General features: G+C 39.2%; 1 protein-coding gene across 1 annotated transcript; it reads right to left on the minus strand.

The window, feature by feature from the left end:
* Positions 1 to 17012: 17012 nt before the first annotated feature.
* On the minus strand, positions 17013 to 42869 carry LOC117372562 (gonadotropin-releasing hormone II receptor-like). Its single transcript, XM_033968382.1, has 4 exons — positions 42351 to 42869; positions 21072 to 21261; positions 20247 to 20255; positions 17013 to 17467 (listed from the first exon to the last, which is right to left on the minus strand). The coding sequence occupies exons 1-4, from the start codon at positions 42867 to 42869 to the stop codon at positions 17013 to 17015; spliced, it is 1173 nt and encodes a 390-aa protein (XP_033824273.1).
* Positions 42870 to 72089: the final 29220 nt, after the last annotated feature.

A 72089-nucleotide genomic window follows, 5' to 3' on the forward strand; every position in this document is an offset into this window, starting at 1 on the left:
TCCAGTGCATGGCTGCTTATTTCAAGTCTCAGGCGACATGTGAATAAAAAGTCATGTTTTAACTGATGCTGAAAAAGCAGATTTTCATTTAGGGTCTGACAAATGCCTATGTGACATTTTTAACCCTGTGCTTACTGCAAAATAAAATAAAATAAAATAAATAAATAAATAAAAGAAGGTCCCAAGGCCCAAGACCCAAGGAGCCGAAAGACTGAACACAGGTTAAGAAGAGGGATGAGGAGACGCGCATATAATTTAACCCCTTTATTTAATTGATTAAGAAGGTTTACTAATATGTTTACAAAAAATGACATACATACACTTACATCACTATCAAATATCAAGTTGTATTCACACCAACGCGTTTACACAAGGCCTAGACTGTACCCAATTACCACAACCCAGTCCCAGTCAACAATTTTATCTCTGACTTACCTACCGTCCAATCTTATGATCCTCAGTGACACAGCCTCACTCAAAAGTTCTATTCTGCATTACCTTGAACCATGTATTGCCTTGTGTGGCCTAACCAGCATTGCCAGATATTCAGGGAGCAGCAGCAATCGCCAAGCCTTTGAAATAAACACAAAAACAAGTGACACAAGACCCACAGAAAGAAGCACCAAACAGAGGCAACTAGTTATGCACTTGTCACAGCTGAACAATTTCTAATGCGATGTGCACATATCTATTAGCATATTTAACATTAATAACAACTTTAAAACATTACCATCTTGAATTTCATTACCATAGAAGGCATATGGTCATTACTGAGTCTATTTATGTGAAACAAAACAGAAAAAAAAATCACCTCTTTTATGATGCTCCCAGAGCCACTCTGTTCATTTGTAACGTTTCTGTTTGGATAAAGTTATAGACTACCGCTGACTACTGAGTTGGACAGCAAATGTGGCATCAAAATAGTCCCATAATAAAAAGAGGCAGGAAGTGGACTGGTCAAGTAAGGAGAGTGTCACTATACAGTCACTTTCCAGTGCTTTAGGCAAAGCAGTGGCACCCCACATATGCCCAGAGGGGCAGAGGGTAGAACGCACACAGCACACTGGTGGAGCCATGAAGATGACAGCATGCAACAAACAAACACAGCTTTAGGATGAGCCAACAAATGAGAATGAGAGATGGTCACTGAACTCACCAGTGAGGCATTCATTTAGTACAGCTCAGTTGCTTGGCCTTATGCCTGATTGATTGGCAACTGAGCCGAATGTTTGGAATAACACGGCCTGCCAAACAGCAGCAGCTTGATGATGGCTTGATGTGTAAGGCACCTCTAGAGTTGGACCCAGCAGTGACTGGCTAAGCAGCAGTGCATAACTAACCTTGCACAGCAAAACAGGTTCTCTCAAGTTTGACTTTTCAGCATTTTGGTGATTTGTGCATGTTTAGCAATCTTTCATCTGAGCAATCTTTAAAAACTTTGATTTTGGCCTACTCATATAGACTCTTCGTCTCTTTATCCTAATGTGATTAGGATTTATACACTGCCATGAAAACTTTCACTTCATGATCACATTATTTGTGTTCAATAAATGCAGGAAACTTCAAATAAATGCATAACTAGCAGATGATTAAACAAATTAATATGTGTATTGTATGCCTGCAAATGCACATTCATTATGAATGAAAATGGGTTCACGAGCCATTCACACGTCCAGCAAAGGCAAAGCTTCTCTTATTAACAACAGTAAGTAACCAGTTGCAAAACTGAAGAATTTTTGGGGTGAGTCAAAGTCAAGGCAACAGATAAAACGTGTGGTAAACTAACATCATATCAGAAAGTGATATTTATGCTCAGGAGCAAATCAGGGCCCTATTTTGTCATAACTAGATGTAGATTGACAGACAAAAGTGATAAAACTACCAGAACTCGGAAAGTATCTGCATCTGCGAGGCCCTATGCAACTTGTGTAATTTGTAACATGGAAGTCAGTGCACTTTTCACATTTCTTTATTTGTTTTAGATGAATATTGTGATTTAAAATGTGTAACATAGTGATCCATGGGTGCCATAGATTATAACTATATAGCAGACATAAACATTTATATATATATATATATATATATATATATATATATATATATATATATATATATATATATATATATATATATATATATATATATATATATATATATATATATATATATATATATATATATAAATATTTATTTATTTTTATCAGTAGATGGCACATGATTCCGCCTTTGTTCAGGCCCACCTGTGCTCTCTGGTTTTCTTCTGTTAGGTCAAAGCTGGCACACTATCAGGCAGATGTACTGTAGATAGCATCTAGTGGTGAAGTGTGAGAGAACAACAGGGGCAGGGCAGGCTGTCTGATTAGAGATGGTAGCTTTAAACCTCATTAAAATTGATGTATCATATCACGTCTCCTTTAATAACATGTGCAATTAGTCTTTGTCCTGTTTTCATCTGTGAGCTTATGCATATTTGGTTCTGATTGACCTTAATACAAGTGCATAAGGAATGACTGTAGTGTTTGTTTGTGCAGCCTTGATTGAATTAGCATCCTCATTTCTTTTACCTTCAGAACCACCCACACAGAGAAGGCATGAGTCATAGCACACTGGTCTAATAAATGTACCTGTGCAGGACCGATGTGACCTTACGCAACACACTGCTCTGTCCAAGCAGGGGTACTGAGGTATTAACATAGGCAGGGGTACTGAGGTGCTCTCTTAAGCAGGGATACTGGGGTATTAACTTAAGCAGGGGTATTGCGGTACAAACTTAATTAGGGGTACTTAGTTGTGGTGATCCATGGCACCTCTGCCGACACCACCCCACTGCACACCATGCCGTCTGAGCTCCTTGTATTTTGTTTTAGAGTGAATACTTACGGCCACCGGACTGGAGCTGCACCGTCTGAACTCGGGGTTAGACTTGCCCACTTCATCCTTTCTGGCACTGTGATATTGCACCATGACACAGACACAACTGTCTGAGATATTTGCATGCAGTTGTTTTCTTATCATTCTCCAATTTCTGCCTACTATTTCCTTCATGCGCCAGGACAGAGATTCAAGTGTGTGGGAACAGACCCTTTAAAACATTCTGTTTCTTCACCTATCTCTTGCATTTCACAATATTTCAAAGGCCAGAGTGAGTTTTTGCATCATAATATCTGCTAAACAACAAATATCTTGCTAAAAGTGCACCAGCATTACTTCCTTGTTAGATATAAATACTGAAATTAAATGCAGGCAGCACACAGCGGCCTTTTCTGACGCTAAGAGCTTATTTAACATCTTGACTGGTGCAAAACAAATTTTACTCAAGCACAAAATAATAGCAATAATAATATCGGTAAACAGTGTAAATCCAATTTCAGAGCCCCCGTGCATGCAGCAGAAGTTAGCTGAGTCCACCACACTTGATTAACCTCTTCGAACATATTTGATTTGTCTGTCTCCTGGGATCCATTGTTATGACTCTGTGTTGGAAATTAAACCACAATATCCTCAGTAACAACAGCTGGTTAGAAAAGGTCAAGCACGACATTGGAGGTTTAAAAAGGGTCAGCTCATGGAAGAGCAATACAGTATTTTGATGGTAAGTCTACAGCACAGTTTTAACGAGGGGGTGTAACACTTCTACTGGTATTAACTGTAACACATAACATATTTAGATCACCATATTACCTTTTATTGTTTTGAAAATACTATATTTGCCAGAAACAACACATTAACATGTTTTATAAGTTTCACTTTCGTATTTGACACTCTGAGTGTCCCCTCTGTTTGCTCCCAGCATTAAGGTCAAGGTTTGTCATGCTTTTGTATATTTATGGAGAATTACTGTGCAGGAGTATGGGTGATGTAGGCTTGTGGGCGGAGCATTACAGAGAATCAAACCCCAAAGAGGGTCCGAATAGGGCCCAGGAGTGATCGCTCTCAAATACCGAATAAAACATCCATGGATGACATCTAAAACCTCTTCAGACATGTTTTTGTCAAGGGAGCTACTTTCCCCTCTTTAAAGTGCATATAGTTAGAGACTCATTTCACTAAAATATCATTAATACAAGCAGGAACTGTCCACTGCAGAGGTCATTAGACACATGGTCTAATCATCTTTTTTAATTTAACCCTTTTAAACAAATTTTGTGCTTTGTCTGCTGTAACCACAAGTATTGAAAAGTTTGAGTTTATTTTTAGAAATACAAGACAAATAAAAAACATATCATATCATAACCATAATCATCAAAGTTAGCCGTTTTAATTATGCAGTTAGACTTTTCTCCACTCAGCTTTTTTATGCTTATCAACAGTTTAAATGCATAATTTTCACTTCACAGATTTTGAGCAAGTATTTATCAGTAAAACTGTTAATATTCATAGAGTACATTAGATCAAACAAATCTCAAAAATGGGAAATATCCTGAGTATGGTTGCTACAGAAACTTCAGTGCTTGTGCCAAAGTACCTGGGCGTGCTCATTTTGGAAAATGGTGCCAAATCAGGTAAGTCCAAATCTGACCATTGCAGAGGCAATACTAATAATAATAATACCGTACATGTTCTTTATAAGCACCTTTCAAAACACCCAAGGACACTGGACAGAACAAGTTAAAAACACAAAAATCAGGTGAATAAAAACACAATACAATACAAAACTAGATGGCAGTATAATTGGTCATGTGGTGTAGGGTTGTCTGAACAGGTCAGAGAAGAAAGGAAGAGAGTCGGATTCAGGTGGAAGAGAGGTCCAGAGCTGAGGGGCGGAGCAGACAAGATAGATGGGGGGACAGGGAGCTGGAGAGAGGAAGAGGAGCTCAATCAATCAATGTCACATTTTTCCCTAAGGGGAAATTTAGCACATAGCACAACAACAACAACAACAACAACAACAACAGAAAAGCTCAAGCAAAGTCTCAGTAACAGCCCTCAGGACAAAAGTGTCCTCTGTGTCCTGTAGCATCAAAGTAGCCTCCAGTGGAAGCAAGGTGAACTCTGGAGACACAACAGAAAGCTTCTCCTAAGCCTCACTCTGCTCTGTTGTTTCAATCGGTAGTGAGATGGGACATTCCTTTAAAGTTTTAACTATGGAAGTCTTCCATATTTGATGTAGAAAACCTATTGTATTGTTGCAAAAGTTTGTAGCATAGCTATCTCCAAGCATGATTGCCATGGATACAGGAAAAACACACAATCCAACAATCCTTAACTTCCTGAACTGTACAAGCTGCACTTCTTACTTGGTCAAAATCCCAAATATGAATTTAAACTGCTCAATATGCCAGCTAATCAGCCACAAGAGCAGCCAACCACACCCATGGCACCCACCATGAATGAGCCTGGTTAGGAATAGCTATCTCCTCTGCTGACTCCAACCCGTCCTGCAGTTATTATCACTCACATTTGATTCAGGGACGTATACTCAGAAGACCTATTGTGCTTGTGCCTGCAGTATAGTTATAATCTATGACACCCATGGATCATTATGCTAATGCCACTGATTGCCGCGTTAGAAAAATAAAGATTGCTCAGACATGCACAAATCTCTCCAAATACAACTTTGAGAGGTTAAATGAGAAGAGGAACAACTATAACATGGCTAAAAGCTTTGAAAAGTTTTGGTCTGCTTTAAACACCATAATAAAAGATACAAATCTGCTGACTTCCAGGTTACAAATCTGCAGTGCCCAATGGGAACTGACATCGGCCCCTCCTATGCACAGCAGCAGATCGCACTCGCGAGTAGGACTTTGTTTTTTTCATTTCTAACAAAAATACTATGCAACGCCGTCAAATCCTGCGAGTATCATCAATTAAGATCATAAAATTGGAGAAGTATGTAAGTACAGAGCAATGGCCGTGTACTGGTGGTGTGACAACGGGGGTAGATTGCGGCAGTGACGTCTTGTGTAATCCCTCAGTCGCCCAGGTATGATCCATAGTAAAATAATAATTCAATTCTCAAAAACTTTTTGTCCGGTTGACTATTACTCAACCATGCATGAATCATTAAGTACAACATTGAGAGGATAAATAAGAAAGAGAAGCAACTAGATCATGGTCAAAAGCTCTAAAAAGTTGACTTCGCATAATAGGTGTAATCCCAGCCTCCTAGTTAAAGACTATTTAAGCCACCCGCTCCCAATGAGTCCGTCTCTTTGCTGCTGCTGCTCCGTCTGCTGCTTTTTTTGGGGTTAATAGCCAGTGGTCCTGTTCTGTGCTGCTGTTGGTCTGTGGGAGTCAAACCCGGGGTAGGAGGCTAAACCTGCTGCTGTTTTGCTTTTGCTGTTTTGTATTGTTATTTTATTTAGCTGTTTTGTTTAAGCTTGTTTTGTGTTTTTGGTTAATTTAATATAATTTTTGTAAGCAGGTTTTAACCAAACTGGGTCATACAATTAACCTTTTTGTTTTAGTGACGCTGGGTGCCTCCTGGTGGTTGGAACAGGCATGTTGGTGAGGTTCCCCCACCTTTGTATGTGATTTAGTGCACTGGGATCACAAGTTTAATTTTTGCATTTTTCATTTGCTGTGCCATCTGCTGCGTCCCAGATAGTACATTCAAGATAGTAAGATACCAGCTTTTTTTTTTGTAATAAAATTCAAGTAGTTTATAAATATACTTAATATACTCTAAATTTTGTTGTCTTGTCTAACTTTTGTATTTATGCCACATACAAGGATCTTAGGATTGACTTTAGAAACTTTTAAATAAAATAATTTTGTGTTTCACGTCTCATCTTTTTCATTCCAAACCTTACCTGTGTCTCTTTAATTTGTGAATTTGATTGTGACCCCTGGGTCTTAAACCCTCAAAATTACCCTCGGTGATACTACATAAGTCAGCTTTAATATACTTCTTTAAACTTATACTTAAAGTTTAATAAAACAAGGACAAGCGGCTGTCCATTGCAGTCATGTGGTAGAGGTCATATTTAGATGTCGTTCGGCAACAGGTGTGAGCAGACTCAGCTCTGTACACACACGTCTGTAAATGTCACGTGTGTTTGTAGAGACATCTGTACATAAAAGAGATTAATGCATGTTGAATTAAAATGCTAAACCTTTGTGATTGCAGGATAAACACCAGGTCTCCTCAGATAAGCCTGAACCTCATTATAGACACACAGTTTCACAGACACAAGAATGTCCCTCCCCTACCGCGCCGCTGCTGCCCCCCCACAGTTACTATCACTCACATTTGATCCATGGACCACTTTTAAAGAGGGGATATTATGCTAAATGGATTCTTAGGTTTTAAATGTCATCTGTGCGTGTTTGAGTAATCTAGCAATCTCTCCCAGGCCCTATTCGAACCCTCCTCACAGTTAAGTGTAAGATTCTGTGCAATTCTACACCTACATCACCCACGCTCCCACATGACAATTCTCCATACATACACAAAAGCATGATACAAAACTGCACACAGATGTGATGTGCAGTATTTTCATTAGCGAGATGCTGATTGTTGTGTGATGTCAGTCTAAAAGGTTGACACGGTGATGACACTAGACCAAGTTACAGCTTAGATCTGTGGAGCAGATCTAAGCTCACACTAAAAACTACTGATGTGACGCTCACGAACGACTCGGCTCTTTTAAGTGATTCCTTAACGTGAACTGAAAAAAAAACTGAAACATTTTTTAAAAGAAGTTTATCTTTTTCTTTCTAGTTTGTATGTATTTTATATTAACTCTAAACCGACACAAGAATCAGAACAAAAGCAGAATAAGCAACCAGAGTGACAGCTTTGTGCGCAAAAAACATTTGTCATCGTGATAACATTCAGGGTTTAAAAAAAAATTATTATTATTGTTATAATGCGACGTTTTGTTTAGATTATGTATAATTTCATCGGGTAAACACACCCTTAGTCTCAATTTGAACCATTTTAAACAATCTCAGCTTAGATAATTTCTCTCCATGTTAGTTTGTAGATAAAATTAGTTCTCACGTTGACTTCTTTCTTAAAAATGAATCATCTTTTGAACAGCTCTTTGACATGAACGGATCCAAAAGATTCTGACATCTTTGATACTTTACGGAGATGTGAGTCTGGTGAAGGGTGAATCTCCAGCAATCTTTAATCGCTTATTTTCTAGATGCCATATTCCCGATCAACCCCCACCAGCATATGGCCACTCTGTACTTACATTGTCTCCAATTTTATGTTCTTAATCAGTGATACGTGTAGAATTCAGCAGCGTTGCGTAGTCACTTTGGTACAAATGAAGAAAAGAATCCGCTCTTCACTGGTGTGATCTGCAGCTATCCATTGAACGTGCCGACAACATGTGGCACTTTGTTGTGATGACTCCCATTGGGCACCGCACTTTTCCAATGCGGGAGTCACTGAACTTGTTTCTTTTATTAAGTCACGTATCAAGGACGCATATAACAGGTACATGATAGGCTACTTGTTAACATCTAGAGTTTAGTTTTACTTCTAGTTAGTTTAATATATCCTTTCCTCAAGCACCTTTGTTCCTTAACATTAGGTCCACTGTAATATTTGTGCTGTTTTCTGCTGCAACATCCGGTCGGAGTGTGGTCGTCTGCCTGGTGAAGGGTTTAGCGTTGTTCACTGCAGCCCCGTCACTTAGTGGTATATGGCCAGTGGTATTTTTGCACACCCTTCACTTCCTTTACACGCTTGTATGCTTTAGTTGCATGCTTTAGTTGTTAAGAAGGTGTATTATGCAAAAAAATCATTGTTTTTGAGCTTTCTACCATGGTTCCTGGTTCACAGTGGTTTAATTAGCAGGATGCACGCTGATTGTGTTGCTCTGAAGGGGGAGTGACTTAACACTGGGAGCAAAGAAGGGGATACTCAGGATGTCAAAAACGAATATAGGATTTTTAAAACAATAAAAGGTAACATGGTGCAGTTAATACCCAATAGAAGTAAAAAAAAATACCCCCTTTTAAAGTTTTTTTTTTTTTTTTGGCGTGTGTGTGTAATTTGCACAGAGGCCATATTTTACCACCTCCCCAGACTCTGCCTTTCCTTAGACCACCGGTATTGATCATTACCTGCTGATTTAAAACAATAAAATACATGACGCTAAGGGATCCCACACCTTTCCAATCTGTCACCCACTGTAACTGTATAAATCTGTAGTTGTGTGTTTCCTCTGGCTTTATCAATAGATTCAAGGACCTGTCAGTTGTTAAGAACCAGCAGAGGCTCCAGTGCCAGGTCTGTGCACAGCGCCCATCTACAGTCTTACTACGGCTTTGGCCTAAAATAGTGCCGTCTTTACTTTGAGCAGTGAAGATGCGGCTCCTGAAGCGGGGAAAACAACTTTATATTCAAATATGGTCCTGCATCCAGCATCAGTATAGTCTTTTTATTAGATGGGACTGGAAGAACGTCTCCTCCTACACAAGCAACAATGTCCCAACACTTCAGCAGCCTAATCACCACTGTGGACAGAAATAAAAAAAATAAATGGAGATGTTATTGCGTTTCCGAGAATGTTTCACAGTATTAAACTTGCCTATCTCCATTGAGACAAGTATGCCAAGTTACAACGCAGATGTGTAGAAAGGCACCCACACTCAAGAATTCAGGTTTTTGAGGTATTTTGAAAACTAGATAGCTACAAAGCAATACATCTTCTGTGGGGTATTAACTGCAAACACACAATATATTTAGATCACAATGTTACTTTTTATTGTTTTGAAAATACTATATTTGCCGAAAAACGTATTAACATGTTTAATAAGTTTCAGTTTCATTTTTGACACTTGTTTTTGAGTCCCCCATCCCTTTGCTCCCAGAGTTAAGTCACTCCCCCTTCAAAGTGCTTTTTGACGCTATAACATGGTAGAATGCTCCAGAAAGTCAATTTTGCGCAATAAGCCCCTAAGTATGTGGCGTTCCATTCACATAGTTAAAAGTGACTGGGTAAAAAAAGGTTTCAGAAGAGAAGAGCAATACTTTTTATTTACCAACAATATTCAAATCACTGCACAAAACACCTGAAAGAATAAATAAACACATATGAAGTCACATTTGAGGGATCACAAAAAGCAAATACACAGTCAGTAATTACAAGTACATACATATTTCAGTGTGCATCAGTGCCATGGTCAGAATGTAGCTGTACATTTGTAACACAAAAGCAATACTTCAAAGGACAAAATATACCACATCATTACAACCACCAGTAAACACTATTCACAAGCTTGACATGGGATATGATGTTGGTTTTACATTCAGTCACTGTCAGTCACTGGTGTGATAATTTCAGATGGAGGGCAGGGGCTTATTGATACTTTGCCGTGACATCAATGCACACATTAGATAACAAAAATACAATCTGATGGTTAAATGGCCTGTACCTTATTTTTCCCCATGTATTTGATAAAAATGTATCTTGTCCCAGTCCAAATATATTGTATAAGCAGCTCGAGTTCTGCTGTTTCCTTTCTGCATGTAATCAAGGTGACACATGACATCCGCCTGAGCACTGATGCAGGCAAAGTCTCAGTCTTGATCCTGTTAGATCTGAGCGCTGCTTTTGACACTGTGGATCATGGAATCCTCTTACAGAGACTAGTTGAAATTGGAAAATATGTCTCAGATAAAAATGCCCCTGACCTGTGGGGTGCTCCAGGGGTCATTCTCTACATTCTGCCGTTAGGCCAGTTAATACGCAGCAATAATGTGTCCTACCACCACTATGCAGATCTATATCTCACTGGCAGCAGGTGAATATGGACCAGTGGATTCACTCTGTCACTGCATCCAACAGATCAGTGTGTGGATGCAAAACAACATTCTCCATTTAACTCAAAAAAGACTGAAGTCATAGTCTTTGGCCCATAGAAACATAGAGAAAGTGTCAGCAGTCACCTCCAGTCTCTCTCTCTCTAAAACCTTCAAAGGCTTCAGGCTAGAAATCTAGGGGTAATAATAGACTCAGAGTTGACCTTTAGCAGCCGCATCAAATCAATAACCTCTGCAGCTTTTTACCACCTAAAAAAAACATTGCAAAAATCAAAGGTATACTGTCAAAGCCAGACTTGGAGAGACTTATACATGCGTTTGTCTCCAGTAGGTTAGACTACAGTAATGTCCTGCTCACTGGCCTCTCCAAATGAGCCTTAAAACAGCTGCAGTACATCCAGAACACTGGTGCTCGGGTCCTGAGTAGAACTGGGAAACACAAGCACAAGTCCTGTGCTCAGGTCTCTGCACTGGCTCCTGTGGCTCAGAGAATAGACTTTAAAGCAGCTCTGCTTGTGAACAAGTCTCTCCGTGGCCTAGCAGCAAAGTACATCTCCAACATGTTAGAGCCATATGAACCGTCTTTTCATATGGCTCTGAGGACTTCAGGGACCGGCCTCCTGCTGGTGCCCAGAGTCAGGACTAAACATGGGGAATCAGCGTTTCAGTTTTTATGGATCTTCCTGAAGATGAGAGACATGCCTCTACTTTGACAATGTTTAAATCCAGGCTCAAAACAGTTCTGTTTAGCTGTGCATATGACTGAAAGGGTTTGTATTTTGTACTTTTCTCCTTTAATGTTAATTTTATGATGATTATTTGTGATTATTTATGTTTTAATTTGTTGTACAGTATAATGATTTTAATGTCTTTCTTATTCTGTAAAGCACCTTGAATTACTTTGTGTACGAACTATGCTATACAAATAAACTCACCTTACCTAATTGTAAAGCATTTTATTGTCCGATAATCAGGAAGAGTGAATTTGTATGTTAGTTCCTGTTAGCATTACCGTCAGACTTCCTGGAGTCTGAAAGTTGTGAAAGTTTCTTATAAACACATTGCGGTGAATAATTTGGAAGCTCAGAATTAATAAGGTAAGTGAGGAATAATTTTTGACCTCTGCAAACCATGAAATACTAGTTCTGTTTTTCATGTTTTTGAAGACAGTAAATATCAGATAGAGCGTCTTTAAAAAGCAAATTCCACCACAGAATTCTGAAATCACTGTGCTCATAGCAGGATAACTGGGAAATTGATGGAACAATGCATTTTTGTTTTCATATCAGGGTTACAGCTTTACTTTTATTTATTTATTTATTTGGTGTTATACTTGTAATGTTCTACATGATGACATGATAAAAATGCGGGATGTTGAATAAATGCAGCATACAAGTGCTTAATACAATGCTGCACTATCCAGTCAAAACTAAAATATCTTCATGAAGCAAACAGATTGAACTCTACAAAGTGCATCTTTAAGCAAAATCTACTTTTCAGAGCTTTTAACCTTGGTATAGTTGTTTCGCTTCTCATTTCCTTCCCTCTGCAGAGTGGTTCATGCATGAGTAATCTTCATTCTCCTGTATTCAAGATGTCAATGCTCCAATCTACCCTCGTTTTCACAGCCACGGTACGCTGCTTTGTACTTATTTCGCTCACCAATTTAATTTTCAGAATCAGTGATACATGTAGGATTATGCTCAGTCACATAGTAATTTTGGTACAAATTTTAAAAAAACCTAAAAATCTGATCTGCAGCCATCCATCAGAGTTGCCAACAGCTGCACAGCTTTTTGTTGTGATGACGTTTTAAGGTAACGTCAGCTCCCACTGGGCACCACAGTTTTCTAAAGCAGAAGTCAATGTCCAAATTATGACATAATGATCCACTGGTGTCACAGATTATAACTCTATACCAAACACAAGCATAATAGGTCTTCTTTAAAGAGGGGTATTTTACATATATGAGGTATTAACTGCTAACACATATTTAGATCAAAATTTTTCCTTTTATTGTTTTGAAAATGCTATAATCACCAAAACCAATGTATTGACATGTTTTATAAGATGCACTTTTTGTGTGAAGTCAAAAGTCACTCCCCTACACAGCAACATCACAACACAATCAGTGTGCAATCGGTTTGTAAAGCTGTAGTGTATTGTTTTGTGTCATGGTTTTGTATATTTATGAAGAACTGTCTTGTGGGCAAATGGATGACTTAGGCTTGTGGGTGAAGCATTGGCCAAATTTTGCTACTAACCATAAGAAGGGTTCAAACAGAGCCTGGGAGAGATTGCTAACATGCAAGATTACATCTAAAACTTCTTCAGGTGGGTTTTTAATGAGGGAACATTATAACCTGGTAGAAAGATCCAAAAAGTTGATTCTTGATAATACCCCCTTATTAAGATTATAACATTATTGTTTGTTTGTGTAGCTCCTGTGCATTCTCCAGACTGGACTGGTCCTCTGACAGCGCAACACGGAACAGAAGATGTGACCTATTTATATGTATGTTCCAATGTCCGGTGTGACCCACTGCTCTAGTGTTACACAAGTCATCATCACAGGCAATCACTGACTTCAACACAATCCAGTCAAATCTCCAAGAAGATAAATGTGGTCATGTCTCTGCAGGGGAGAGGAAGAGGATGGGGAGGAACACAAAGAGCTTCAGCCGTCAGTGTCTGAGCCAAAGGAGCCAAAGGAGCTCCCTAGATGGCTACACTGCTCACAAGCAGCTTTGGATGGGATTAGCCACAAAAGATGTAGTCTTTTCGTGGTTTCATCAGAATGTTTTAAAGGGGCACTAAGTAACTTTTCTGAATGACTTTTCATCTGCCATAGAGATGACATTGTGTTGCCTAGAATGGAACACATTTATATATGGTATAAATGTGTCTGTCTTTATTCAATTAGAAGTGTTTTATAGTTCAAAGCCACAGTACTTAAATGTACTTTAAAAAAAAAAAGACTAAAAAACAACAAACAAAAAACCCACAAAAAACAAACATGCTTTTTCACTTTGTTTCTATTGCAGTGAAAAAAGACAAACATGCATTTTTACTCCAATCAGCCTCGCATACTGTAGTGGAGCGTACATGTAGTAAAGTAAGTACTTTACTATACATTTTAAAGTGGGTACGTTTTACTTTTACTTACTACTCCACTGCATTTTTTAACTGCACTGAAAGGAGAGAAGGAGCCTGAGCTTGTGCGGGAGGCTGAGTGTTACCGACTAGATATAGTCGGTCTCACCTCCACACACAGCTTGGGTTTTGGAACCCAACTTCTTGAGAGGGACTGGACTTGTCCATCACCCTGATTGAAGTCCCTGAGGTGGTTGGCAAGGTGTCCAGTGGCAAGGCTCCGGGGTGGATCCAACCTGAGTATCTCAAGTCTCTGGATGTTGTGGGGCTGTCTTAACTGAGACGTCTCTACAACATCGCATGGCGGTCGGGGACAGTACCGCTGGACTGACAGACCGTGGTGGTGGTCCCTCTGTTTCAGAATGGGGACTGGATGGTGTGTTCCAATTACAGGGAAATCACACTCCTCAGCCTTCCCAGTAAGGTTGATTCCAGGGTACTGGAGAGGAGAATCCGACTGACAGTCGAACCTCGGATTCAGGAGGAGCAGTGTGTGGTCGTGGAACACTGGACCAGCTCTATACTCTCCATCGGGTCCTTGAGGGTTCATGGGCCCAACCAGTCCACATATTTTTTGGGGATCTGGAGAAGGCATTCGACCGTGTCCCTCGTGGTGTCCTTTGGGGGATGCTACGGGAGTATGGGGTCTGATGCCCTTTGCTAAGGGCTGTCCAGTGCCTGATTGACCAGAGCAGGAGCTGTGTTCGCATTGCCGGCAGTAAGTAAGCCCTCTGTCACCGGCTCTGTTCATTATATTTATGGACAGAATTTCTAGGTGCAGCCAGGGGCCGGAGGGGGTCCGGTTCAGGAACCACAAGATTTCTGCTGTTTGCAGATGATGTGGTCCTGATGGCTTCATCGAGCCAGGACCTGCAGCAGGCACTGAGGCAGTTTGCAGCCGAGTGTGAAGCAGCTGGGATAATTAGTATGATTAGTATAATTGTGCCTTTAACATGCTCTTGCTGTTTTTGTCTGAGCTACTGTGTCCATCATTTCCATTGTAGATCAATGAAGTTTGTCCAAGTCTTAGTTATTATCAGACAATAAAAAGCTTTTTTTTATTAGATAGCGCAGAGCTAACTTATTTTTACCTCAAGAGCTGCTTATACAATATATCTGCACTGAGGCAAGACACATTTTGTTCAAATACATGGGAAAAGAAGCAAGAATTTGGGCTCTTTTTTGGTTTCAATTTAAAATACAAGATTTGGCTAACAACTGCAATTGATTTATCCTAAATGTAAAAAAAACAAACAACAAAACAAAACAAAAAAACAAAAACAAAACACAACCAGTTCCTTAAAAATTTGGTTGTCAACCCGATGCATTGTTGAATTTCCCAGAGTTTCCAAATGGTGCTGCTGCCTATTGAAGATTTTTTAAAAGCCAACGCTGATAGTACTAGCTACATTATCTTTTGTGTGGACCTCACATAAAGAACATAAACTGTAACTCAAATGTGGAAGTTCTCAACTTGCAAATGAGGTGTCTTTCATATAAAGTATTGGCTTGAACATACTGAGGGCAGTGAGGGAGTGGTTTGAAAAAATGCAACAGAGTGAAGAGTATTTGTGGAATATTGTGGAAATGCAATAATACACAAATGTCAAATGTGAAATACAGACATTTGTACATTTTACTTGTTATGGTTCTTCATGGTGCTTATCTACATGAGATGTTATCTCTGTAGGGAATGTTCCACTGTGTGGCACTACTGGCATTGTGTTTTAATGGAAACATGTAGTTATCACGATACCTTTGCTGTAAAAAATGAATAAATTAAGGAAAGGTTTGGACCTCCAGAAAAAGCACTAACATCTCCATTGAGACCAACAGCAGATCCTACCCCACCAGAAAAGTCACATCTTTACAGCAACTTTAGTTGTTTCTTGATTATTTTTTACCAAATTGACCCCCCTCAACCCAGACCACATTTGGAGAAAAACAGAGAGTTCCTCTGTTTGAAGGGGGAGGAGCCCAGTACTCCCAGGTACTCAGTGCTTGTAACTGTTATGTGCAAAGTGTTTGTAGAGAGACTCAGATTGCAGAAAACAATGTTCAAAAGTTCAAATGTATATGAACAATTTAAGTTTGCTGCACACAAGTTGAACGAGGTAAGTGTCCAGCATGAACATAATACTGTATTGACATAATATTTTAAAGGATAGTCCAAGATCTCCAGTGACACTTAGAGGACTATTAAAGGTGCACTGTGTAACTTTCTGGTGGATTGTCTGCCGTGCATGTGTTGCCACCAGGGGACTCCTCCAGCGCAAGTTACAAGTCAAATGTGAGATAAATATGTTGAATGCTATATGGTGGAACAGGCACAGCAGAAACATCTTCATAAAGCACCCTTCACCAGAAAAATAACATAGTGTACCTTTAAAACACCACTGCATCCATTTCGGACACACTTTACAGCACAGAAAAAGTCTGGTAATAGGAAACAAAAGACCAACAATGGCAAAATAACTTCTTGCTTGTCTTAGTCACTATGTTTGTGCAGAGCTCAAAACCTGTCAGACCCCTCTTGGTCCACTCTACAGCAGGTCAAAAAACAGAGTAGACGCAAATGGGAGCTACAAGACTTTCAAGGGTGTTTAGTAATTTAAAATTTTCACTGAAACTGTGCAGCTATATTTGCTAATAAAAATGGCTATCATACATATAACCAAAAAGATCATGCTCCTCTGCAGTGGACGGACTGTAGCCATTGCTGCTGATCTAATGTGCTGAACAAAGCCATGCTGTCGGCTACTCCTGTGCATAGCTGCAGATCACGGTGCCAACTGATAACTCAAAAACAGCTGAATCTTAACTGGCAATCAGTTAAGAAAATACAATTGGAGAACGAAATAAGTACAGAACAGTGGGCGTGTATTGGTGGAGGTGAAAACTTCTGAATACAGGAGTATAAAGATCACTGAAACGTATGAATCACTCTAAATACAAATTTCGAGGAGGCAAATGAGAGGGAAACAATTATAACAGTTAAAATCTCAAAAAAGTAGATTTTGCATAATAGGTCTCCTTTAACTATATCCAAGCCATTTGAATCATGTCACCACACTATTACTGTGCTGTTAAGTGCTGCAGTCTCCCTGTCACATTCATCAGGACCCTTCCCTCATATCCTGCTTATCGGCATGATGGATGTGCGTGCACTGTGGAGACTGTCGCTCCTTTCCACTGCATCAGAGTGCATGCTGGGGGAAGTCCTCTTGTGCGAGGACAGCCGCGTCATGTGCACAAAGCAGGTGTGGTTCTCTGCCTCGGAGCGGCTGTGGGTACCCAGGCAGCAGCGGCTCAGGCCCTGGCGCAGGCGCACGGTGAACAGGCCATACGTGATGGGGTCCAGGCAGGCGTTGAACAGGCCGAAGATGAAGAGCATGTGGGTGAGGGAGTGTGAGACCGTCTCCTCCATGTCCTCAGGGTAGAGCCAGTACCACAGGCCCAGCAGGTAGTAGGGCGTCCAGCACACGATGAAGGAGCTGACGATAACGATGCTCATCTTCAGCGTCCTCATGCGCGCCCGTGGGATGTTGTTATGTGAGCGGCGCAGGTGCACGTCGCGGGACAGCACTGTAATATAGAAGAATGAGGAGTCACAACAGGGACCGAGTGGAACATTGTGAAATGGAAGACTGAGATGCATGAGGATGCACAGGACAGACTAATGCTCTTCACAAAAATGTAATAATTATTGCTGTCTAAAATTATGCATGCAAATTTGCATATCCTATGCAGATCCTGTATTACAGAAAAATGTAGTCTTGTGATTATGTTTGTTTCTGATGTAAGCGTCAAAGCTACAGCATAGCTAGGTAAAAGTGAACTATTGTATTCAATGTGCGTTCAACTTACTGGTACTCACCGTTATTAACTTCAGTATTAGTCCATCAAGATAAAAGCATTACAGCAAAGTGCATCGCTAATACTCTTGTGGGTATTAAGCCATGTTGTTGAGTTGTGATTTGTTTCATTCACACATGTTTGAGTAACCCAGGTTTATTAGGCTTCAGCGTCTCCTGGTGACATGGTGCAATAGTAACAATGTGGAGCTTAACACCCAGAAGACAGTGGAGATGATCTGGAGACAGGGACATGATCAGGAGACAGTGGGGTGATCAGGAGACAGTGGGACCTAATAAACTCCACATCTCTAGCAGCAAGAATGTTATAGATTTGAGGGTGTGGAATGATATTCCATAAAGGAATACTTTAAATTGTCCACCACAATAAATGTATTTATTGTTACAACATTTATGGATTGTGAATAATAATAACAACACTAAAAATAACAACAACATCCATAATAATAATGATAAAAAGTGAATTTAAATGTGTTGCTGAATAAACTAATAAATAAACTGCCATGAATTGTAAAATAAATCATATAAATTATTATAATGTTAAAGTTTTTGGATTTCCCATTTGGAAAACAAATATCAAATGAGTGTGTATTTTATTTTTTTAATTGTTGCCGTGCCTAAACTAATGCCTATTTTTCCACCAACCTTGTTTCCACCAAGTCAAACTAACTCCCTTTGGGTTGCAGTGCTGCACCTGTATCCTGGCTTATCCCATTCCATGAAATGGCGGGCTGTACTATGCCAGGAATTCTCTATTATGCAAAAATCCCTAGGCATTTTATAGAATGCCTAAAATGACCAGGCAAAGTTGGAAATTAATCAATCTTTGCCTAAATGCCTGATTGCCTGTAACTCATACAAGCCTAAATGAAATGATAAAATTGCCCAACTATTACGAGCCCCGTTTTTCCATATAAAATCTGTGTGGTCCCATGTTAGCTAAATGTACGTGAAGAGAAATTCCACTTCTGTGCTGTACTCAGGGCACACAGCCAGCTCAGTCCTTGTTATCTTGGCTTACATCATCAGAGGTATAATACTCCCTACAGTGGAAGCATAGCCAGACTGGACTGGGCTAGACTAGAATGAACAACAATATCACAATGCCTTGAGGATTCATGTCTCTGGGTTCTGAGTCATGTATTGATGGTAAATAAACTTCTCCTTTGTTAGAACTCCTGCCTCATGCGTCTTCTCTTCAACTGTCGGTTACTACAATTTATTCTACAACATATGTGACTAGACAACTGCTTTCTTGGTGCAGGGCCTGTTTTTACGGTCTTGCTGGTGTCATTAGGTCATAGATTAGCATGTGCAAGCTACTGGAATGACATTATACAGTCCAACATCTCTCTTTGTTCTGTAGAAGTGTGGTGAAATGCAGAGTGAAAAGTCAGATTACCTTTTCCCATTTATTTGCATCATTTGTTCAGTAATCACATGTGTTAATGAGTTCACTTTGACAGTAGAAATATGCCACACTAATTGAGAGATCACATGCAAATTTTTCATGTGTATGTATGTGTAAGTAATTCGGCAAGATTTTAATCACATTCGGTGGGGTCACTATAGCAATGGGTAAACAACTGAGCTGCATTAAAATCTCAAACTAATACGCCGTTCATGTGGGCTTTGGGAACTCGAGAACATTTTCCAAGATGAAAAATGCACATGAGCACTACAAGTCAGAAAAGGAGACAGACCAAAATCAGCTGATTTGTCAGTTTATCTTGACTAAACATTACTACATGCAGGGGTTTACTATTAGTTGTCCATATCAGAGCAACAGATTTCCACAGGAAAGACCCAACACCAATTTTAACAACTAGAAATGCAACATTAAGGCTAACAACAAGAAATCTAACTGAATGTTGTTAATAAACGGACTCAGTGATTTAATCATTGATTATACCAAAATCCAGACTTTTTGAGATAAAAGCAGATAAAAGCAAACAAGTCACAACGCCCACATCTCATCTCAGAACATGAACGCAGCATCACACCCATGAGGCCTCGGACAGTGGCCAGATTGTTACAGTCATTCTACACCAGCAACATTACATTTTAAACACATGGAACCTTGTTTTATCTAATCTAATAATTCCACCCAACCTTCATAGAAATAAAAGAAGCCAGTTGTTTTTAATAATACAAATGACCATTATTTAACTTCTTTTTTTTAACTCTAAATTATTACTTAATTCAAAATGGAAAGAACTAATGAAGAAAATAAATGGCATAGAAAAAATGACAAAGAAATAAAGCTGAAGATTTTGAAAAAGTATGTGTAAAGGATCGTGTGTCTCAAGGCAATATAAATACTGTAATATAATGCAGTTTCCATTATTAACATCAGCATTAGCGCCTACACAGCCTCTCCTCTGCAATGACTGTAGTGGTGCAGATCAATACATATGATCCACTGTCTGCGAGGGAGAAAGACACTGCACTTCAACATTTATTCATCGAGCAGCAGCTTCAGAAACAACTGTGAGTGACTGTGAAAGCAGGAGAAACCTAACTTTTTTTTAAGTCTTGTGCCAGATTCTTGTAATTCTAATGAAGACTGCTGAAGTTGCATTGATTAATATTACTTTTATTGCTTTTTAACCTTCATGGAGCACTTAAAAATGAGTCAGTGTTTGCACAAGGACCATGCAATTAATCACAATCACAATTTAAGCTGCATAGTATGGGAATAGATTCGTCAAACTATTAATGCTAGCTTAATATGAGGTCTAAGTGATTTTATAAAATGTGCTCTATAAATTGAGGCATGGTATTATTAAATGAACATCGTAAATACAAGCAATATCTGAGAAGTTCTCGGACAGAAGTACTTGCACTACTTAACTCCCAAGACGCACAACTACACAGCTACTAGGGTTGTCAAAAGTATCGAAAATCAGACACTAATCGATGCTATAACTAATATTAAAACTACATACTCATTTGAGCAGGTATCACATCAAAAAAGTTACATTCACAGGACAGAAAAGAAACTTTCCTCAATAGTTTTAGAATGATCTTGAGCTGTATCAGAACAACAACAACGACTGAGGGAAGTATTACGACTGAATGTTGAAAATCACATTCTATTGATAAAGAGTGTTTTAAATTATCATCGTGGTATCAGAATCAGTATTGTGTATCAGGTCTACTCCTCAATGTCTAAATCAAGTTTGAAAATCTTGTATCATGAGAACACTAACAAGTGCAAAACAGAAAACGGGCCCCGTACATGTCGATTGGTTTGTCTGGTAAGTGGTGACATGGGACACAAACAGGTGAGATGGAGGCAGAGGTAGAGTTACTGCGGCTGGAGATCTGGGCCAGGATGCGGGTGTAGCAGCAGATCATGATGATGAGGGGCAGGAGGAAGAGGCAAGCGAAGGTGAACAGGTTGTAGAGTGTCTCCTGCCAGCGCCACACAAAGCTCCCGTGGGTGGTGCACTGGGTGAAGCGCTCCGGCACAGTAATGGTCACGGCGTGGAAGATAAACATCTGAAACACAACACAACCACGCAAAAACACCGTCAGTACATTGGACAATAAAAATAAAGCATGATCAGCTCTCTGTGACAATAATGCTGGATAATTGGAGCTAAAGTGGCCATAAAAGTCACAGCGACAAAGAGCCGTGCAGCTGTCGCTGCCTCCAATGAATAGAGCACAACACGCTAGTAAACAGCACATTTTTTTCCAATTGTACAAAAATGACTACGCAATGCTGCTGAATCCTATGCACATCACCAATTAAGAAAATAAAATTGGAGAACGAAGTGAGTACATTACAGTGGGCGTTATATACCGGTGGTGGTGGAAACAGGTGGATCAGAGCATACAGGAGAATAAAGAATACTCAAACATACATGAATCACTAAATACAACTTTGAGAAGGGTAAACAATTATAACACAGCTAAAAGCTCTAAAAAGTCCATTTTGCCACATAGCTGTGTTTTAAAGAACAAATATTACGCACTATTTGTATTGTTCTTGGCCTTTGATTTTTTTGATGTGGCATTTCTCTCTGCAGTAGTGGTCGATGCACTGAAAAATGACTTGAGGTGCATCTGACCAACTAAGAAAGTATAATGTTTTTGTCATGTAGCCAGCTCCAGTCCTGCCAAAACATTCCCAATCTAACATTAAACCATTTGAATTTTCTTTGACTGACAATAGATTATATATTTTTTATGTGTGTTCATTAGTTTTGTCTTCAGTATAAATGGAAAAAACCTCCATAGAATGATACAAAGAGGTAAAATGTAAATGTGATATAGTTACAATACCAAACATGGTATGGTATTGATTTAGATCATTCTTAAGCTGAACAATAAAATAAGGACTAGATTATACATTTGAAGTAACCTCAAGTAACATGTGAATAGCTCTTCTATATTTTTGAATTGTATGATGGATTAACAGGGATTATATAATCCATTTTTGGGTGTTTCAATCATTTTATTAGTATCATTCATCTGTTGTCTGTTTGAGGCAAAGATCACTTGGCAGGGCTCCTTCTTCATGTCTAATGCTGAACCCGACCCATAAATTCTGACAACACCAACACAAGAAGAAAACAAAACAAAACACTAGAGGCAAATGGAGCAGAGAGAGAAGACCTGTGACCACTACAAAGCCAGAGAGATCCCTAGTTCTACACCAACTTTTTAGATGGAGGATGTGCTAAAAAATGACAAGAACAGCTACAGTAAACATTGTAAAGAGAAGAAACACCATCTTGTTTGTGAACCTGCATTTCCAGAAAGTAATGACTGCAATAGGACAGAAAATCTCCAAGCAGCATCACTGACCTCCAGAAGACACAGGCTTTGCAGACACTCAGCACTTTTGTTACTGCAATAATCATAAAAATAAAGGTCATGTTTGCAAACACAGCACAATAGTAACAAACCTTCCCTGGGACAAACAGCACTTCTGTGCAATGTCCTGAAGGGAGGGTGGTCACAATGATTTTTTTTTTGTGGTCCTCACCACTGTCCTCACATTCTTCCAGTCAGAAGCAGTGCAGCCTCCGCCCCATACAGAAATGCAGTAAGTGAGGATGCTTTCTATAGTGCTCCTGTAGAATAATGTCAGGATGGGCGGGAGTAGATGGGCAATGATGTCAGACGATGACCTTTTTTTTGATGATGTTCAGGATCAGGATGTCACTGCCCCAACTCATCAACTGCTCCATCTCCTCTCCTGTTGGTCGTTATCATTCCTAATGCGGCCCACTACTGTTGTGTTGTCCGCAAACTTCACAATGTGGTTTGTGTGAGTTATCAGTGTCACCGGTAGTGGGCTCGGGACACAGCCCTGAGGAGAGCCCATGCTCAGAGAGATGACACTGGAGATGTTTTTGGCAACCTCACTGGCTGTGGTTGGTTTATGAGGTAATCCAGCACACAAAGAAGTGCCTAAGGCTCCCAGTTTGTCCACCAGATGCTGTGGGGCGATGGTATTGAGAAGTGAAATTAAGTCCAGGAACAGCATATCAGTGTTTCTCTCCTCATGGTGTGTGAGGCTCAGGTGTAGAGTGGAAGTGATGATGTCCTCAACTGAGCAATCTGGCCTCTAGGTAAACTGGAATGGGTCACACATATGTGGGAGTTTGGACTTCATATGGTGCTTTAGTCTTTCAGAATGTTCATTGTGACAGGAGTTTGTGCAACTGGCCGATAGTAATTGAGTAACTTGATTTGAGTTTTTTTGACACTAGAGTGATAGTTGCAGCAATATGTTAAAATGTTAGAACACAAGTCAGTTCATCTGCACATTCCCTGAACACCCTCCCAGGAATGTTGTCTGGACCAAGGGCTTCCGTGTGTTGGCTTCCTCAGGGTTCACCACACATCTTCAGAGGAAAGAGAAAGTGCATTATCATCATCCTCTTGGAAAACAGCTTTCTTAACAGGAGTGCTGTTTAGTGCCCAAAGCTCCTGAAGTTGTTCAGTTTGTTGAGGAAGCCTGTACTCCTTTTCATCAAATATGAAGCATTTTCTTATGAGACATTTTAGATAATGTTACCCAGCCAAGCTATGTCCTTAAAGGTGCTGTACCAGATTTTTACTTAAAAACAAGAAAAACTGAACGAGTTAATTTTAAATTTTAATTTTTACCTTATGCATTCCAAGCATCCTACTTATTCACTGATGATGCGATAAGAAGACCTTTATTTGTCCTACGGTGGGGAAGTTCCAGTGTTGCAATGCACAGTTTAAGAACAGCAAGAGAATAGAAATGGGAATGGGAATAGAAATACTTAATACATAAATACATATTAGAAAAGAGACTTAAATACAACAAAAACAAATACAACAAATACAACAAAAAAATAAAAGGCTACAGCACTGTTCTGTACAGTGAGAGGCTCTGACTATTACTATGTGTAATGCAGCACATGAACGGGATAAACAGCAGTTAAAGTGACCTCAGTACATTATAGTATTTGTACAGTAAGTGACTATAGCTATGATTATCTACAGTGCATCATGTGGACAGATTAAATAGATATCAGGTTAATGACTAGATCGCAGCAGTGAAGATTCACAATGATGATGGCACATTGAGTTTTTTCACCACTCCTAACTGCACTTCTTTATTATCAGACAATAAAAAGTGGCCTTGCATCATCAGTTTGAGAAAATGTGAAACTGTATTGACTTTTCAAACCCATACATCTGAACATGCCACTGGACAAGTCAAGGCCCAAACGCTCATGGTAATCAAGAACAAATATGGATGGACTTATTGATTTTGGCTGCACTCTTATTTCCCCAGGCACATCATGTGAGCAAACATTCGCAACAGTATCATGCAATTTTACAGGTGGTGTGTGCGGGCTCAAAGATTGGGCTCTCCTCTGCCGACATATGTACACTACCAGTCATAAATTTGGACACACCATCTCATTCAATGTATTTGTTTTGTTTTGTTTTGTTTATTTCTTTTCTCTTAGTCAGAGAAAATAAATGGTTTGAGAGGGAATTAAAGAGGCAATATTTGCTTAGACATCATCTGTCTCCCATCCATAACTCCATCCTCAGACCCAAAGCAAACAAAGGAAACAAAGTAAACAACAGAGATAGCCAGGGTGCCAATAGGTGTGGAAGCATCCATTAAAGGTGAATGAATATGCTAATTATGACTCAGGCACAGTGCACATTAAAACTAGTCTAGAGAAACTGTAAACAATAGCTGTTTTCAGTTTCAGTGTAGTTAGCTCCCCCCTTCAGACAGATATAAGGCAGTGTCCACCAGCAATCTGAATCAGAACTGATGGCTTGGATGAGCAACAAAACGTCTTCATTCCTACAATTTTTTTATCCAGTTGACAGATTTTACTTTTGGCTTTCACTATGTTTTGTTTACTACTTTTCACATTTTGTGTACAAGCAGAAGACATCAGATATATAATGCAAGATATATGGAATTATGTGGCAAAGAAAGAATGTTAAATAACTTAGCTAAATACACTCACCTGAAGGATTATTAGGAACACCATACTAATACGGTGTTTGACCCCCTTTCGCCTTCAGAACTGCCTTAATTCTACGTGGCATTGATTCAACAAGGTGCTGATTCATTCTTTACAAATGTTGGCCCATATTGATAGGAGCATCTCGCAGTTGATGGAGATTTGTGGGATGCACATCCAGGGCACGAAGCTCCCGTTCCACCACATCCCAAAGATGCTCCAGCGGGTTGAGATCTGGTGACTGTGGGGGCCATTGTAGTACAGTGAACTCATTGTTATGTTCAAGAAACCAATTTGAAATGATTGGAGCTTTATGACATGGTGCATTATCCTGCTGGAAGTAGCCATCAGAGGATGGGTACATGGTGGTCATGAAGGGATGGACATGGTCAGAAACAATGTTCAGGTAGCCCGTGGCATTTAAACGATGCCCAATTGGCACTAAGGGACCTAAAGTGTGCCAAGAAAACATCCCCCACACCATTACACCACCACCACCAGCCTGCACAGTGGTAACAAGGCATGATGGATCCATGTTCTCATTCTGTTTACGCCAAATTCTGACTCTACCATTTGAATGTCTCAACAGAAATCGAGACTCATCAGACCAGGCAACATTTTTCCAGTCTTCAACTGTCCAATTTTGGTGAGCTCGTGCAAATTTTAGCCTCTTTTTCCTATTTGTAGTGGAGATGAGTGGTACCCGGTGGGGTCTTCTGCTGTTGTAGTCCATCCGCCTCAAGGTTGTGCATGTTGTGGCTTCACAAATGCTTTGCTGCATTCCTCGGTTGTAACGAGTGGTTATTTCAGTCAACGTTGCTCTTCTATCAGCTTGAATCACTCGGCCCATTCTCCTCTGACCTCTAGCATCAACAAGGCATTTTCACCCACAGGACTGCCACATACTGGATGTTTTTCCCTTTTCACACCATTCTATGTAAACCCTAGAAATGGTTGTGCGTGAAAATCCCAGTAACTGAGCAGATTGTGAAATACTCAGACCGGCCCGTCTGGCACCAACAACCATGCCACGCTCAAAATTGCTTAAATCACCTTTCTTTCCCATTCTGACATTCAGTTTGGAGTTCAGGAGATTGTCTTGACCAGGACCACACCCCTAAATGCATTGAAGCAACTGCCATGTGATTGGTTGATTAGATAATTGCATTAAGGAGAAATTGAACAGGTGTTCCTAATAATCCTTTAGGTGCATGTATGTTTTATGTTTTATATTTAAATCCTCAAAGTAGGAGTCCTTTGGTTTGTCGACAGTGCTGCAAACTCTTGGCCGTCTCTCACTGAGTTCCACGATGAATTCTCCTAAAATGGTTTTCACTTCACAGTGGTGCCTTCTCAGGGTCAACAAACACCAAAACTGCAGGAGTGTGATCAGAGTTTGGAATTATTTTAAGTTTATGCATTCCTCCATAGTTTCAATACCTTCAGTGGGAATCTACAATGTAAATAAAGAAGAACCATGAATGATAGTGTATAAATTTGTATCACTGAAGGAGAGTAAACAAAGCTGTGACTGACACACCACCTACAGCCTCATGTTGGGAAAAAAGAAGAAATCTGTCCGTAAATACAGTGTGCAAATCGCCAATGAGAGTGCGGCAGACAAACTGTGGCAGTGCCCTAAGGAGCCCTAGATTCCCTGTGTGCAGCTCCGTTAATTAAGAAGCTAATTGTGTTCTTGTTAAAGTGGCTAGCACCGCATTACAGGCCCCAAGCCTCTCCAGGGGTCTGTCTTAACCACTACAACTCTCCAGTAAATAACATGTAATTACCCACAATCCTCGGCAACATTTCAGAGGTGAAGTTAAAAAAATGTGTGATAAAAGGCTTAAAGCAAAATGTTTCTTGCCCCAGTATTACATATATAAACTGTATAAGCTGTTCTTGAGGTCAAAATAAGTCTGCTGTGTACTGTCTGCATCTTTATTTTGTTACATGACAAACAGGAAGTGCTCGGATAGCATCAGAGTTGTTGCCTTACGGTGAAAGCAAAATTTCACTCTTGCCTGTGAATGTTGTGAAAAGTGCTTAAGAATAATTAGCTCATCACGGTGAATAATTATTAATAACTTTGGGCCACTGCAAACTGTTTAAAATGAACTAGTTCTGTTTTTCACATTTTTAAGACCTCCTGGGTTTGGACCCTCTAGAGCCCCTCTCCGTTGGAACATGTGCCTGCTGCCTGGGACCTCCTCCATGGTCTGGAGACTTACTGGACATGGAGGCAAAACTGGTGTGTAAAAGACGAAGTGGGGAATAGTGATCTGCAGCCTCCTCCTGTAAAATCAGTCTTTTGTGGTTGGTCTCATTATCTTATCTTATGCACCTGTTCTTCTTCTCAGTAACAGCAAAGCAAAGAAACTCTTCCACAACTGAAATTTCACAGACTTGAGTTTAAATTTCATAAACTTGACTTATCTGTGTCCCCAGATACGAGGTAAACATGTTCAAATCAAATATAGCTTTTAGTGACAAAAATTGCAATGCTGACTTATTCTTAGTTACCAAAAAGTGGATGATGTCCCATTTATTTATGTTATAATTTGGTGTTTTGTTTTTGGCTGATTATCCAATCAGAAACAAGAAAGAGGTTCACATGAGTCTCACATGGGTCTGTGCACTGGCTCCTGTGGCTCAGAGAATAGACTTTAAAGCAGCTCTGCTTGTGTATAAGTCTCTCCATGGCCGAGCACTAAAGTACATCTCCCACATGTTAGTGCCATATGAACCAACTCACACTCCGAGCACTTCTTATTCTATAAAACACTTTGAAATACTTTGTGTACAAATTGCGCTATCCAAATAAATGTGCCTCGCCTAAAAGAAAGTATTATTCTTTACTGGTGAAAATCACAGTCTATTGTCTAAAGAAATAGTGCTTTTTATTTTCATTTTTGATATTGAAATTGGTGGTGAGTATCGAGACTATTCCTTTGTATCCAAATCATGTTTGAAATTTGAGAATCATGACAACACGACTCACAGGTCTTATAAGCGTTAAATGAAAGTATGTTTTTGGGTTAGGTCTGTTATGTGTTGTCAGTTGAGACTTGCTCCTGTGTTTAGCGTGACATTTGTGTTTTTTTTTGTGTTTTTTTCCCACTGATATAATCCACTCCTAATTCTTTTGTCTGTCTATTTTGGGGAAATTTAAATAGTGAATTTTGAGAGCTCAAAGAATCATACAAACATGTTTAAACATGTAATGAACTCATGGCTATCAAAAAATATAAATTTGAGCATGATCTGTCCCTTTAACAGCTGTGTCTTCTGAATGCAGTGGATGTAAATGAGCTGGATCAGTCACAGGGCTCCATCTTGTGAACCTCATTATTTTCATAGAGGAACACTTCACACAGCCCCTACCCTCTACCACTACCCCCTACCCTCTACCGCCTACCCCGGCCCACTGTTCTGTACCTACTATTGCGTATGGTCAAAAATATAATCTGAATCATAGACATATAATTAGTAAATGCAGCATTTGATTCATCATCCACCTATAGCAACTCAGATAGTCTGGGAGCTGTCAGAACACTGGAGCCCCCTCTATATTTTCCTATTAGCCAAAAAATAACTGATTGTCAAGAGGGTGTCAGCTGGTACTAACCCATCGACCACATTTAGGTTTTCATTGCTGAGTGTGTTTGGTGTATTATTTTAGATTATAATTAGTGTGTAGAAGTGGCATCTGAACTAATGACTATCCTTCAAATTTCAATGAAGAGTTCTGCACTTATGTGCATCTGGTAAACATCTAGTGATCACTAAAGCTCTTTTTTTACATGTTACTGGTGAGTAAATATCATGAAATACACATTGATTCATTTGTAGCTTATGTGAAGGAGTATTTGGCGTAACTCTGGGTAACATTGACGCCAAATGATCGAGTTGTAGCAACGGACAGGGGTAGAGAGGTTCACCTCTATGAATTTCTGCAGTCTGGATCACATGTACAGTTCAGCTTTTTTAAAAATAAAGCACTTATCAATGAAAATCTGCTGCTCACTGTCGTGAGGCGAGCAGCAGAGAGCCATTTCTGAAGTTCTGAATAGGAAATCAGCTGTCCTATTTTTCTTCTTTGTTTACCATCAAATAAAATGTAAAATAAACATTTGTTGTAGTCACTATGTACCATAAAAAGCACAAACTCTCCTTTAAATTCCTTTGGAGACTAGCCAGCTTCTCTAAAGAACATTAGATAGTGTAAATAATGCACATAGTATCAAGTATGTACGTGATACTATGTGCATTATTTACACTATCCATTTCGTCTATACACATTATGTCGATTCCCCCCAAGAGCCCTAAATTATGTATTGTTCAAGCTTTTTAAATGACAGATTGTGATTTCTGTAAACACCAGGCTGCCTCCAAGTGCTGCCATAGGATTTTCATTGTGCATTTTCTGACTGAGTGAAATGAACATGGGAGCGCAAGGTGTACTCATTGTTCATTGTGCCCTAATGTCCCCGTTTTTTCTAAGGCTGGTATTATATATAACACTTAAAAGCTCTGGATGTGTTGAATATGCAAGTTTACTTCAAAGAATATGAAATAAAACACAATCTCATGTTTTTCACAATAAGTTACAAGGTGTAAAGCTAAAACAGGTGTAAAGGTGTTCTCAAATGTCATTCTGAAAGACAAGCACATGTTTTTTAGATATACTAGGCGATCAGTTTTATCCTGTTTTTGTTTGTTACACAGTGAGAATTTCTCAGACGGTTAATTCATGAGAAAATCTTGTTAAAGCTTGTCAATGTATATGTCCTGAACAGTAAGTAGACATAAAGGTCATAGGCTTAGCTGGAAACATAGTAGCCTAATATATTGAAGACTTAACCTAGAAGAACAATGGCATGATCCAAGCCCACCCCCTCACATATACGTCATACCCACAGTGCCGTCTCCAGACACTGCGTGACTATGACTACATCCTTGTTTCATTCATTCATTTAATTCATTTCTATAGTTCTGTTTTCACTCCGGTTGGTATTTTTTGACCTGGCTCCCATCAAATATCACATTTAGTACATGGCCCTCAGTGGAAAAAGTTTGGACATACCCCCATTTTACTGTACTGTTGCTAGGTAACTGTCATGGAATTACCTCTGCATATGTCACATTTACTGCCCATGTCGAACCAGGAAGTAAAATTCATCAAAAGTGTCCAACTAGGGAAAACTAGGCCAAACTCTCAACTTATTATGTTACCTCATAGGCTTAGCTGGAACCATAGTTGTCTAATGAATTGAACTTAACCTAGAAAAACATATAGTTCAGTTTAGTTTAACTGAGCAACATGCACATTTTGCAATACATATATGATACAATATTGCATTTGTGCTCAAAGAGAGTAGTAAACTTATATACACCTACTCCTTATTCTATTCTAGACATTGACAGCTGTAACATCGCACATTAGGCATCATTTCTGTGTAACAAAGTACTTGTCTTTTTACTGTTTTAAACATACAGCTTTATCAATTAATTGTGGTGTTGTAAATTTGACTAAACGATCACATCATGCTTTTCTATATTGGACTGAAGAACAACCTATTTGCAGCTATTATCCGCTTTTTAATGTAATCTGAAACAGTTCAATTTGTTTTTGTAAATGTGTCATATTATATACATATTCGCACTCCTTAGCTCAAGGGCAAATCAAAGAACAATATAATATGAGGAGATTGAGGGTCTAAACACTGCCACGCCCACTATACTAACACTTGGCATTGGCACTTGACATGTTTGATATGGCATTTGTGATATGGTTATGGTCCAGTATTACTCCTGAAACTGTTAATTTGCATTTTGATATTGCCTATTAATACTTTTGTTTGATTCCAAAGTCGAGACTTGTTTGAGGAAGCTATTTGAGCTATTTGGAGTTTTTTTTTTCAGGCTGCAAAAGTCTACTTTATTAACATCACAATACTTTTCTTTTAAATTCCTTTTTTTTCAACATTTGGCCAGTCAAGAAAAAAACATGAAGTTACCCAAAATGCAGCCTATACTAAAGACAATATTTAAAAAAAAAAAAGACAAAGGTAGTTGGATGGGCTGTTGTCCCTGGCTGCTTCCCAAGGAAAAAGCCACCAATGACCCGAGTCCTGCTTTGGGAGACCTGGATAGTGGGGGACGACCTCTCCACTGTACTCCGAACTGCCACATGAACTGCTGCTGGACGTGGAGCCGATGAGCCTTGGATAGTGCTGCTGGAATAGCTGCCATTCTTCCATTGTTGGTCACTGAACACTGGATGGAAACCTTTTACTGGTCCAGTTGTGCTTGATATTCTGAAGTCAGTCAAGTCAGTCCAGTCAGTCAGCGTGGCGGGGGGAGTAAACACCAGGCGACGGAGGCCATTTGAAAAGAAGTTTTGGGTAAATTGAACCCTCCAAATTGCACAAGTTAGACGCTGCTTCTCTCTGTTCACTAACACCGACCGGACTGGAGCTCCAGCAGTGACCTGTGACCGCAAAGGAGAGACCTCCATGGTGTGCGCCAAAGTGCAAGAGAATGGTGGTAAGACTGTACAAACGCATTGTACCATTCCCCAAAAATCTCAAGTCAGCATCCTATGAGCATGTGGACTGTTTCACTTTCAATCATGGAGATCTTCTTTACCACTCTGAAGTGTGCTGGTTGTGCCGTCTAATCCCTCCAAGCAGAATTCAACAACTTCCTTAAAGAGAAAGGCCGGCCTCTTCATGAGCTAATTGTCCCATTTTATAAACCACCTAGTGTGATTGTATCTGCTGTATAATTATAATCTATGACACCTGTGGATCATTATGTTATAATTTGCTAATTTTAAATTTCAATACTCATCCAAAACGACTGAAACGATTGAAAATAAGGATTAAAGATTGCTCAAACGTGCACATTTCACTCACAAGTACAACTTTGGGCGAAGAAATGGTGAGAGGAAACAACTATAACATGGTTAAAATCTCTTAAAAGTCAGTTTTACATAATAGGATCGCTTTTGTATTAAATACAAACCTCCAAGGCAAAGACCAATGTAGTTTCATAAGTGTATGCGTCTGAAGCTGCAAAAACGTCTATGCTTCACACAAACCTGCACTGTCTGAGGAAAAAGAGACCTTTGCACAGGCTGATCAAAATGCCAAAAGGACAGAGGTGTGTCTGATAGTATCTCTGCATCAAAGGAGTTTGTCTGTCTGACTTCTATCACAGCCTGGACAAAGCAAAGTTTCCTCTGCCCAGAATTTCCTGAACAATGAATCTGAAGCTGAACAAGAACAAACCGATTTCACTCCTGACTGCCAGCCATCATGCGCTCAAAAACACAACATCTCTGCCCCTACTGAGCTCAACTGTGTTCATAAAGTAAGTTAAATATATTACAGTAGTTACCTAATAACCATCTATTCAAAATGTAATCACTGTTAAGCCCCCTTATTATCTACAGTGGCACCACCCTCGCTGCTTTATGAAGAACTATGCATGGTTCCCGCTGAGTTCAAATGTGGTCCATCCATGTATAATTAAAGTTCAGTATAGTCATACATAAATTGATATCCATCATGCCCTAAAACTACTACTTTTTATGTCCTTTTTGTGGCATATGTATCAAAAGTCCTATGCCCCACGCTGCGGCTAAGACATGGGGTAAAACATTGTGGCACCCAGAACAAATGCACATTTTACCTCAAGTTTACTGGTTGAGGTGTTAGCTTAAACGTACAGACACTTACTTTATAGACAGGTATTATGCAAAATGTTTAAGTATTTTAGAGATCTCTCTTGTGCCATATTCCAAGCATATGGTTCGCCGTAAGATTTGTCCAATGCTCCGCCCACAAGCCAACGTCATCCATGCTCCCACATGACAATTCTCCATAAATATACAAAAACATGAATCAAAACAATACACCACAGCTCCACAAACCTGATGCAATGAAATGAATGAATTGAAATGTGATAGCGCTTTGAAGAGGGAGTGACTCAGAGCATTATAAAAAGAAACTGAAACTTATAAAACATGTTAATACATTGTTTTTGGTAAATTAAAAGTTTCAAAACACTAAAAGGCAACATGGTGAACTAAATATGGTATGTGTTAGCAATTAATTCCCCATAGAAGTAAAATATTCCCTCTTTAAAGCTGCTGTGATACATAGCCATGCACCGATTTCTTCTATGCGCAAATCTTTCCTGTAGAAATACGGTCAACGGAAAGTTGTCCCCTGTGCTCAGCCCACCAACACATGGCTCCTATCAAATATAATTTTTAGTACGCGGCCCTCGGTGGAAGTTGGACGTACCCCCAGTTTACTGTACTGTTGTTAGGTCACTGTCATGGAATTACCTCTGCGTATGTCACATTTGCTGTCCATGTCGAACCAGGAAGTCAAATTATAAACTTCACCAAAAGTGTCCAACTAAAGACAAACGACAAAATCTTACTACATTTTAGAGAAATGAGTAACCTAACCTGTAGAATTTTGCCCAAGCCCACTGCTGCTACATAAACCTTTGCCCTTTACTGGCATAAGCACACCGTTTTCCTCCATGTATTTCCTCTGACAACCATTCAATAGTGCCAGATGAGTTTGATGGATTCTTGACATAAAATAGGGAGTTGAGGCCTTTTCTAAAGTCAGCTGTGTCTATTTGACAGATAGGTCGTTCTATTGTGGGACTTGAGTGACAGGCAGCAGAAGCATGTCCCCAGAGCACACATCGCTTCACATTGATCACATGTACATCACAACACTAGAGGGATGTGCCCTCTAGTGTTGTCAAAGCAAAACAGCCCCATACACAAAGGGTGAAATACAGCTGGCGTAGTGCTTATAGGCAGCAACTTTAAATAGTGGGCATGGCAAAAACTATTAAACATGTCTATTATCTGACCATGTATCTGCCCCCTTTGCCCATCCAAGTTTCCTCTTAAGATTGCTCTTCTAATCAATACATAATGAGGGATTTGTCTTCTTTGCAGTTGATAGATCTTCACTAAGGGTGGACTCCGTTTTCTGTTGACACGATTTATCAGAGAATCGAAATAAGTCTGAGTGTGAGAAAGAGGCAGAACAGGCTGTTAAAGCATGTGTGTCGAGGTGAGCTATAAGCGCCATGGGAAAACCTTTGTTTGCTCTTCGTCTCTGGCTCATGTGATTGATACATTGCTCAAAGCTGTGCCAAGGTCATTTTTGTGAACTATAGAATTTCTCAAATGAATTATCTAACTGAAAGCTTTTGTGTGGCAGCAGTGCTTAAAGAGAGGGTACTATGCAAAATCACCTTTTTTTGTAGCTTTCAAACGTTCATAATGTTGTTCCCTCATCAAAAACATGTCGGAAGAGGTTTTAAGTCATCCATGCGTGTTTGAGTAATCTTGCGATCTCTCTTACAAGCCTGTACAAGACTCAACCCACAAGCCTACATCATCCACGCTTAGAGTACAAAACAAGACACTACAACTTCACAAACCTGATATGATGTTCAGTTTCTTTAGCGGGATGTGTTATGAAGGCATTCTGAAGGGGCAGCAAAGGCACTGTCCCTGATTTTTACACTTAATTTTAGTAGTACAAGACTCCCACCCATGCTCCCATTCAATAATACACTACAACTTCACAAACCTGATGTGATGTCAGTGTCATTAGCAGGATACACGATGATTGTGTTGTGGGGAGTGACTTCGTGTGGGGAGCAAGGATAGGGGGTCTCAGCGGGTCAAAAACAAAACTGAAACTAATTAAACATCAGTTTTTTTCCTCCAAATACAGCATTTTCAAACCAACAAAAGGTAACACGGTGCAAGAACTGCTTACACAATATATCTGCACTGGGGCAAGACAAATTCTCGTTCAAAGACATGGGAAAAAATTGGCTGCAGGATTTTAAATGAATTAAGTTATTAATGTTACAGTAAAAAAAATATGAATTGTAACTGAAACTCCTAAGAGAACAAATATTATGCCTTGTTTGCATTATTATTGGCATTTACGCACCTTTACTTTGGAATTTCATGATTTAGAACTTCAAATAATGCCTGATTAAAAAACATATATCATTCCACAGCGTCAGTGCTCATTATACTCTTATCTGACCAATTTATGGACTTGAAAACTGCGCGGGGCTTCTATCTATGACATAACAATCACAGATCATTTCGAACAGAGGCAAAGACTTGAGCGTGACCAGCGTGAATGATGTGAAGAACAACACAATTCAATGGTTAAAGCTCCAAAAAAAAGTCAATTTAGCATGATATGTGTTCTTAAACTAAAACCCCATGCATTTCAGAATACATTTGTAAAGGTCTGAGCCGCTGTGCTGCCCTTTTCTCTCACTGTCCCTCCTTTCAACGCTGTAAGCAATACAACTAATGAGTGCTTATCCTTGAATACGCCTGATAATTACCTGCAAATAACCCAAAAAACCAATGCCTCTGAGAACAATTTGGAATCCATTAATAGGTTCTACATCACGCAGGCTTTTAAAACGTTTTTATTTTTGAACAATACGCCCATTATTTGTGAAATTATGAGTAAAAAGCTCATGAGATAATGCACCAGTAGATTCAATAGTTCAAGGAGTCTCATGAAGTATTATGTATTCATGTGCCAGCTGTCTGCATTTACACCGCAGCAATGCTTATGTTAACACAATGTCAATGACGCCTATTGCAAGTAGTGAATTTAGAGATGTGTTCTGGAAAGTCTGCTAAATACAAGACCTGCCTAGTTATAACTGGCAATACAAGGACAACATTTTATGACTTGGAGAGCACATGTTTGTGTAAGATCGATGGGCCTCATCATGGTCAAATAGATTTTTTGGAGCTTTCTGTTATGGTCTTCAAAAACATGCCGGAAGTGGTTTTAGGTACAATCCATGCATGTTTTAGTAATCTAGCGAATCTCTCCCAGGCACTGTTCGAACTCTGCTTACAGCTAGCCTCGTGAGCCTACGTCACCCATCAATTTTCCATAATTATACAAAAGCCTGGTACAAAACAATACAACTTCTCAAACCTGATGTGATGTGCCGTAGTGTCATTAGTGGGATGCTTTGTAATAGTGCTCTGAAGGGGGAGTGACTCAGCGTTGGGTGTAAAAGGAGAGGGGAGTCAGAGTCAGAAATGAAAGTGAAACTTGTGAAACACGGTAATATGTTGTTTTTGGTGAATATAGCATTTTCAAAACAATAAAAGGAAACAGGGTGTGTGTTATGTTATGAAGCGTAACATTAAATTTGTCTTAACTGAAAATGTTTGTACCGAAGAACATATACTAATATCAGTCAAGAAGACCCATAATGAAACCAAAAATTTAAATTCCACGATGATTGTAACTGGTATTTTATTATTACTGTTTCTTAAAAACAAATCTGTGATACACTAACGTTCTTTAGTGAAGAAAGAAGGCTTCAGTTGAACAGACATGTACAGCCAGCTTTTGTGCTGTTCTTCACTCCATTTGTACTCTGTGCCTAATGATTGCACCTGGACTCACACGCCCACGAAGCAGTGACCAGAGTGCACTCATCTACTTGTGGTCAATTGTCATGCAGGACCATGGGTGAGGCTTGAGAGAAAGGTTTGAATAGGGCCCAGAGAGATCTCTATCTAACTTGCACCTGCATGGATGACATCTACAACCGTTTCAGACATGTTTTAATTTAAACTTTTTAGTCTCATAAAATCACAGTGACATCAGGGCAGAATTATGTACCTATCAGAGGTCATTTATTATTTGATATTATGAAAAGTTAAATACCAAGGCTAAAGTGTCCAAGCAAGAATAAGACACAATATGTCTCAAGTAATTCACGTTGAGAACAAAGCTACCGACGTGTTACCTGCCAAGCTAAATGTGAGAAACACGACTTACTGCAGCTGTAAATAGTTACATGTAGCATGTTAACGCTCACTGAACGCTCTTCATGTGGTTTTCATGGAGAAAAGGAGCTCCTTGTTTTAAAGGCACTGTCCCTGATTTTTACTGTATTAAAAAACTTGAAAACGTGAAAAAATCATTTTAAACAGTTTGCAGTGGTTATTTCTCACTTGCCTTATGAATTCCGGGCAACCTGATTATTCACTGCAATGAGTTTCTAAGTCCTTTGACAACATTCAAAGGCCAGAGTGGGTGAGCCATGGAGAGTACTTTTAAAAGAGTATTCTAACCTACGTTTTGCAGTATCCTGATCCTGGTGATAATGAAAAAAACACAATACACTGGGAACAGCTCTTTAATTGCCAAAAAAAGAGATAGATGGTGGATAAGATTAAGTTTGTCCTAGTTGAGTCCTGATGTAGACCTGGATTAGTTCTGGGCCAAATACAGGGACACTGGTTATGCCAGAGACCCTACGTTTGACCATATTATGAGACTGGGCACAAGCCTGTAATGACTAAGGTTAGTGTTGGGGTTAAATGTCAGGGATGTTACAAAATAGGGCTGAACAGTTTGGATAAAAGTATCTAATTGCTATTTTTTGGGAAGCATTGCAATTGTGGTTAGAGTTGAGATTTATGTTCTAATAATATGATTCTTTTTATATATCAGTTATTCCACACAGACACTTTGCTAGCAAATGTTTATTTAAGACCTCATGTTATCATCAGGTTATGGTGAGGGTTAGACTTTGGAACAGGTAACTGGGTCTTGGCATAACTTTGTTGTGAAAAGAAAACAAAAGAAAAAAAGATGGTTGGGTGATATTGACTAAAATGAAAATATCTTGGGATTATCCCAATGATTATATGTATATGTTATTATGGCAATCTATCAGAACTGATATAATATGCAAATGTTATGTAAATTAGCACTGATATAGTAGACTGCTTTGGTCCGGCTGGAACTGCTTCAAACTGTAGCTCTACCTGTGCCGGGTTATCTGTACCGGGTTATCTTAAAGCTGGGTCAGAGCTACAAATCTGAGAAGACAAGAACCTCATCTGCTTCAGCATGAATGATGATGTTCTCTCAACAGAAACAAACACTACCTTATTTGTTAAAGAAGATACTGTGCTCGTGTCTGCTATTTACTTAAAATGTAGGACACCCTTGGATCATTATATTATAATTTGCACATTGTGAATTGCAATATTCATCTAAAACGATTTAATAAAAAAACAAGACTGCTGACTTCTGCTTTAGAAAATGATGGTGCCCTGTGGGATTTGACATTGCTGTAGATGTCATCACAACAAAGAGCCATGCAGCTGCTGGCACCTCTGATGGAGACTTGCAGATCATGCTGGTGAGTAGATGATTTAATTTTTTTTTCATTTGTACCAAAATTACTACACAATGCTGCAGAATCATGATTCGCATATCACTGATTAAGAATATAAAATTGGAGAACAAAGTAATTAGAGAGCAGTGGGCTACTTAATGTCCCAACATGGTGTCGGGTCACATTTGAACTTGAGTCGAGAGGGGCCTTCTCCCGTGCCTCAGTAAATCTAATATTGTACTATTCTGCTCATAGACTGTATATACCAGGGCTGTCCAAACTTTTTTCACTGAGGGTTGCATATTGAAATGTATTTGCAGCAGGGGGCCACAGACCTCAGGCCATAGTTTGGACATCCCTGGTATAAATAAATGGACATAGCTAATCTGTTAGCTGCCATGTTCCAAATAGGAAGTGAAGTGGTTCCTTTGAGGTCTCGTTTTAATTGACTTATGTTGAAAAACCCGTTTTCTCTCTGTAACTGCTGCTTTCTGGCTGATCATTCTGACCTTAAAATGTTTGTATTAACCCGCTCAATATGATCTTTGGTTTTTATTTAGCTATTTTGTTGATAAATGAAGACATGCACATTAATAACATAACAATCAGATGCCTGTTTTTTTGCCGAGGCCGCTCTTGCTAGTGTTAGCAACAGGTTTGATTGAAAGCTGTCCTAAACACCCACTCCAAACAAAACTAATGGTGTGGGCAGCAATAGAAGTAGGACCTCCAATAACCACGCTCTTGAATGGGCTCTTTGGTTGTCCACCTGGATTTCCAAATATGTTCCCTGGTTGCAGATTAGCCGTTATAATTGCTAGCCTTGATTGGCTTTGTGGCTAAGGTGCAACTGAATGCTGTGGGTAATGTAACACTCTGGGTTTCTATAGTTTGTGATCACGCTATGTCTGTTTTACTAGTTATAAAAAAAAAAAGGACATGTCAGATCAAATGTGTTATTTACTTTATGCTGATATGGACTGATCAGGAGCAACAAGAGGACAGAGAGGACAGACCGAAGACTGAGAGCACACAGAGGACACACCAAGGGCACACAGAGGACACACAGAGAGGACAGACAGAAGACAGAGGGCACACAGAGGACACACAGAGGGCACACAGAGGACACACAGAGGAAGTAGCTTCACCATGTGTGGAATGGATGAATAACTAATGTCTGTCATAAGAGTGGTGCAGTCAATAGACTAAAGCAGAAGACATGACACACAGAGGTGATGTAGAAGTGCTACACACTCAAACTAAGTAAAACAGCCATCCACCCCCCACACAAAGGGAGACAGATCAAGAACTGCAGCGTTACAAGAAATCAATAGTGTGAGATGCTCGTGTTCTGTGTGAGATGCCCGTGTTCTGTGTATATTTTAAGTAACAGAAACCTCTGTAATTGAATTCAATAGAGATCAGTTTAATTCTATGGAACATTCCACACTAACATCTCTGGTGGTGACTGACCCTCCATCAGAAATGTTACATAGTGTACTTTTTATAATGATGTCACTAAACTTCCTTTTAATTAATAACCATACCTTTGGACCAGACTATTTAGCACCAGCCTAATAACAAATGCTTGTGGATTAGCGCATACGCAGGGCACCTGACTGCGTCAACTCGACTGGACAGTGGAATGTACGGCCACCTCCATAGTGTTTTCATACTGTTACAGTGCCTGGTCTGGGCCTGTGTTCCCCTGGTGTCTGATTATCCATGTGTCTTTGTTTCATGTAAGCAGAAATGATGGTGGTGATCCTCTCTCCTGAGTGGTGGACCATTTCCACGTTCCCCTGGGTTGGCTCCAGTTCCCTGTCCAGTGGTTGGTGCATCGCTGCCAATCCGCAGTCTCCATCTGCTAGTGCTGCCTATGACAAAAGTGCAGCATACTTAACTCAGACACTACTGCCTAATTGGCTTGGCATTTGTAGTGTATTTAGATTTAGCTTGGTACTCCTTGAGACTCCTTTTGCTGTCATTTAGTTTTATTGTATACTTATTAAATGTATTATCAGATGTAACACTCTTCCTTGCTTGTATTCCCTTACATTTACTTGTAATTAAAAGTGCCACTTGTCAATTACCCATCTTGTGTGTCATTTCTTTTCATTCCTAGTAATGGTTTGTAACACATACGTTGCTGGTCAGTCACCTTGCATCCTTGTTGCTGCATTAGAAAACAATGATACAAACTTGGCAAAGTGTGTGACGTCTCCACTTGCACAGAGCACAGATTGATCAGAACACAGAGTGATGTTGCCAAACCAGCAAATATACAATCTTGTAGCTGGCAAAAAGTTTTGAATGGCAGGGTTCCACAATGTTCGGGAATTGAACTACAGACCTCGTCATTTCAAACAGATTGTGTATTTATATATTTATGTGTATTTATATATAGTGGTTCCTCGTTCATCGTGGGGGTTACATTCTAAAAATAACCCGCAATAGGCAAAATCCGCGAAGTAGTCAGTAGTCAATTATTATATATGTTTTAAGGCTGTAAAACCCCTCACACACTTTATACACTTTTCTCAGACAGGCAGTAACATTTTCTCACATTTCTCTCTTTTTTAATTAATGAATAGTGACTCATGTATTTCACAGATGCTCTGACCTTGCCTCTTCGTCCTGGAGCCGCTCCGATGTAGTGTCGATCGAACATTTATGTAAATTTGGCTGAACACATTCTGTGCTGTGTGGGAGACGCGGCACGGAGGAGATCGATTGACGGTGGTCTGCAGTCTGGACGCAGAGCACAATGCGCATTCAGACATTGCAAAAAAGCGTGGAGAACTGCACTGGAAAAATCCGCGAAACAGTGAGACCGCGATGGGTCCAACCGCGATGTAGAGAGGGACCACTGTACATACACACACACCCCCAGTGGGTGTAGGCTACTTAATTTGACTGTTGTAGTTTACACAGCAACTTGACAAACCTGATGTGACGTGCAGTAGTTTCATTAGCAGGATTCAGGGGGAGTGACAATGCAGGACCAAAGAGGATCTGACCGCTCTACCAATGATGTTTATGTTGAGAGCGGGAATCAAACCACTAACCTTCAGATCTACCACTCTCCAACTGAGTTACTGTCAAAACAATAAAAGGTAACATGGTGATCTAAATATGTTATGTGGTAGCGGTTAATACAGTTTACTTCTAAACTCCAATATTGATCTAAAATGACTTAATAACAGAAACAGGTCCATTGACTTCCTGTTCAACACTACAGTGCTAAAATCACCTCACCTACAAGCAACGGATTTTACTTGAAATGTTTTCATCGCAAAAGATTGTAAAAGATGTTTAGCAATAATCCCAAATGCAGCAACACATAATTACTCAATCATACATGAATCACTCAAAATACAACTTTAAACAAACTAATAATGAATAAACACTGTTAAAATACGTTCTACATCTAAGTTCATAATAGTCACAACTAAGTTCATGTTTCCTTTAAATCATCTGAATGTACTTCTTGCACTGTTTTTTCAGATATGGTTCAGTTTTTCTTATTTTTGTGTCTGTCCTTTGAAAATACCAGATTTTGTAAAGAAAAAAATTGAATGTCTTGTATTTCAGTCACATTAGTTTTAAATTATAAATCATATCTCAGGTCTGGTCAGTTACTTTTGCAATTACTCTTACTTGAGCATGTCACATTTTTTGTTTTTGACTAGACTAGACTAATGCATTTCAAAATAAACGATAAGACGTTATGAACTCATGGTATTCACTCCAATTCCCATCAGGTCTAATTATAGCCCTCCCCACCATGCTCTCACACATCCAACTGCTCCAACGCACAGCTCTCCCCAGACTGTGTACGTAAAAGCCCCTGCGCCTCACCTGCGGGAGAGACAGCACCACGCTCATCGTCCACGCCACGGTCAACATGATTTTGCTCTTCCGCTTGGCCTCGCTGATGCCCAGGGGGTTGAGGATGGCAGACTGCCGGTCCAGACTGATGACCACCGTGACGAAAGCGCACGAGTACATGGCCACGAGCTTCAAAAACATGAGCAGCCGGCACGCGAAGTCCCCGGCTTGCCACTGAACGGTGATGTTCCAAACTGCGTCCAACGGCATCACGACAAAGGTCACGAGCAGGTCCGCCACGGTGAGGTTCATGATCAGGATCCGCACGTGGGACTTGGGCTTACTCCCGTTATTAGCCGCCCACAGGACCAGCAGGTTGCACACCGCGGACACGGCGCACAGGGCGAAAGTGATGATGACCCGCGCTTTGGCCGCCGTGGAGAAGGTTGGGAGCTGGAGCGCGTCTCCGGTCACGCTCCTGTTGCACGCGGACCCCCCGAGCCCCGCGCAGCTCCCGTTCGCCGCAGGATCTGTGAGCTGGTGGAACATGCTGGAGATCTCACTGGAAAGCTAACTGCTGTTGAACCATATCTGTGCCCTGAAAAGAAGAAAAAGACAGACGTTTTAGCGGTAGACGTGGTGCGTAAATGTCCTTGGAACTCATCCGCAGCTTTTACGGTCTATCAGCTGCAATGGCTCTGTTACATTTTTAATTAAAATGGCATACAACTTTTTATTTGTTAATAAGTAAGCCATTTTGGGCGATTTACTTTCCAAAACAGAAAAAAAGCATTCAAGCGCCAACTATGACACGTATCATGAGCTTAAAACATGTGTATACAACTCTAACAATGCAAGCAAGACGTAAAAGTAATAACTGTTGAAGCTTCAAACTAGGACAGGGTTTGCAAACAGACAAAAACGAGGAGAATCTTACCGGTGATTAGTGTCTCCGCTGACAGCAGGCACGCACCATCAGTATCCGCTCCGTTACGCAGCGCAGTCACTGTACTCTTCTCTCTGGGCGGCAGAGGTGATAGAGATGGCACAAGCGACACCTCGGCTCTCCCTCCCCACTCTGCTCTCCTCCCCCGCTCTGCCGTCACAGGTGGTCCCCCTCCTGTTTATTATGTCCAATTCGCGCTTGTGTAGTGACTTTTAAGCGGACATAGTAATTGCCATGTAATGTATGCGCGTGCACATGCTCTCACACATTTGTTCATCACAAACAACTCCAGCCTGGTCCCTCTGAAGTGCATTATGTCACATTAATAGGCAAGTCATCTGATTACAATCGACTTGGTCGCATTGCAGTAATTGTGATATAGTGGCACCATTAAACCATGCTGTGCCAAAAGTACTGCAGTTCAATCCAACCATTTCAGTATAATATGAAACCCCAAATTCTAATGAACTCAGTCTCTTTTACCCACCCAAATGAATATTAAAATATGGAAATCAGTGTTCAAATATGCAAATAAGACACAACATGAGAACTTTTAACTGTATTTAACCTCCTGAGACCTGGCGTCCTCATCTGTGGACAACACATTTTGGATTGTTTAGGCCACAGTGCAAATTTTTAGAAGAACAGCAACAAGAACATGTTCAATTTTGAATATTTCTAAGAGTTTAGAATATTAATTTTTTTGTTTATTTTTATTTTATTTTTTTATTTAATTATTTTTTATTTTATTATTTTATTTTTATTTGTTTTTATTATTATTTTTATTGTATTTTTATTTTATTTTTTATTTTTTATTTACTTATTTTTTTTTATTTTTTTATTTGATTAAAGCTCGGGTCTCAGGAGGTTAAGCTGTTTAAGTGCACTACATGTAACAGTAACAGCTTTGAAAAAGAGCTATCTAACCCTGTCAGTAGTTTCAATCACATTCTGTTGCTCAATATAGCTCATTTTCACCTGTCATAAAAGTACCATAACAGGCCTGGAGGGTAAATATGTCAAATGAGGCTCAAGTATCACACATAAAGTGAATAAACCAACAAATTAGTCAAAACAAATAAGCGCAAACACATGACTTTACATCCAGGTTTTGTAGATGTAGGAACCTTTAATATAATCAAGCCTTTTTCCAGGTTTAACATTTTTTCTTCTTAGACTATAATCTGATTTTACAAGTTCAAGAACGATTTTGGTTTCTCTCACATTAGCCTAGTGAGACGTGACACATAACTATTTGAAATGAACAGCAAAAGAATTGTTACTTTTTGATTAAAGCCTTGCGGTGTTATCTGTGACAGTCTCTCAGTTGGTAGAGTGCTCATTCTCTGACCCGATAAATTACATAAACGTCATTGGTAGTGCAGTCAGATCCACTGACCCAGCGGTTGGGGGTGCGATTTGTGTCCTTGGGTTAGACAATTAACCTCCCTCGCCCCCATTGTGCACGTACACTAGTGTATATGTGAATGTGTTGATGCTTTGAATGCTGTATACATGTGATTATTTATTTTATTTATTGATCTCTTTTTATACTTTCCCTACATTCCCTAATTTTCCCTATTTTCAAAGCAGCCATTTTTATATCCATTTTATATACTCTGAGATTCAGCACATTAAAGAGGGATATTATGCAAAATCAATCTTTTTGAGCTTTCGACCATGTTATAACATCATTCCCTCATCAAAAACATGCCTGAAAAGGTTTTAAATGTCATCCATGCATGTTTGAGTGTTTAGCAATCTCCCGTGCCCTATTTGAACCCTCCTTATGATTAACATTCTCTGCAATGCTCCGCCCACAAGCCTACATCAACCATGCTCCCACAGTTTTCCATAAATATGTAAAAGCACGATACAAATTGTACATAACAACTTGACAAACCTGATGCCGTGTGTGATAGTTTCATTAGTGGGATGCATTCATGAGGAACTGAATTTAAAACACGTGTTAGATAGTTTCAGAATTTGTGTACAGATAATGTCAATGTTCTAACGATGCGTGTTTGGCATGTACTTTGAGCGGGTTACGTGCAGATTGCCTGTTACATCAACATGTTGTACTGTGGTGTGTGTCTGACCAACCCAGCGCAGGTACTTGTGAGTTTGCACGATCACACTCGTCTAATGACCTATGTTAGTGTCCAGGAAGTCTTTGTGGCTTCTCTTTGCAGACACACACATCTCCAGACCTGCGGTGCTCCGAGGACAGTGTATAAACGCTTTTAAGGACATAAAAAATTTAGCAGGTCCCGAACTGCACCTAGCTCGCAGTTAGTGTACCCCCAGCGTAAATGTGTTTTTGCTTTCTTACTTAGACTAAGGCATCTTAATCCTCATTAATGCAAATGATGATGAATTCTTAACAATTATACAGGAATCTGACCTCTCTGTATCCCAAAGTATATTATTTGTAATGGTGGTAAACCTCAAATCAATACCAACAGGCTTTGCCAATCAAAAACGACCAAACATGCCCAGTACACCATAGCATCCCAGTAAACATGTCTTGTAGACTGACCAAACACTGGGCAGAAGCATGTGGAGTTTTCAGTAGAACAGGATTTGACATTTCATTCCATACAGTGATGTTTTAGCACAGAAATCAATCAATCTTTCAAAATGTGCAAAGTTGGTATGACTGAAGGTTCATAAAAATACTTTTCCCATGCCCAAAATACACCTAGAACCTAGAATCAAAATGTGCAAACATTTGGGCTCAATGTTACGGAACGGTTTACATCAAAACCCATTTAAATACCCAGTTAAACACAATGAATCTATGTCTTAGAATTTGTTATTTTAAAAACTATGTACAAAGCAAACTGGCAACTCTTGTCTACCAATCTTCAAAAAAGATTTACAAAGAGAGAAGGTTGTGATTTCAAAAAATTGAAGTCTTCAAAAAACCGGGTTTAGATCAACAATAGAAAATGTGTTTTAATCAAAGGTGTCGGCCACTGAAACAGCCGAGATGAAAAAATCTAAACTTCAAAATCTCTTCAATTGTTGAATAGAAATGTCAAATGTCATATGTTACAAAAATATGAGTAATGTTTGTGTTAACGACCAATTAATGTGTTATCACTTTATTAAGTTGCTTGTAAATGTAGCTGTGCTGCAGATTCAATCAGTTGGATCGTTACTGTTTTTGTGGGAAAAGGAGGCAGATATCACACGTTTCTGCTCCTTCATTTACATTGATTTATGTAACATTATTATTTTAAATCTATCTTAAATGAACCAAAAAAAACAAAAAATGAAATGAGGGAGGAATGGGAATTTATTGTTGGGAGACATCCTAATGTCCTATAAACCCATGAAGGTTAACCATCGGTCAGTTAATCAATATCACTTTATTTGTCCCACAGGGGCAGATTAAGCACATTGAGCAGTAACATACAATAATAATGGAAAGCTCAAACAAAAGTCTCAGAGCAGCTCAACGGGTATGGTCATTATATCCAGTATCAGGGCAGTTTCAGGAGAGTAGCAGCCCTCAAGACAAACCAATGTCAAGGTCCGCCCCTCACTCTGTGTCGTGTTGTGAGTGTTGTGGTAGAAATGACAGAGGCACAGTGAATAAGTGACAAAAGCTTTATGTTGACAACATGAAATTATCTGAACATTTGTGTTTCTTGCACCACTCATTCAGATGTGATCTGTGTACCTATCCTTTGAAAATACCAGATTTTTTGCATTATTTAATGTTTAGTCCTTCCAGTTACATTCACTTTAAATTATAAATCAGATGTCGTGTCCCAAGAATTTCTTTAAGCTACTCTTATTTGAGTAGTACTTTTCCCAAATACTTTTTACTCCAACTTGAGCCATTTATTGGAGCACTGCTTTATACTTTTACTTTGGTAATATTCTTTTGAAACAAGGTTATGCTTACTTGACTACAATCTGATACTAAAAAACAACTCTAGAGACAAACTACAGAGATCTGACTTGTACATTCAGAACACGCACACTTCACACCTGCATGCTCTCCTTGTCATGTGTTTGGAGTGGTGACCCTTGACCCCTCTGTAGAGCACATAACAGCCATTGTACTTCTCGTCATAAGGACTACTGACACTGTGCTGAGAGTGACACTATATTAAACAGATCGGAGAAGGGATGCCCCTTGTCTGCCCTTTGAGAGAAAGTGCTCATAGATAAACGAAGCCATTATCTAACAACATGAGGTGTGACTCCCCATTACACACTGGCTCACAGCTGAGCTTCAGTTCTACATCCTGTATTATGTGTTATGTGTTAAGTGTAACTGTTTATACTCGTCATGCTATAATGGGCCTCATTCATGGAGTGTTCTTACACACAAAAGTATACTTCTGATCTTATGATTCATAAGGTTTTCTTAAACGGCTAATAGTACACTATTTTATAATCTATGTTATAATGCTGTTTCCTCATCAAAAACAAACCTGGAGTTGTGTTTTGTTTCATTCACACATTTTTAACACTCAAATCCTGTATATTTAGGTCCTTCTGTCAGACATTTTGAGCTTTGGAGATGTAGACAGACTAATAATAAAGAGATACTCAAACATGTGTGAATGAAACAAAACACAGCTCCAGGTCTGTTTTTGAGGAGGTAACAACATTCTAACACCAGAGACAATTTTGCCTAATGTAGGTGTTTTAACTGAAAATGTTCTTGTGTAACAGTTTGTGTGTAATGTGGATGTGAATATGTGTAATAGGATCAGTGGAATGTATTGAGTAATGTACCTTGTTTGAATGTCATCTATTTTCATTGTGTCCCTGATGCCATGACCAGAGCGCACCCTGTATGCACACCCTACTCCTTCCTCCATAACTTTACCACAACTCGCGGAATACGATACGAGAGAGGTTAAATGATGAGTGATGAGATAAGTTGATAAGCTGTTGACTTAAATATACCCTCACTGGGGAGATTCACTGGTGGACAGACTCACATCTTTGTTAAGAACTGAAAAAGTCTGTGTTCAAGATCCAAGGCAATCTAATACTAGGATGATTTCAGAGCGTTATTTGAAATTGTGGGGATGGGGGTGCAATGTGGCACCCCCACCCCGCTGGTCTTGCTAGAGGCTTAGCAGGTTTTTATATAATAATGAAAGCCATTTTGCATTTTTAATAGCAAGTTAGGCTACCTAAATTGCAGTAGATTCAGATTGTGATTTTGATGCAAATGATTCTTTGCAGATGATGTCATCAACATTTTCTGGGGGTGTGATGCTAACTGGAGGCACTACTGTCAGAAGCTCTATTGGACTTTAATCTGATCTTTGTTGGAACAATCTGACCTTAAAGGATTGACTTGATTTGAACTCAACAGGTGAGCTGATTTGTGATGTTAAACCTCTCAAATAACATCACAGTCACAAACTAGCTTTTAGCCATCAGTTTTTCAGTCTGTCACCTTTTTGTTTAAAATCCACACCTAAACAGGATCATGAACACTCGGACTGATCACAGGCTCACAAAAGTAGTTGTTTAAATCCATTTTGTATTTTTTCTTGAGTTTTCAGATCTTAAAACTTTTTTTTGTCATTGTTTGCTAATGTGTGCATTGTGTCTCCATGGTAACTGCTGAACATTCCACCTTAGAGATACATGTAGAACACCCCCAGTGATGTTACTACAAAGTGTCAACTGTGAGAAGCCGTGCAACCTTAGCCAACACATTGCAATATTGCGTTATACTCCCAGCTGTTTAGCACTGGTTGTAGGAGAGTGTGAGAATAGTTACCTGGCAACACATACATCTCAGCTACACGTCACATATATGTTCGTAAATGAGGTTGCAATATTTATTTAATTAAAAAAAAATGTTCATCAGCGTTCATACCACACACTCTTTGAATGACAGTTGGCAGTTGCTGTGCACAGGCTTTGGTGAAATCTGTGAGAAGAGCAGCATATGCTACATTCACTGATGACCCATATGCTCCGCCAAAGGGGTCACACAGATCTACATAAAGCAAGAGAGTGGGGCAAAGGTCAAGGAAGACTATCTCTACTGTTGCATAAGAGATGGACGAGGAATGATCATCCAATACCCATTTTATTCTTAGCTTTGAAGAGAGATGCTCTATGCTATTTTTAGTTTTTAATTCAACTTCATCAACCCCCTGAAGGTATTGCAGTGGGAACTGTATGCATACATTTCTCTGATGGAAAAGCTACTTATCATAAAATATTACACATTAATAAGAGCAAAATGCTGTCTGTGCAAGAGAAACACTGAACTGCATTATTCAATTGAATGTTCACGTGACATCTTCATAATGATTAATAACTTAAAGATCTAATCTGTAACTTTTCTGGTGAGTGTCCAGCACCTTGTCTGGCAAATCCAAAAGCTAATGCTAACTTTTATTAAAACATTAAATACAAGTTCCCCCATTATTTTTAGGCGTATCCTAGACTAGTTCAGTTTGTGGCATTATTTTAATATTTATTAGGCCCTGAATTAGCATTAGCATTAGCACAGATACACAAAAACCTACCTTCAGTGAAATCTTTACCTCATGTTGTTTTCAGCGACATCCACCCGCAGCTCCCGGTCCACTGCCAGGATTTATTGATTTTAGGTCTGCAAAAACCTCCTAGAGATTAGATTAGACTGGAAATGGTCACTAGTGCACACAAAGCCAATTGTTTTCACTCCTCATTTCCACACGTGATGTTGTGTTTGTGGTTGAAGAAAACTGCTGCTGGCTGGTGTGATGTGCAGCGATGCACAGGAGAGGCCAAGAGTATGCGGCGCGTTGTTGTTTATAGTGATGTGCAATTTTCCAACCTGTAAGTCAGCAGATTTTTTTATTTTTTTATTTTTTTATTTTTTAGTCATTTTAGATCAATATTGCGATTTAAAATGTACAAAATCTAACAAAACAATTACCAATAGACTGACTTTTTAGCACATTAGCCTTAAAATGACCTTAAATCTCCTCCATATGCTGATATTTTGTTTTGGTCAATCTGCTGCCTGAAAAATAAACACAAAGCTTTATATTAACACTTTAATATGAAGAGGACACAAACCGTGACTATAGCACTCATAGGTTTGATGAAAAAAAAAAAAAAAAAAGGGCTTGGAGTAGTTTGTAGTAAATTACCGTACATAATTTGGGGAAAATAATCAAAATCAGTCCTACATATCGGCCCAAAAATTATCAGCAGAGCTTATCGGCCGTTTGTTGCTCTTTATTCTAAACCACATGTGTCAAACTCAAGGCCTGGGGGCCAAATGCCCTCCATGTAATTTTATGTGGTCCGCGACAAGGTAAATTTAAGTCATGTTATCAGAAGTTACGCAGTTACACAGACACATTTTTTTTTTTATTTTTACAAATACAAGTTTGACACCCCTGAAATTTAGAATTTAAACGATAGGCATTGGCCATGAAAAAAATCTATACTGGTTTATCTGTAATAATGATCCACGGGAGTCATTTTACAGATGTGTGATTTGTCAGAACTTAATTCTTGTCTAAACATTTGATCAGTTCAGCTTGATGTTTGTTTTTTTTGTCTGTTTATTGTAATATAATATTGTGTAAGGTGATGTAGTTGAACACATTGCACCCCACCACCATAAACACCACCCTCACTCTGGCCCTGACCTTGAGCAGAATGTCACAGTAGAAGCGATAATAGAAGCTCTGTCATGGACAGCATATGGACATCTACAGGAGAAGGTAGGCTGAGAGGTGACTGGGTGTGAGAGTGAGTGGGAGGGGTACTGAAGAGGTGAGAAGGGCTCAGATGTGAGGCATTTCAAATCGTCAATTTTACGCCTGGATGTTTTTAACAAGAGAGGTCTACAGCCAGTCTTGTCCTAAAAGCATGTGGGTTGGACATCAGACTTTGAAGGAATAAATGTGACTATTTTTGTTATTAATTAAAAGACTTTCTTGTTTGTGTTCACAGTGGTACAGTTCAGAACAAGAAATATATTGCTCTGACACATAAATAAAACAGGACTGAAGAAGGACCATACTTAAAAAAAAAGTACCTCATAGGAGATAGAAGTAGACCGGGTAGACCAGGTCTAAACCATAAATAACCTTGAGTAAGTGTCAACATCAGGCCAAAACCACATCTTAAGATAGAGAAGATACACTGACAATCTCCCAGCGTGTGGAGAAATGAGCAGAGTAGTTGTAGTCCAGAGGTAGAAGCTTGATTGCTCATGGGCTGCAGGTGGTAACCATAGAAGAGGGTGGTGCCAGATTCTCCACCCAGCGCCAGGCACACAAAAGGGAGGAGACAGCCCGAAACTGGAATCCTGACAATACAACTCAAGCAGTACAAGTATAAAGTAGTGGTCCAAGAAATTACTCAACTAACAGTAAAAGTGTATTTAGAGAAAGTTCTACTCAAGTAAGAGAAAAACACAAAATATAAAATAATGCACAAAATCTTGTATTTTCAAAGGACAAACAATATCTCAAATGACATGTGAAGGAGCGATGCAACAAACATAAATGTTCAAATCATTTCATATTGTCGACATAAAGTTTTTGACTCATGTAGACTTACTCACCGTTGGAAGAGTAACCAAAACTTTTACTCGAGTAAGAGTACTGTTACCTCAATAAAAATATTATTGAAGGAGGAGTAAAAGTATGCTGCTAGAAAAGTACAATTTCTTTAAAAAGTTACTCAAGTTAATGTATCTGAGTAAATGTAACTGAGTACTACCCGGCTCTGCTATTTAGTGCACCAAGAAAACCTGCAGTTATTTGGTTTACTCTAGTCCACGAGTGACAAAAGCTTTATGTCGACCATATGAAATGATTTGAACATTTATGTTTCTTACACTGCTCCCTCCCCATTTTGTGTTGATCCTTTGAAAGCAACAGATTTTCTGTATTATTTTTGAATGTTTTGTCCTTCCAAACACGTTAACCTCAAACCATAAAGCAGATGGCACGCTCTGACAGTTACTCTAAGATCTTACTTGAGTAGTAGTATTTTTATTTTTTTTTACTTCTACTTGAGTAAATTCTTGGACCACTGCTTTGTACTTTTACTAGAGTAATGTTATCTTAAGTAACTTTACTCGCTTGCTTGAGGACAATTTCTGTCAACTCTACCACCTCTGCCTGTTCAGATCTGATGTAATGTCTCCCTTTATCTGATGTAGCATGTGCTATAGAGACTGCTTAAAGCTCGATTATACACTTTCTTTCTTTACTTTTGGCATGTGTGAGAGAGAGAGTCATCAATGTTCTCTGGCTGCACCCTACTGCGCAGTGCCCCCGGCCTTCAGTGTTCACAATTTGAATTGTTTTTAATGGAGATGCATTTCCACTTGCAGAACATGTTGTGATATTTACATATGGCGATCTTATCCATGTAGAAGCTGTAGGTCACATATGCTCCATGTTTTGTCTGTATTGATCCTGTCGTTTCTGGAACACTCTGTCCTCGGTGCACGGAACATTATGCAAAGATCCCTCCTCTTTCTGGGTTCAGTGAATTAACCATCATTTCATGCCATTTCCATATATGACGGTGATGATCCCTTCCAAATCCATACGCTAAGCCAAGGTTCATATGAAAATGAGAGACGATACAGCCCACAGGCTTCACGAGCTGAGACTGAGCTGAGGCAAACACAAGGACTTCATCAGTGATTCAGTCAGAGCAGTGTGCCTCTGCAGCGCCCCAAGAGCACCATGTATGCAAATAGAGCCTGGATACATGCTCTAACTTGACGACTGCTTTAAACACTGCCACCTCTAGAGATCCAATACATCCTTTTGCTTGTCTCTTTCAGTCCCTTTAAGCGGACCTATTATGCAAAATCAACATTTCAAAGCTTTTAACCACGTTATAGTGGTTATAGTTGTTTCTCCTTCAAAGTTGTATTTGGAGTAATTTGTGCACGTTTGAGCATTAATCACTTATTTTCAACGTGCCACATTGCCATTTAGCCCCTGTTTTCACCACCACCGGCACATGCCCACTGCTCTGTGCTGTTCTCCAGTTTAATTTTCTTAATCTGTGATAGGTGTAAGATTAGGCAGCATCACAAAGCCATTTTGGTACAAATAAACTAGTTTGATCTGCAGCTATCTTTGTTGCGATGATGTGTTTTCTAAAGTCAGCAGACTTGTTTGTTTTATTAAGTTGTTTTAGATGCATATAACTATAACTATACAGCAGACACAGGCACAACATGTCTTCTTTAACATTTATATTTTGTTTACACATTTTACACTGCACTGTTTGAGAGAATAATTCTAAATATGCAGTATTTCAAAGTTAAACATGTGTGAATGAAACAAAACAAAACTCCAGATATGTTTTTGATGAGGAAACTACATTTCTGACCTACGTTAACAATATTAACACAGAAATAATACAGGCCCCTTAAACACATATTTACAACCAAGAAGCAGTGTGATCAACACACACTGAGGGTCATAACCTGAACCTTTCTGCAGACAGAGCTGATATCAAGGCATTCAGCCACATACTGGATCCATGGTACGGCTTGTCCAAATTTAAATAGATTCTGTATTTTGATTGGTTCAAGCAGAACCATTTAGTGTTATAGCAAGAAATGCTCATTTTCAATGCCGGCTTTTAAAAGTGTGTACATATAACAGCAAGTAGAGCTACAACCTTTTGTGTTTGCTCATTAAATCCTTAGAAACGCACCAAACTTTATAAATAAAAAAGCATAGTTAAATATGATGTAATTTCGGGGTCTGTCAGGTGCATCAGCTGAAAACATTGGACATTGTTTACAATTTTCTCTTTTCTTGCGACAACACACCACATAGAGGAGTATTATGTAAAATGTACTTTTTGGAGCTTTCTAGCATGTTGCTCGTTGTTCCCTCTTTAAAACATGCCTGACAAGGTTTTATACAAAAGCATGATACAAAACCGTGAGAGCAAAAGGAGGGGGATCTGTTAATACTCAATAAAATATAACACGGTGATCTAAATACATAATGCATTACCAGTTAATAACCCATAGAAGTAAAATACACACTACTCTTTAAAAAAGAGATTGCAGTTCTTCAACACTAACAAAGTTATAAGTGTGACAAAAGGGTACAAGGTTAAAGCAAGTCAAAGCTAGTGTTACCATTTATCTCTTTTGATCAAAAAGGAACAGTGTCAAAATAATTCATTAATTTATTTAAGTATTCTTTATTGATACACTGTCAGCGACCAATAGGACCCAGAAGTGACATCATCACTTAGTGATCCATACAGAGTACACCTCCACTCTCCTTGCACAAAACAAAGAAAATGTGTTTGTACAAGGGCATTTAAATACAAAAAAAAGATAATGCACATTGAGAAAAAACTTCAGAAACAGGAGGCTAAAAAAACACAGAAGAGGGCGATGACCGAAGGTGCAAGGCTGTCCTGGCCCAACACGGCTTCAGAACACACTTTTTTCAGGTTAATTGGAAATTTGATAAATACCAGACAAAAATAAAAACAAATACCAAAAAATATTCAGCAAGTGAGCTACTCATACCAACTACCACCCTGGCAATACCCTCTCTCTTTATATATATATATATATATATATATATATATATATATATATATATATATATATATATATATATATATATATATATATATATATATATATATATATATATATATATATATATATATGGTGCAAACATAGGCAGGGTTTTTCTGTTTCTTAAAATTAAATCAATTTCTTTTTTCCAATTATTTTAATTTATATAAAGACTTTGCCTTTGCCCTCATTTTTTTTCAACCTGATTGACCCATTTACTTTAAATAGTGCTTCTAAAACTTCAAGTACAACAAACAGCAATGTTTGTTTCCCTATTATGTTTACATAACATTATCACAACATTGTGCAGTTAAATATATACTGCCCTTAATGTGAAGAGAAATATGATGGGAGTATATCACTTATAATACCAGCCTCCACCATGTGCACCACCAGACAACACTTTGGACATACGCTCATTCATTTTTTATTTTCTTTGTTTACTGCTTTCTACATTTTATATACATACAGAAGACATCAAATATATGAAGCATATGGAATTATGCAGTAAAGAAAAAAAAATCTATAATTAAACAAAATATTTGTTAAAATTTTATATTCAAATCTTCAAAGTAGCCACTTGCTTTGCCATTTGCTTTGTCGACAGCACTGCCAACCCTTGGCTCTCTCAAGGATCATCCTAATGAAGTCTACTGAAATGCCAAAAGTGTAAAGCAGTTATTTTGTATTTTTATTTTTTTATGTAAAACAAGTTTGGAGTTATTCTGAGTTTATTTTTTGCTTACTACATTCCACATGTGTCATTCATAGTTTTGATGTCTTCAGTCAGAATCTACAGTGGGAATAATCATGAAATTAAAGAAGAATCATGAAAAAGTGTATCCAGACTTTTGACTGGTAGTGTACTTCACAGAAGTTGTGCAGGAGCAGCATGCTGATATCACAGGAATATCAAATGGTTCATTTTAACATCCAATCTTTCACAAAGGCATCTCCATCTCCGTGTTAGGCACTCAAAAGCTGTTCTGGGGTTTATATTATCAGCATATGGCTTCATAAGAGGGCGAGGGGATATGCAGCTAAAATCAGTAGTGGCACTTCAATACTCTGAATACCTTTGTATTGGCTGGGAATCCTGTCTGCCCCCTTCTGTACAGAGATGAATTCACAAACAGTCTAGCACCATGTACTGTGCCAGGTCAGCCAGTGTTCACATCCCCAAATCTCATTTTGTGGTCAACAGCTTCAGAATGACTGACTACTTATTTTCTATTATAGTAATGTGAAGGGTGCTGTGATTGTGCCATAATAAGAATGTGTGTTTCATTTGTGGTGCCAATCTCATTTATCTCTGAAACCTTGAACTATCTGAATGAGTTTTGCATGAGGGGGTTTCAGGTGTGTGGGTCTAAAGGAGTTATTTGGTGCTTTGATGACTTGTAAATTTGCCACACAGGCAGCTGATCTGCTCACACAAAACTAATGTCCAAGGGATTGTCATTCTAAATGACTTGCCAGCCTCCAAAGGCAAATTGCAACTCGTTTTAGATTTTGCACATAGAAAGGAGAGGACAACAAAGGCGTTTATGTACCTCTTTGAAGGGGTATATCACTATCTTGAATCTTGTCAAGGGAACGAAGGCTGCAATAGGTGAAAACAGGTTAGGGTGACCAGGCATCTCTATTTACCCAGGACAGAACCAATTTTGAGCAGATTTAGTGAAAAGCAGTGATTTGTCCCAGTTTTACGCAAGAAAGGTCCCAGGTGTACTCAATTGCACTGACTGAAGTCTCTCAGATGATATACTGACTCACAACAAGACATGTGAATAAGTCATGAATGGAACAAGTGTATAATAACATTCTTAATAACACAATCTGTTCATTATTTTATTATAACCAAACACCCCAACCCTGATGTGTCCCAGTTTTTGAAAATCTGGTCACCCTAACACAGGCTGAACCGGGGACTGCAGTCATATCTGTACATAGAGTATATGTATGTAAAGTTGTTAATATTGTGTGTATGCAATGAGAGTGTGTATATAACCTGTACATTTAATACTAAAGTTGTAAATCTGTATTCCTGTGTGTGGCAGTTGCCTTGTGTATCTTTTGTCCTGTTTTATGAATTGTGTGCGTTGTGTGGCTAGTCTTGGCCCAGCTCTGGACTAAGAATGGAAATTTGCTTTGGCTACAATCCTGCATCTTAACAAGTATGTTTTTTTTTAACACGTATATGTTTTTGGTTTTTTTTAACACGTATATGTTTTTTTTAACAAGTATATGTTATATGTATATGGTATGTTTTTCAGTTTTGATACATACTGGTACCAATTCATATACAAAAGTTGAAGTACTGTATATGTCAAATTGTTCAGCACAGAGACATTGTGCTTGGGACAATATGATTGATCCTAAAGAGAAGTACCTGGTTTGAGTAACAGAGGCTTTTCTCATTTTTCCATTGAAAAAGAAATTTAAGACGCCTGTGCCTTTTTCGCCCAAATGCCTCCCAACCTCAGTAAGTGCTCTTTTTTTCTTAAAGGCCCCATATTATGCTTTTGTCTCATCTATGTTATAATGTTGTTTCCTCACTAAAAACATACCCGGTGTTGTGTTTTTTTTCACTCACATCTATGTAACACACAAATCCTCCATATTTAGGCTGTGTTCTCACACAAAAAAACCCCACTCTGTTTCATCTTGTGATGTCATCATGAGGTAATACAGGAAGTGCTCCACTGAGTTTTGAAACTAAATACACATTCACTAAAATCATTTGGATGATTTCAGCCCTGGAATTGTCGATCTCTACCAAATTAAAGATAAAATGTAGTTTAACTTAAAACTACCACTACATGACATCACAAGGTGGAACAGAACATTTTGGAGAAGTAGACAGATGCAGTGACAGATGAATTACTGAAACGTCTGAATGAAACAAAACACAACTCCGGGCGTGTTTTTGATGAGGAAACAACATTCTAACATTGAACATTGAAAGCTTGTAAGAGTCAGTTTTGTGTAATATAAGACCTTTAATCCACCACAGTGGCTGTGTTTACTCCTGTCACTTTGGAGCATCGCACAGCAAACGTCATTACTGATCGGCATGATATTTTTATCATGGAGTTTCATTTAGCAGTACCCTCTTCATAGTGGGTCATTTGTGAATGCCATGTGAGCCGTACCAATTTCCATTTGCACCAAACTAGATGGTTTATTTCTGCTTTGATGAGGACTAAATTAAATCTGGAATTTCCCCACTGTGGGACAAATAAAGGCATATCTCTTATCTTAAATATAAGTGTGAACACTCAGCTGGAACTTCAACAAGTGAGCTGATTTGTACAACCAAACATGTCCCTCTCAGATAACATTAAAGAGGGTGTATTTTACTTCTATGGGGTATTAACTGCTAACATGTAACATATTTAGGTCACGAATGTTACCTTTTATTATTTTGAAAATGCTATATTCACCAGAAATGTATTACTGTGTTTATACACTCACCTGAATGATTATTATGAACACCATACTAATACGGTGTTTGACCCCCTTTTGCCTTCAGAACTGCCTTAATTCTACGTGGCATTGATTCAACAAGGTGCTGATTCATTCTTTAGAAATGTTGGCCCATATTGATAGGAGCATCTCGCAGTTCATGGAGATTTGTGGGATGCACATCCAGGGCACGAAGCTCCCGTTCCACCACATCCCAAAGATGCTCTATCGGGTTGAGATCTGGTGACTGTGGGGGCCATTGTAGTACAGTGAACTCATTGTCATGCTCAAGAAACCAATTTGAAATGATTGGAGCTTTATGACATGGTGCATTATCCTGCTGGAAGTAGCCATCAGAGGATGGGTACATGGTGGTCATGAAGGGATGGACATGGTCAGAAACAATGTTCAGGTAGCCCGTGGCATTTAAACGATGCCCAATTGGCACTAAGGGACCTAAAGTGTGCCAAGAAAACATCCCCCACACCATTACACCACCACCACCAGCCTGCACAGTGGTAACAAGGCATGATGGATCCATGTTCTCATTCTGTTTACGCCAAATTCTGACTCTACCATTTGAATGTCTCAACAGAAATCGAGACTCATCAGACCAGGCAACATTTTTCCAGTCTTCAACTGTCCAATTTTGGTGAACTCGTGCAAATTGTAGCCTCTTTTTCCTATTTGTAGTGGAGATGAGTGGTACCCGGTGGGGTCTTCTGCTGTTGTAGCCCATCCACCTCAAGGTTGTGCGTGTTGTGGCTTCACAAATGCTTTGCTGCATTCCTCGGTTGTAACGAGTGGTTATTTCAGTCAACGTTTCTCTTCCATCAGCTTGAATCACTCGGCCCATTCTCCTCTGACCTCTAGCATCAACAAGGCATTTTCGCCCACAGGACTGCCGCATACTGGATGTTTTTCCCTTTTCACACCATTCTTTGTAAACCCTAGAAATGGTTGTGCGTGAAAATCCCAGTAACTGAGCAGATTGTGAAATACTCAGACCGGCCCGTCTGGCACCAACAACCATGCCACGCTCAAAATTGCTTAAATCACCTTTCTTTCCCATTCTGACATTCAGTTGAAATTGAACAGGTGTTCCTAATAATCATTTAGGTGAGCGTAAGTTTCAATTTTGCTTTTGACACTCTGAATCCCTCCTCTTTTTTGCTACTCATACAAAGTCACTCCCCTTTCACAGCGCAACACAATCATAAATATGGGCACAATCATCCCACTAATGATACTACTGCACATCACATCAAGTTGCCGTGTACAGTTTTACATCATGTTTTTGTATATTTATGGAGAATTGTCATGTGAAAGCACGGGTGACATGGGCTTGTTGGCTGAGCATTGCACAGAATCTTACAGCGAACCAAAAGGAAGGTTCAAGTAGGACCTGGGAGAGATGGCAAAATTGCTCAAACATGCATTACATCTAAGACCTCTTCAGGAATGTCTTTGATGAGGGAACAACGTAATAACATGGCAGAAAGTGCAACAAAAATCAATTTTCAAGATTTTAAAGTCACAAGCTAGCATTAGTCACAGTTTTTGTTGAAAATAAAACACTATTGATCATAAGCTCTTTTATCATTCAGTGCACAGTTAATTTTCTGATGCAGGTCTTCTGTTAATATTCGTATTATTCCTGCTCCTTTATGCCTTATGTTGGAACCAATCTACCAAAGCCAATTTCATGTTAGTGAATCCCATTCCCTGGCAATAGTTATTTCTGGTTCTAATAAACCCATTCACTTTGGTAAACATTCTGCTGGATTCATATTCTTTGGGTACAGACATCTTCTTGCAGCTCTCATTAAGCAGAGGCTCTTCATGTCTTCCATGTAATGCCAAAGTAAACATCTCCTCACGGTCCATCGAGCCAGCACACGGACAAGTTAAACATGGGCAGAGAGAGAGTTTGAGTCAGACTGATGTGAAGAGGAGTCACTCTGGTGCAGCATCAAAGAGCAACAAGAAACAACATCTACACGGCGGATCCATATTACACATTTTGCGTTTGAATCTCCAAGCAAAAATATCCACAAATACTGAAAAGATAAGAGAATGTAATGAGTGTTGCTATGTCAAAGTACAAGAACAACAGTGGAATAAAAGGTATTGAAAATATAGAAGATAAATGACAGTGTAAAAAATCAGACCATTTAAAAATACTACATAAAAATACTAAAGAATAACAAGAGCAAATGAAACACAAAGGTATTAAAGTACATGAAATGATCGCACTAATAAAATGGTCACATTTCTATAGCGCTTTTCTACCTTAAGCACTAGGTATCAAGAAAGCACTCACACATTCACACATTCACACATTCACACAGCAGCATACACAGACACAGCCCAGGACACAGCATTTATCTGTTGGAATTGCACCACCGACCTGTGGGTCAGTGAATCTGATCGTTCTAACGACGTTTATTTAGAGAGTGGGATTCGAACCACAACCTTCAGATCACTAGACGAACACTCTACAAATGGCATTACTGTCGCCCACGCAATTATCAGTTAACCAAGATCTTGATATCCCCATCTAGGACAGGAACAAATCAAATCAGGATGAAACTGGGCTAAAAGCAGAACAAGAGTCACCATGGTTACCCTCCCCAGCTGTCTGCTATGATACTTGAGGGTGTTAGAAAGCCTTTGGTCAGATCCAGTTGTTTTTCAGTCTTGTGGGCGCCAAACAAGGATCTCAATCTGTCAAAGATCAGACGGAAAAACAAAAACACCGCAAGATTCACATAGGTAGATATCCAACAGGGCTAGCAGCTGAAGCAGACAAAGGGAGGAGGTCCAAATCATGTGTACTGCAACCACAGGACATGAGTACGGCCTGAAACTGCATCACCACTCAAACGCTCCAAAATAAGGCTTCACACAAAAACACAGGAATTAAAGATAGCAAGATTATGCTATTATGTCATTATTCAGGTCACAATATAATCATAAGAAATAAAAAAAATGTGAAGAAAAGTCAAATGTGCACTATGCAACTTTTTTGGTAAAAGCTTGGCTGCTTGTTTATTATCCATATATTTATTATATGGTTCACTTGTGAGCGAAGAGGTACAATCTATATATCATGTACAGTACACCAACCTGCACGTCATCTCTCCTTCTCTGGATCCTGAGGTGTCCCATAATCAGCTGATGGAGTCTGTCTACTTCTGTACCACAGCCTCTAGAGCACACACCTCCCCTCCACCTGCCCTAACCTTTCACTCTTCCAATTTCCTCTACCTCTGCCTGTTTCAGCAACTGAATCTGAAATAGGTTCAGCAAAGAAAACGATGATGGCTGAAAAGAGAATCTGAATAATAATGAATGTATCATACATTAAATAACATTAATGCATTAACTGAATTGCGTAGGCTCCAATGTGTTAGCACTTATGTTGTAAAGATAGTTTGAAAGGTTGATTTGGGCTATGAATGCAGTTGACTATTTTTTGACTATTTTTTGACAGTTGACTATTTTTTGCATAAGTACTTTATAAAATAATTAATTTTCAGAAAAAAAAATGCAACATGGGAGAAATATTAGTGAAGCTTCTTCAACTGCCATTTTTCCCAATTTGAGAGCCAGGTAATTTATCTAAATAAAAGCATACAACTTTTGTTCTCTCTTTTGACCCTTAAAAACTGTTTAACTAACCCAATAGAACTTTGCACGTCATTGTGCATAGCACTGCTTCCTGTACCATGGCCACCATGTATAACACCATCAGCCTTGTGACCAAACAACCGGGAACAAGGTTGGAGCCACAATGAACAACGTGCAGAAAACTCATACACCCCAAGAACCATGACCAGCCCCAGAGACTGAAGGCAGAGATTAAAATTTGTGTTCTGGAAGAACATCCAAGCCAAAATGCATTTTATGTAGTGGCTGTCATGGACAGAATGTTTTCATAAATGTCAACATCTTAGACATGGGCATTGTGAATACAAACATACAGTTAAAAGCTCCAAATTTCAACTACTTCTTGCTATTCATTTTAAATTTAGCACAACATGTCATGGAAAGTGCTATTGGCAGAACACCACTAAACTATGGCTCTCTCCGACAATCCCACCGTCATGTCCACGCTGTGACTTTCTTTATGCACTTCCAGTTGTTGCAAAGAGAAATAGTCTACGCCTCGATTCCATCCCAACAGCCACAAGTAAACTAAACCTAAACTGGTTGGATGACAGAAACATAGTACAACACTGGTTTCTGCAATTGCAAAATTTAAACCTAAGAGTAGAAACGCCCAATTTTCACAGATATCCCTTAGTGTTTTGTCAAAATCATAAAGCTGCACAGCTTGGCATCATTAACCTAATACTGCTAAGGCCCGACCATCAGACCATCGGACCATCGGACCATCAACTTCCTGGATGCTAGACCAGGAAACTTACATAGTATCAAATAATATGCACAGCTGTCCACCAGATGTAAACAGCCAATCAGATTGCAGAGGGGCACGTATGACTGTGAAGCACTGATTTACCATGGAAACAAGCCAATGATGTTCAATTAAGGAATGAAAAAATGGCTTCAAGGCCATGGCATTTTGTCTCATAAGCAATGGTGAAAGCCCTGTTACAGCAAAGTGTCAGGGCATTTCTGTATGCATAGACTATTTGTATTGTTAATTTAAGCCACTAGGGGCCAGCAAATAAAAATACATATAAAAATGATATCTCCTCCTCTTAAAGAGCTTTACTTGCTTCTTCCCAGTATGTATTTGAGGGAGGATGCTGTGTTTCTCTGAAATAGGCTGAAAAGAAAACTTACGTCTCATTTCTTATTTTGCTCATGTGTTCTGACATTGGAGTCTGTAATCGTGTAGATTCTTTCTCCACATCACCAAGTCCACAGGGACATTTTAAGTTATATATGATGGTCATTGTCTTGATTTTTATGGTCTTCCCTGTCAGCCTCTCATCAGATCAGACTTAATGTTACTGATGTTTGGATCCATTTTAAAGTAACTGTATGTAAGATTTTGATTTTGTAGACAAAATCCAAATCCAATACTGTTTTTACTTATGTTGTAATGCTGGCAATCAGTGCTAGAGTAGCCTCTTTGAATATCTTTTCCATGTGCTGGATATTTTAAATAACATTTAACATAATGTTTTATTAAATCTTAGGTTGACAAATGAAGGGGGAGATTCTGGCTCAGGTATAGTCAGGCTTAGACTTTAGACATTTTATTACCCTGTTTTGCACTGTCCTAGGCCAAACCATGCTCGGGTCTGAACTGTCAGACCAAATGAGGTTATGAGGTTATGAACCTAGATGAAACTGAGAGTCCCGTGGTCTGTATTTACAGCAGAGCTTGTTGGTTTATTGTGGGCATCGTTGTGGTTGTAAACAAGTGGAGAACAGAGAGTAGTTATCTGCTCAGACTCCCTGTCAGCAGACTTAGCTGAGCACAAACTTCCTGAACTTAAAGTAAAACTGAGATTGTGGTGTTTGGCCAAACTAACCCACTGCTTGGGCATGACAGTGTGACTGGTCCTTTGTCCTCTTATGCCCTGCAGAGAGGAATCTTGGGGTGATTGTGGCCTCTATGTTCAAACTGGACAAGCACATGAGCTCTGTCATAAAGTCAAACTTGTTTCAGTTGAGGCACCTTGCTAAACTAAAGCCTCACCTTCTACAGATTGATTTTGACAAAGCAATCCACCCATTTGTAATGTTGAGTCTGGATTATTGTAATTGTTTGTATGTGAGGCTGGAGCTGGTCTCCCTGCAGTACTTAGGAAAGGCAAGGCATTTGTATAGCACAATACATAAATTAAAAAAAGACATTAAAATCACAATACAACAAATCAAAAGATAAATAATCACAAATAATCATCATAAGATTTACATTAAAGGAGAAAAGTACAGAAAAGCTGCAGAAAAATTAAACACTGAGTCCCCATGTTTAGTCCTGACTCTGAGACCAGCAGGAGGCCGATCCGTGAGGTCATGGAGAGACCAAGCACAAGCAGAGCTGCTTTAAAGTCTATTTTCTGAGCCACAGGAGCCAGTGCAGGAACCTGAGCAGTGGACTTACTTACAGAATGTCCAGAATGCTGCAGCTTGTCTGCTGACAAAAGAGACAAAAGCACATCACCCCCGCACTGTGCAACCTGCTCTAGTTCCCATTTCATATCGGGTGAAATTCAAAGTTTTGCTGATTATGTTTAATTGTTTGCACTCTATGGGCCCTCCTTATCTGAGAGAGTTACAGCAACCATGTACTCCACCCAGAGCCTTCAGGTCAGCTGACCAGCTCCTGCTGCTGTGCCCAAAGCCAGGTTAAAGGCCAGAGGTGACAGAACCTTTAGTGTGGCAGCGCCCAGACTATGGAACAGACCTCGTCTGCCTCTCAGAGCTTCTCAGTCTGTAACACAGTTTAAGACTAGACTAAAAACCCACCTCTTCTCCTTGGCATTTAATATGAGCTAGACAGGATATCTTGGGGTAAATTTTTTTTATTGCCTTTTATGTGAAGAAATGTGGGCAACTGAAGTTTTTTTGTGCTATATAAGTAAACTTGAATTGAATTGAACTAAATTAATGGTGGTGGTGGATGAGTAATTTGCCCCAGAGTAACATGTGTGACAACCAGACTGTGGTGAAATATTATGTGTGAATTAGAACGGAGCTTGTTGTTGATGTGCTACACTGCCTCAGACAATCTTGAGCTAAAGTTTAGTCTATTACTTTAGCCAGGACTACTGCTTTAAGTGTTTTTACTCAATAGTAACAGCAAAAAGAAAACGTAAACTTAAACTTTAACATTTTGTATCCCATGATCTGGGGCTGGTCGAGTACAGACACATCCTGCTGATCAATTAGTTGACTAAAATGGAGGTGTGGCAAAAGCTCTAAAACTATTATGTATCTCGATGTATCTGACCCTAACTGCACAAACAACACTAAACATTTACTTTTTGCAATGGGAGTTCATGCAAAAAGTGAATATTTTGATATGTTTTGTTTTTTTTAATAGAAAAGTACAAAGAAACAGTGCATGTATATAACATAGCAAAAAATGCTAACTCTTCAGCGAACTCAGTCACTCACTAACTTCTTTCTGTTGTTGTCTCCTATTAATCAGTTTAATCTAAATCAAATGATTGCTCAACTAATAAAACTTTTTGGTTGACGAAGACATCAGTGGATTAATTGACTAAACAACTAAAAGGCTACAGCCCTACTGTGATCGTCATCATCATCACGGTACAGTTACAGCAGCTTTGGCTTCACTGTTTGAAAATATACACCTTCAGTTTATCATTGAAGACAATTCAAAAGTGATGTTACACCCTTAAATAGCACATTCAAGAAGCATAACAATCAAAACCATTGATGGCCTTCCGGATCATTACTGTCCTTGGGTAAACAGTGCTGTCTCTTCCTGTCATACGAGTGAAAATCTATTTCCCCAGGTATCCTTGTCACCATCATTGTGTACATCTATATAAATGAACAATGTAAACATAGTACGAGCATCCATGTAAGAGGATGACTGAAACCCCACATGTTCACAACCCACATATGCTGCATGATCTGCGTCAGCCCATTGACGTCAGGTTTTTTTTCTCCCTCCTCTGTGACTTTACCTGAAGATGGAGTGGGCGGTTGGAAGCTCAGGAGTAGGAGAGTATGGCAGCGCCAATTAATGTGAACCCAGCGTACAGTGATGGAAGGGAGTTAACTTCATCATTGGTTTACGCGCAGATGATGTGGCGATAGCGTGCCTCAGTGCTGCAGTACAGGGGCTTCAAATGGTCAGTCTAAAGGCCCATTTGTTATGATTGGTGCGCAGATGAACACTAAATAGCTTATTGACTTTTTCCAAGAGAATGGCAGCTAATCAATGTTTTATGTTTGTGTAAGGGCTGGATGCCTTTAGGATGAGGTGGCTGAAGTGGTAGAGAAGCTCAAACTCATCCTTAGCTTGTAATGTTTTGAGAATTGATTTAACAGATGGTGGTGACTAAAACATAGGGGTGTGTCATCAATCAAATTTTAATTGAGATTGAAATTCAGTCATTTCTGTCATATTGGCTTTTCTTGTTTATGACATTTTTATTTATTTTAGTAAGACAAAACAAAATTGACTACTACCACTACCACTACTACTACAACAAGCAACCATTCAGCTTATAAAACACAAAAAAGGTTAACATAAAACCCACTTTGTTTATGAAAACAATAAAAATGCGCATTTGCTTAACATTAAACCCATATTAAAACATTAAAAGGGCAAAACAACAAATGCTTTTTCTAAAAACAGTAGGATGGCAGATTAAAAGGTGGAGAGGTAAGTTGTTTGCAGTTTTTAGATAATAGATAACCTTGCCATGTCAAAGCTAAAATTTACATTGTTGCACTGTTTTTCCTTGCCCGATCTCTTGTACACAGCCTAGATTTCTTTTATATTTACTATATTCTATCTGTTCATATACAAATCTGTATATTTGTATATTATTTGACAACTATTTTAATACTTTGATTTATGAGCTATGGTGTCCAAGTCATTTTCATTGTGGATCAATAAGTCTTAATTTTTTTTGAATATATGGCTTTCTTCTTTAGGCTGTCCTGAGTACAGATTATACTACCACACAATATCACTTATGTTGTCACTGTGCTGCTTTATGTAACTATGTGGCCAGTTTGAATTGAATAACCACCATTTTGGTCTTATAGTTAATATATTTGTGCATATTCTTTTTCTCTTGGAGAAAATCACACTCTCGCGCCTATAAGATGTTAGGAGCCTAATTTATCAATCGTTTACACAGCTAAACAAAGTGCTTAAGTGCTAAAAGTGCAGCAAAAACCTGCAGGGTCTAGTCCAGTCATCCTGAATGAGGCACGATGTGCATCCCTGTCCCTGCACTGCTCCGATGCCACAGGCATGCACACTTTTGTGCATGTATTTCTGCAATCCGTCATACCGCGTTGAAGTCCAGAGCAAAAAGGATATCGCTGGTACCTGCTGTTTTTCACGACTCCCTGTCACATGTTTCTTAATCTAAATGATTCATGAAAATGTTGGGAAGCAGGGGCAAATGTGAATTTGCACAGCATAACACTTCAACAGTTCAACAGGGCACAGGAGCAGATGCACACAAACTGGATGTGGACATTCTCCTCCTTCTCTCCACTATCTGCACTTACACAGATGATGGCCTAGCCTGACATGGGTCAAATTATAAGATTATGGTTAAGTTTACATAAATTATGTGTTTTTATGAATGGGCTGTATGACAAAGTGGGCCTTTGTCTCTTTTAATATCACCATCATTTTGTTCATTCCAATAATTTTCAATATCCAACTAATCATAACTATCTCACATTTGTTTTGTTTAGTCTTTCAGTTAGTCTATCTTTAATTTAAATGTCACACACACCTGTTTATTTGGTTAAATGTATTCAATTCAGTTATCTTCAGTTACAACACATGCAGCTAGTCTTACCTGACTCTCCACATGGTCCAGACGAACAGGGGGCGTGTCCTATGTTGGCCATTTGTCAAGGCTTGGGTGTGGTCGTGGGCCGGACCATGTGGAGAGGAGTACTGAGTTAAGTTCTTTTTTTTTTGTTTTTGTTTCAGTGTCTTTGTGTATTTTTGTTTCAATATTTAATGTTTAACTGTTGTAAGCATGTATTATTTTTCCACGCTATACCACAGTGAGCTGTAATAAATTGTATTAATTAGGAATTTTTCCGATTCCTACTTTGACCACATCAGGCCAGCTTCCTCAGGCTATATATGGATATATCCTTGTGGATGATTTAACCTTTTTTATTATTTTTTTAAGGTTAAAAAACAAACAAACAAACCAAAAAAAATACATAACATTACTAGATTGCCTTGGGTGTGTGAGTTTGCTGTCCCTAAAGTGAAGGAGGTAGGTAAGCTCCTTATCACTTTTCCCTAGTAGCCCTTATCATGAAAACCATGATGCATGTCCACATCACACTGGAGGATTTAAGACCCTTCCTAAACTGTATGAAGCATTTGGATTTAGCTGGTTATAAATAAACCACCATATATAGCCATAGCGCTAACCCAGGTGGTCCTCAACTGGTTCTTTGCCCTCATAGTCAATATAAAGTTTAATACACTGCATGACCAAAAAAAAAAAAAAAAAGTCGCCACCAAAAAAAAAAAAAAAAAAAAAGGCACATACTCCAGAATTTGGTTGTTCCGGCTTTAGCTCTGATTACGACACACATTCGCTGTGGCATTTTATTTCCATCCATTGTTGCATGAATTTTTCACCCAGATCTTGCATTGATGATGTTAGAGTCAGACGCTGCACAAAGCTTCTCCAGCACATCCCAAAGATTCTCAATGGGGTTAAGGTCTGGACTCTGTGGTGGACAATCCATGTGTGAAAATGATGTCTCATGCTCCTGAACCACTCTTTCACAATTTGAACCTGATGAATCCTGCAGTTATCATCTTGGAATATGCCCGTGTCATCAGGGAAGAAAAAAACCCAGGGATGAAGTAACCTGGTCATTCAGTATATTCAGGTGTCAGCTGACCTCATTCTTTGAGCACAGACTGTTGCTGAACCTAGACCTGACCAACTGAAGGAGGCTCGTACCTATTTGCTTAGTTAAATCCAGGTGGTGACTTTTTTTGGCTAGGCAGTGTATTTGCCCCACAAAGACAGCACAGAACTGCTGTTTTAAAACCTTATCATAAATACTATCAAAGAATATGGCTGCTGTTGCATTCCTTCACTCCTGCGTGCCTTTTGCTCATGTGCGTCATGCCTGCGGCAGCTTCCCCACCCAACCTTTATGTGGGTACACCTTCAAGTAGTCCAGAATAGTTGGACTGCTTGGGTCGGTGGGCAGACCAAGACCACCACAGGGACCTGCAATGTCACCCCTGGAGGGGGAGAGCCAGGGATGCTCCAGGGGCCCAAGCCTAGTCCTGGCTCCCCAGGGAAGGCTCACTGTCCCTAAGTAAGGCACCAGGAGAATCCTCATGGAGGCGAAGAACCAGGGGCCAAAACAAAGTCCTTGGGAAGGCTAGAGGACCAGGAAAGCTCCAGGGGCCAGGCATGACTTGTGTAACCCGGGAAAGGCTCAATATCAGAGGACCAGGGAGGATCCAGGGGCCCAAGCCTGGCTCTGGTTCTCCAAGTAAGGCTCACTGTCTCTGGATACCACAATTTTGCATTACTTTCTTCAAAGTCAGATGTTTACATACATATAATTAGTATTTGGTACAATTTTGGTGCCTTTAAACTGCATGACTTGGGTCAAACATTTTGGATATCCCTCCACAAGCTTCTCACAATAGTTGGCAAAAATTTCCTTGCTCGCACATGCCTTTTCAGGTCTCTACATACATTTTCAATAAGACTGAGATCAGGGTTTTGTGATGGCCACTCCAAAACCTTGACTTTGTTATCCTTCTGCCACTTTGTAACCAGTTTGGCAGTATGCTTCAGGTCATTGTCCATCTGGAACATAAGGTCAGTTGCTTTTGTTTTTGGGTTGATATGCACATTTTGGACAAAGCACGTCCATCTCTGGGAAACAGAACCCGTCTCCTTCCTGAGTGGTATGATGGCACTTTCAGGTGTCTGGAAATTGCACCCAAGGATGAACTAGACTTGTGCAATCCACAACTGTCTGAAATCTTGTCTGATTTCTTTTGACTTTCCCATGATTTTACACAAAGAAGCAGTGTGTTTCAGGTGTGCCTTCAAATACATCCACAGGTGTGTCTCTAATTAACTGGATTGTTGTCAATAAACCGGATCAGAAGCTTCCAAAGGCATGATATCATCTGGGTTTTCCCATAGTTTAAATGCATAGTAATCTTAATCAAAGCTAACTTCTGACTCTGAACAAAATAATGAAAATTTGTAAAAAAAAAATAAAAAAATTAAATAAATAAATAAAAATCTCTCTGTGATTATTCTGGCATTTAGGAAATAGAAATAATTTTGGTAATCCTAACTGACCTAAAACAGTAAAAGTTTAGTCTGATTTCAGGCCAGACAGTGAGAAAAAGCTTGTGTCTTTTAATTAGTGTATGTAAATGTCTGGTTTCAACCGTATGTGCTGGACTGTCTCTGCCTCTTTGCACAGTCTTCACCTTGAGTCTTTTTGGTTTGGTAGATCTGGACCTCTATTGCTCTGCTGCTCAAGGCCTGCTCCTGTGCAGCCAAGATGAGTGACTCTCTGCCGTCCTTCAGGCCAGCTCTCTCAAACCATTGGTAGAATGGTTTGGTAAAATAAGTGAAATTGTTATATTTATTCAATGATTTAAAAAAAAAAAGTTATTTTCTATTTAACTTTGCAATTTCAGTTGTTTTTTTGTTTTTTTTTGTGTTTTTTTTTTATTCAAAATCACTGAATTTTTACTTTTGCCATTCAAATACTGAAAAGAGATGTGTGGAGAGGTGCCAGCCATTCATGCCTCACCGTGGACTGACTTGCTGTGCTCAGCAGTGACAGCTACTGCTTAAAGCGGTTGAGAAAAGGCGCCAGGTGAGGCACGTAGTTACCTGGCCTCATGGTAGGGGGCACTCGTGAGCCCAGGGATTCTTGCAAATCCTGGGGCAGCCAAATAAGTCACAGCAAGCTACAATTTAGAGTTAACAAGTCAAGTTTAGAAATCTATTCACTTTTTTCTTTTTGCCTGGCCCTACTTTTTAAATGGAGGAAGATTACATATTATAGCTGAAGCAGTTTTCTAAACTGGACTTTCGATCAAAGCAGGAGATGATGATTAAAGGAAGACCAATCCTGGAGCTACAGGATTTACTCCAGACAAAAGACTCGCTCTTTTCAAACAGCCAATAAGAAATTGTGTTTTCTGCTTTTCCTGCCTCCTTTTCTCAACTTGCTGTGACAATGTCTAGACTCAGATGGGATAGTGTGACCTAAAAAAATTGCAAAGAAGCCTCGTTAAACATGAGTGGTCCACTACTCACATTCAGAGCCAGATCATGCTAAAAATTTTTGGGATGTCTAGGATAGACTTGGCCTTGGACAAACAGCGAAGACTCAACATCAGCATCCATAATGCTAAGATAAAGGAGAACCAAGAAATTTTAAAAAATCTCATCAATGCAACCTGCTTCCTCGCCAAACAGCAGTAGGCATTTCGCAGAAATAATGAAAGTACAGACTCTGTTAATCGTGGCAATTATGTTGAACTCTTGCATGCTTTTGCTGAGAAAGATGACATGCTAGCTAGACATTTAGAGACATCCACTGTGTTTTCTGGCTTGATAAATAGAATACAGAATGACTTAATCGAAGCAGTCACTGTTGTCATTAGAAATGACTTTAAAAGAGAGGTCATTACAGCCCCATTTGTTGCTGTAGGACAGGGGTGTCCAAACTTTTTGAGGGCCAGATTTGGTGAGGTGAAAAGCTGCCGGGGCCGACCATTCACCCTGATCTTTCTTTGAACCATTAATATTAAATGCACATGAACTATTTAATTATTTTTTTTTACTTTTTATTGCAACTGGCTTTCACCTTTCAAAAACAAAATTAATTATACACAGATTACAAATATGAAAAAGTGAACATTTAATCTGTGGTTTTGATGATCACAATAAAATAAATTCACTGAGATTTTCAAATTTATTCACCAAACAAACTGAGACTGGACTGAAATTGAGATCTGGACAGTTGTAAATAGGCCTGGTCTGGCTCAAAGACGGTGGTTTGGATGCGCAAAACGTCACGCAGGTGA

The sequence above is a fragment of the Periophthalmus magnuspinnatus genome, chromosome 6 (assembly GCF_009829125.3).
Source record: "Periophthalmus magnuspinnatus isolate fPerMag1 chromosome 6, fPerMag1.2.pri, whole genome shotgun sequence".
NCBI classification, from domain to species: domain Eukaryota; kingdom Metazoa; phylum Chordata; class Actinopteri; order Gobiiformes; family Gobiidae; genus Periophthalmus; species Periophthalmus magnuspinnatus.

Bases quoted from the DNA above. Each gene is read 5' to 3' on its own strand.
- LOC117372562 (XM_033968382.1), bottom strand. From the start codon at position 42,869: ATGTTCCACCAGCTCACAGATCCTGCGGCGAACGGGAGCTGCGCGGGG. The intron at 21,262-42,350 runs GTGAGGCGCAGG...GTTGTGTTTCAG, and splicing joins TGGTGCTGTCTCTCCCGCAG to ATGTTTATCTTCCACGCCGT.